Raw genomic sequence first — 72,089 nt, 5'->3', positions numbered from 1 at the left:
AGTAATTCATCAAATACATAACACCTTATTCAAATGGTTTAATTTTATTACAATACTCATTTACACAAGAATTTAAGATTTATTCCAATGAATTTGATTGTTAATTTTCCATAATATACTCTTCAAATTCATGACTTAATTTGTGTCCCCTTTTCACCACGAATGCTATTACACAAAACATTGGCAAACTAACTGAAACCTACAGAAAGAAAATCGTTTCATAGTTTATCTTTGGTTTTGTTACAATAAAATGCCGATATTGTTAATTAGTAAAATGGCAATGGTTATGTTTTAACAGAGTAGGTAATACTATAGTGAAGTTTGTACAATAACATATGGTGAAGTTCTGTTTTAAATATGTATTTTCGTCATGACTTTTCATATTCAAACCATGTAAGGTTATCAAAAATAAGAAACACGTCTACTGCAGTTTCTGGAATGAAGATAAGGAAGGGTTTCAACAGCACAATGATTTTAGAATAAATAAAAGCTAAATGAGGCTCATAGCTTTGACAAATATTTAAAAATCCCTATTTGATTTTCAAATTCGCTGCGTGTTTGTACACAACGTCCGTTGAAGGTATAATGTTTCCAAATATCTGAAGCACTACTTAAATGCTATGCATAGTTTTATTCCTATAAAAGATGTCCAAGTACAGAGCCTCCAAGATGTCTCAAGGTTTCTACAGGGAACAATAGCACCTCAATGACAAGAAAGTGGGGTGGGAGAAATAGAAGGTCTAGAAACATATCCAGTATTTTCCATATCGGGTATCACAGTTATTATGTGTATAGAAAAGGTCCCGATTTAGACAATATGAGTCAGCTAACAGATGGGCAATTGATTTTGGAACCTTCTGAGCAGGGAACAGCTGGCATCACAGTGGAACAGACGAGGCAACTCTTAAGCCTTTGTTGAAGGGTACATACAAATTTGTGAAGAAATCAGACTGACATAATGCCAACTTATGACCAATCTGATGCTGGACATTACGAATGAAAGTATTGATATTTTCCTCTTGTATGCCATTAAAGAACATATATTTTAAATGTAAACCATTTTAAAAATGCTATTGTGTGTCTTGTATAATTTTAGGTGGTGTACCCAGAGTCTACTTGAATAAGGCACAGTGATCTGTTTCCGTGCTGTGCACTATGTGCTTACTGTTACATTGTGTCTGGAAAAAGCAGTCAGCTGACGGCAGCGATGTCTGCACCAAACAGACAGCACGTTTAACTGGTCCAGGCATAATTAGCAGTGCTGAATTAGTTCCCAGATGGAAGATAATGAACAACAACATAAGGTGCAAGTTAGAATCGGGAACACTATGTTATTTTAAGGAATGACTTACTGGATATTTTTATTTATTAATATTTACAGTTCCTTGCTGAATGAAGTTCTTAACTCTATTGTACTTCTATTAGATTAAATTTTCTTTCTTCTTTCTTTGGCCTCCTTGTCTCGAGAGACAATGGGTAAGAGCCTAGAGGTGGTCAGTGGTTTGTGGAGCAGCGCCTGGAGTGGCGATAAAGGCCAATTCTAGAGTGACAGACTCTTCCACAGGTGCTGCAGATAAAATTGGTTGTCGGGGCTGTTACACAGTTGGCTCTCTCCTTGCACTTCTGTCTTTTTCCTGCCAACTGCTAAGTCTCTTCGACTCGCCACTCTTTAGCCCCACCTTTATGGCTGTCCACCAGCTCTGGCGATTGCTGGCAACTGACTCCCACGACTTGTGGTCAATGTCACAGGACATCATGTCATGTTTGCAGACGTCTTTAAAGCGGAGACATGGACGGCCGGTGGGTCTGATACCAGTGACGAGCTCACTGTACAATGTGTCCTTGGGGGTCCTGCCATCTTCCTTGCGGCTCACGTGGCCAAGCCATCTCAAGCGCTGTTGTCTCATTAGGGTGTATATGCTGGGGATGTTGGCCGCCTCGAGGACTTCTGCGTTGGAGATACGGTCCTGCCACAAGATGCCAAGGATTCTCCGAAGGCAGCGAAGATGGAATGAATTGAGACGTCGCTCTTGGCTGACATACATTGTCCAGGCCTCGCTGGCGTAGAGCAAGGTACTGAGGACATAGGCCTGATACACTTGGACTTTTGTGCTCTGTGTCAGTGCGCAATTTCCCCACACATAGAAACATAGAAAATAGGAGCAGGAGTAGGCTATTCAGCCCTTCAAGCCTGCTCCACCATTCATTATGATCATGGCTGATCAGTAGCCTGTTCCCACTTTCGCCCCATACCGTTTGATGCCTTTAGACCCAAGAGCTATATCTAACTCCTTCTTGAAAACATACAATGTTTTGGCCTCAACTGCTTTCTGTGGTAGCGAATTCCATAGGCTCACCACTCTCTGGGTGAAGAAATTTCTCCTCATCTCAGTCCTGAAAGGTTTACCCCGTATCCTTAGACTATGACCCCTGGTTCTGGACACCCCCACCATCGGGAACATCCTTCCTGCATCTACCCTGTCAATTCCTGTTAGAATTTTATAGGTTTCTATGAGATCCCCCCCTCACTCTTCTGAACTCCAGCGAATATAATCCTAACCGACTCAATTTCTCCTCGGATGTCAGTCCCACCATCCCAGGAATCAGTCTGGTAAACCTTTGCTGCACTCCCTCTATAGCAAGAACATCCTTCCTCAGATAAGGAGACCAAAACTGCACACAATATCCAGGTGTGGCCTCACCAAGGCCCTGTATAATTGCAGCAAGACATCCCTGCTCCTGTACTCGTATCCTCTCGCTATGAAGGTCAACATACCATTTGCCTTTTTTACCACCTGTTGCACCTGCATGCTTACCTTCAGCGACTGGCGTACGAGAACATCCAGGTCTTGTTGCATATTCCCCTTTCTCGGTTTATAGCCGTTCAGATAATAATCTGCCTTCCTGTTTTTGCTACCAAAGTGGATAACCTCACATTTATCCACATTATACTGCATTTGCCATGTGTTAGCCCACTCACTCAACCTGTCCAAATCACCTTGAAGCTCTCTGCATCCTCCTCACAACTCACCCTCCCACCCAGTTTTGTGTCATGAGCAAATTTGGAGATATTACATTTAGTTCCCTCATCTAAATCATTATATTGTGAATAGCTGGGGTCGTAGCACCAATCCCTGCAATACCCCACTAGTCACTGCCTGCCATTCGGTAAAAGACCCATTTATCCCTACGCTTTGTTTCCTGTCTGCCAACCAATTTTCTATCCCATGCGCTTTAATTTTACACGCTAATCTCTTATGTGGGACTTTGTCAAAAACCTTCTGAAAGTCCAAATAAACCGCATCCACTGGCTCCCCCTCATCAACTCTACTAGTTACATCCTCGAAGAATTCTAGTAGATTTGCCAAGCATGATTTTCCTTTCGTAAATCCAAGCCGACTCTGCCCGATTCTACCACTGTTCTCTAAGTGCTCTGCTATAAAATCTTTGATAATGGACTCTAGAATTTTCTCCACTACCGACGTCAGGCTGACTGGTCTATAATACCCTGCTTTCTCTCTACCTGCCTTTTTAAATAGTGGGGTTACATTAGCTACCCTCCAATCTATAGGAACTGTTCCAGAGTCTATAGAATCTTGGAAGATGATCACCAATGCACCCACTATTTCTAGGGCCACTTCCTTAAGTACTCTGGGATGCATACCATCGGGCCCTGGGGATTTATTGGCCTTCAATCCCATCAATTTCCCCAACACCATTTCTCTACTAATACTGATTTCTTTCAGTTCCTCCCTCTGACTAAGCCTTGTGTTCCCCAACATTTCTGGTATGATATTTGTGTCCTCCTTTGTGAAGACAGAACCAAAGTATGCATTTAGTTGGTCAGCCATTTCTTTATTCCCCATAATAAATTCCCCTGTTTCTGACTGTAAGGGACCTACATATGTCTTCACCAATCTTTTTCTCTTCACATACCTATAGAAACTTTTACAGTCAGTTTTTATGTTCCCTGCAAGCTTGCTCTCGTACTCTATTTTCCCCTTCTTAATCAGTCCCCTTGGTCCTCCTTTGCTGAATTCTAAACTGCTTCCAATCCTCAGGTCTGTTGTTTTTCCTGGCAAATTTATGTGCTTCTTCCTTGGATCTAATGCTATCTCTAATTTCACTTGCAAGACATGGTTTGGCTACCTTTCCCGTTTTATTTTTGCGCCAGACAGGGATAAACAATTGTTGCAGTTCATCCATGTGCTCTTTAAATGTTTGCCATTGCCTATCCACCGTTATCCCTTTAAGTAATGTTTCCCAATCCATCATGGCCAACTCGCGCCTCATACCTTCATAGTTTCCTTTACTAAGATTCAGGGCCCTTGTCTCAGAATCAACTATGTCACTCTCCATCTTGATGAAGAATTCTATCATATTATGGTTGCTCGTCCCCAAGGGGTCTCACACCACTAGATTGTCAATTATTCCTCTCTCATTACACAATACCCAGTCTAGGATTGCCTGTTCTCTAGTTGGTTCCTCAACGTATTGGTCCAGAAAACCATCCCGTATACACTACAAGAATTCCTCCTCTATGGTATTGTGACTAATTTGATTTGCCCAATCTATATGCAGATTAAAGTCACCCATAATTACAGATGTTCCTTTATCGCATGCATCTCTAATTTCCTGTTTTATGCCATTCCCAACATCACCACTACAGTTTGGGGATCTATATACAACCCCCACTAACGTTTTTTGCCCCTTAGTGTTTCTCAGCTCTACCCATACAGATGCCACATAGTCAAAGCAAATATCTTTCCTCATTATTGCGTTAATTTCCTCTTTAACCAACAATGCAACTCCACCGCCTTTTGCTTTTTGTCTGTCCTTCCTAAATACTGAATATCCCTGGATGTTCATTTCCCATCCCTGGTCACCTTGCAGCCATGTCTTCGTAATCCCGACTATATCATACCCGTTTACATCTATTTGCGCGATTAATTCATCCACTTTATTGTGAATTCTCCGCGCGTTAAGGCACAAAGCCTTAAGGCTTGTCTTTCTAACATTACTTGTCCCCTTCCCACTTTTTTCCACTGTGGCCCTGTTTGATTCTGGCCCCTGATTTCTCTGCCTATCTCTTTTCTTATTCCCCTTACTGTCTTTTGTTCTTGTCTTTGATCCCCCCTCCTCTGACTCCTTCCAAAGGTTCCCATCCCCCTGCCATTTTCGTTTAAACCCTCCCCAACCACTCAAGCAAATACTCCCCCTAGGACATCAGTCCCGGTCCTGCCCAGGTTTAACCCATCCAGTTTGTACTGGTCCCACCTCCCCCAGAACCGATCCCAATACCCCAGGAATCTAAAACCCTCCCCCTCACACCATCTCTTCAGCCACGTAGTCATCCAATATATCCTGATATTTCTACTCTGACTAGCACGTGGCACTGGTAGTAATCCTGAGATCACTATCTTTGAGGTCCTACTTTTCAACTTACTTCCTAACTCCCTATATTCTGCTTTTAGGACCTCATCCTTTTTTTCACCTATGTCGTTTGTACCAATGTGTACCACGACCATGGGCTGTTCACCAGCCCCCTTCAGAAAGAATGTCCTGTAACTGCTCTGAGACATCCTTGACCCTAGCACCAGGGAGGCAACATACCATCCTGGAGTCTCTTTTGCGGCCACAGAAACGCCTATCTATTCCCCTTACAATTGAATCCCCTATAACTATTGCATTCCCACACTTTTTACTCCTCCCCTGTGTTGCAGAGCCAACCATGGTGCAATGAATTGGGCTGTTGCTGCTTTCCCCGAGAGGCCATGCCCCCCAGCAGTATCCAAATCAGTATACCTGTTTTGCAGGGGAATAGCCACAGGAGATTCCTGAACTGCCTGCCTAGTCCTCTTGCTCTGCCTGGTGGTCACCCATTCCCCTCCTGCCTGTGGGGTCTGAGCCTGCAGTGTGACCACCTCTCTATACGTGCTATCCACGATACTCTCCGCCTCGTGGATGCTCCACAGTGTCCTCAGCTGCCGCTCCAGCTCCGAAACCCGGGCTTCCAGGAGCTGCAACTGGATACATTTCCTGCACACATGCTGGTCCCGGGCATTGGAAATGTTCCCGGTTTCTGACACGGAGCACGAGGAGCACGCCATGGCTTTGAGCTCTCCTGCCATGACTTAACCCTTTAAATTAGATTAAACCTTCTGGAAGATCTTAATGTCCAATAATATCAGTTACTCTCGGGCCTTTCTTCCCTGGTCCTCGTTACTACAGAACTCCCTAAAAAAAAACTACTTACTATATTTGAAATAAACTTTAAACTTTTAAACTTTTCTTACCTGAGATTCTTACCCAGCTATTTAGAGCTATTCCCTAACAGCAGTGACTCACCAACCAATCACCTTGCAGCTCTCCTGAGACGTCACTGTTGTTTTTTTATTCAAAACTCCGGCGCACTGCCACTGCCAGTCTCACTCAGTCTCGCTTTTTCCCGCTGTCGCTGCACTTTTAAATTCTGCCGGTCTCGCTCAGTCTCCTCTGCCGGTCTCACTCAGTCTCTTGGCCAGTCTGCACAGAGCAGCAGATGCCTTTCCCATGCACTTGTTGATTTCTGCATCGAGGGACAGGTTACTGGTGATATTTCAGCCTAGGTAGGTGAACTCTTGAACCACTTCCAGAGCGTAGTCACCGATATTGATGGATGGAGCATTTCTGACGCCCTATCCCATGATGTTCATTTTCTTGAGGCTGATGGTTAGGCCAAATTTGTTGCATTTATTAAACTTTACGATTTCATTAATCTACACTTCTGCTTGTTTATTGTTCCAGTCGGTAATTTACTGCTTTTATTATTTCACATTGTGAATTTTATGCATAAACTGACAAAAAAAGGTAGACATACATTTACCAACAGCTCTTTCAAAATTTGAATTTTTCTTCCTCAAATCCAAGAGGCACAGACTTGAATGTATTTTGCACACAATTGATTTAGCCATTCATGGGCAGACCTGCTTGGACCACATCAAACACTATTGGGCCCTGCTCTCCTTTGCCAAAACTGATAATTACTCCAGAATCATCTGCAAAGATAACTCCTGGCTGCTTTTCTCTACAACCAACAGTCTCCTTAAACCCCTCTGCCTCACCCCCTACATCCTCACCTTAAAACAATGTAGGAAGAACTCATAGGGCAGGATTTTATCACAGGCTTCGGTACCCCAATATGAGAACCAAATAGGAGCCCTGCGCCCGCACTTTACAGCAGTGAGACCGGCTCAGCAATGTTCCTGGAGGTGGCCTCCTAATTGGTTGCCTCTGGGTTCGTTATCCAATTCAGGACTGTGGGCGGATTGTAGATGCTGCAGACTCAATCAGAGGGCTGGCAGCTCTATAACCCCGGGAAATGTGGGCGCTGCCGAGGCAGGTCAGGGATCAAGAGGGGGTCTCAACGTAGACGCGTCCTCTGACAGATAAGTGAAAAATTTAAAATCAGAGGCGTAGACAGTCAGGTCCCTCCAGATGGCCCATTGGGGCCATGGGGGTGCCCTCGTTGGGCATGGAGCCTCCAGCTCCAATGACCCTTTGGATGGCTGCAGCGGGGCTGCCTCTATGAAGCTGATGGACTCCCCACTCAACAGGGGTGACACTCCCCCACCGGGAAAATCGCCCTTAACATGGCCTTTGATTACTTAAATTGGCTGCTTGCCACCATTTGGCTTGCAACCGATCTGCATCCGGTCCTGCTGCTGGGAAACTACCGTTGTGGCGGGACTGCACAGGGAGACATCCCAATGGGCATTTCTGCTATCTTCTCGGCCCCCTTCCTCCCAGCCTACCATCCCGCGGCCTGGAAAATCCTATGCATAAAGTTACCTGTTTCTCAGCTCTAAATACATTTTACAGATAAAGGGTAACTCTCCAAGCTTATATTTGTACTCTCATTGCCTTTATTTCACTAGATGGTTTTGGCCCTGTGGGCTCAGTTTCTGCTCCTGTTCTGGGATTGGAATTCACTGCCTGATCGGCTGGTGGATTCAGATTCAATAGTAGTCTTCAATATTCCCTCCACTTCAACTCTGAGTGGTCCCAATCCTTGTAAACCAAGTCCTGCTCACCTATCACACATGCTCACTGGCCTACATTGGCTCCTCATTCCCCAATACCTCAAATTTAAAATTCTTATTCTCATGTTCAAATTTCTTCAATGCCTCGCCCCTCCTCATTTCCTCTAACTCATCCAGCTCTACAATCCTTTGAGATCTCTGCATTCTTCCAACTTTGGCCTCTTGGGAATCTTCCATTGGCCTCACCACACCATTGGCAGCCATGCCTTCAACAATCTGCAGACCCTGGAGCCAAACCTTTTCTCTGCCTTGGAGTGGCAGATGCTCACTTTGAAGAGATTGATGTACCAAATGGATATGGACTTTCAAGGAGTCAGTCTGCTCTCGTGGAGATCAATGCAAGTAATGAGACCCAGCCTCATGGGAGTGGCAGTCGTGTGATGGCAGCAGTACAGGAATAAGAAGAAGGCTTATGTTAGGATGAGACGTGAAGGCTCAGTTAGGGCGCTTGAGAGCTACAAGCTAGCCAGGAAGGATCTAAAGGGAGAGCCAAGAAGAGCAAGGAGAGGACACGAGAAGTCATTGGTGGATCGGATCAGGGAAAACCCTAAGGCTTTCTATAGGTATATCAGGAATAAAAGAATGACTAGAGTTAGATTAGGGCCAATCAAGGATAGTAGTGGGAAGTTGTGTGTGGAATCAGAGGAGATAGGGGAAGTGTTAAATGAATATTTTGCGTCAGTATTTACAGTAGAGAAAGAAAATGTTGTTGAGAATACTGAGATTCAGGCTACGAGGCTAGATGGGATTAAGGTTCACAAGGAGGAGGTGTTAGCAATTTTGGAAAGTGTGAAAATAGATAAGTCCCCTGGGCCAGATGGGATTTATCCTAGGATTCTCTGGGAAGCTAGGGAGGAGATTGCAGAGCCTTTGTCCTTGATCTTTATGTCGGCATTGTCGACAGGAATAGTGCCGGAAGACTGGAGGATAGCAAATGTTGTCCCCTTGTTCAAGAAGGGGAGTAGAGACAGCCCTGGTAATTATAGACCTGTGAGCCTTACTTCGGTTGTGGGTAAAATGTTGGAAAAGGTTATAAGAGATAGGATTTATAATCATCTTGAAAAGAATAAGTTCATTAGAGATAGTCAGCACGGTTTTGTGACGGGTAGGTCGTGCCTCACAAACCTTATTGAGTTTTTCGAGAAGGTGACCAAACAGGTGGATGAGGGTAAAGCAGTGGATGTGGTGTATATGGATTTCAGTAAGGCGTTTGATAAGGTTCCCCACGGTAGGCTATTGCAGAAAATACGGAAGTATGGGGTTGAAGGTGATTTAGAGCTTTGGATCAGAAATTGGCTAGCTGAAAGAAGACAGAGGGTGGTGGTTGATGGCAAATGTTCATCCTGGAGTTTAGTTACTAGTGGTGTACCACAAGGATCTGTTTTGGGGCCACTGCTGTTTGTCATTTTTATAAATGACCTGGAAGAGGGTGTAGAAGGGTGGGTTAGTAAATTTGCAGATGACACTAAGGTCGGTGGAGTTGTGGATAGTGCCGAAGGATGTTTTAGGGTACAGAGGGACATAGATAGGCTGCAGAGCTGGGCTGAGAGATGGCAAATGGAGTTTAATGCGGAAAAGTGTGAGGTGATTCACTTTGGAAGGAGTAACAGGAATGCAGAGTACTGGGCTAATGGGAAGATTCTTGGTAGTGTAGATGAACAGAGAGATCTTGGTGTCCAGGTGCATAAATCCCTGAAGGTTGCTAACCAGGTTAATAGGGCTGTTAAGAAGGCATATGGTGTGTTAGCTTTTATTAGTAGGGAGGTCGAGTTTCGGAGCCACAAGGTCATGCTGCAGCTGTACAAAACTCTGGTGAGACCGCACCTGGAGTATTGCGTGCAGTTCTGGTCACCGCATTATAGGAAGGATGTGGAAGCTATGGAAAGGGTGCAGAGGAGATTTATTAGGATGTTGCCTGGTATGGAGGGAAGGTCTTTCGAGGAAAGGCTGAGGGACTTGAGGTTGTTTTCGTTGGAGAGAAGGAGGAGGAGAGGTGACTTAATAGAGACATATAAGATAATCAGAGGGTTAGATAGGGTGGATAGTGAGCGTCTTTTTCCTCGGATGGTGATGGCAAACACGAGGGGACATAGCTTCAAGTTGAGGGGTGATAGATATAGGACAGATGTGAGAGGTAGTTTCTTTACTCAGAGAGTAGTAAGGGCGTGGAACGCCCTGCCTGCAGCAGTAGTAGATTCGCCAACTTTAAGGGCATTTAAGTGGTCATTGGATAGACATATGGATGAAAATGGAATAGTGTAGGTCAGATGGTTTCACAGGTCGGCGCAACATCGAGGGCCGAAGGGCCTGTACTGCGCTGTAATGTTCTAATTCTAATTCATGACGCTCTCTCTCAGGATGCCAACATGTCTACTCCTGCACCACCATTTCAAACAATATCTGCCATGATGCCAGGAAGGCAGCTACTCCAGATTGCCCTAACATGCAACACTTTACAACCAGCCCCTCACAGGCTCAAGCACCCAGGCATCACTCACCACAAACATCTCAAGTGTCCCCACATAGCAGCAGCATTCTTCCACCAGCTTTGCTGAAACCATTAGGAAGCACCTGATTGGAATAGTATAGTTAGGAAACATTCTAAGAAAGACAGACACTCCAGTTCAGTAGTGAAGGTATGCTGCACTGTCACCACCCATTTTTAAAGACTGAGGAAAAGTACTATTTAAACGCCTCTGCCACTTCTTCACTTTCAAGTACAATATTCCCTCCACTTCATCTCTAAGTGTGTCCCAATCCTTCTTTGACTTCTTATGTGCTTGTAAAAACATTTGCTATTTCCCTTCTTACTGGCGATGCAAACATTATTATTTCTGAACATGTTTGGAGATTATAGGGCCAATTTTGTGAATGCATCTTTCTAGCGTGAAGTTTACCCACCATGTGCACATATCGGAAAATTGCAGGCACATAGCTGTGATTTTCCTTCTCTACATTGTGACGAGTAGAAAACTGTGGGTAGTGCCCCTGCAATTTCTCAATACACAGGCTGATACGCGAGACTCCCTGCCAGTATTGCATTCATTAAATCCGCCCTTACATTATTTAAGAAACTAATAACCCATTGCACCTTCTCCAATGCCTCTAAATCCTTCTTAAAATATGGTGACCAGAACTGTGCACAGTAACCCAAGGGTCTATACAAGATTAACATAACTTCTCTTGGTAACATCATAGGCCAGCTATCTTCAGCTGCTTTATCAACAATCTACCCTCAGTCACCACTGCTTGAGAGAGTGGTGGAAGCAGATTCAATAGTAACTTTTAAAAGGGAATTGGATGAATACTTGCAGGGGAAAAAATTGTAAGGCTATGGGGAAAGAGAAGGTGAGTCAGATTAATTGGCTAGTTCTTTCAAAGAGCTGGCATGGACATGATGGGTTGAATGACCTCCTTCTGCGCTGCAAAATTCTATGATTCTATTCCCTGGGGCATAATTCTGGTTGTTATGCCAGGATGGTATTTACTGGTACCCTCCAGTACTCACCCCATCAGAGTTTACAGCGTTAGTGAGAGGGCATCAAATTTGTACAGGACAGGTGAGTACAGGTCCCTTTTGGGCACATCTCCAGTACCCAATTTAGGGGTGAGTGTTTGCCTCCCTGCACTCAAACCCAGCACTGTTTCCTTCAAACCCCTGTTAAATGGAGGTTGACCAGGAAATACTTTTACAACCTTTTATTAGTTTACAGGCCACTACCCTGGCTTGGACCCACCAGGGAACCCCCTCTTATCCCTCTGGAGGCTGTTATGCTTCAACTCACCCAGCATACCAGCTTCCAGAGATACTCTAGATCCCAATGAGCCAGGCCAGTGGAAAGTCTGGCATAAAGAACCTTTACTTGGTTCCACTCTCCAATGACATTTGTCTTGTAAAAGGCAGGTGGAGGTTCCTCCGCTTGAAATGTGAAAAGTTCTCAGAAACGACAGACACCTGGTGCAACAGCACTTTTTTTGGGGTACTGGGGATCCATCAATCTCCCACAAAGTTACAGCTGGATATCATTAAAAGCCCTTTGAATTTTCGGGTCAATAGTCTCAAACAATTTGACAGGTGTACCTGATATTTCGCCCTCACATATTTTAGATGTTTACGTTCTGCACAATATATTGTGGTGCAAAGCAAAGAGGAGCATTTTTTATTTCAAAGAATGGGAATCCTTTTATCAGATACAGTATTTCCTTATACAGAATAGAGGAAAGGACTTTGTATGCAAAATGATAGCAAACTTCACATTGGATGATCTTGACTTGAACATCAGGATGCATGAATTATAGGCATTAAGCTAAACCTAACATGTCATTTGTAAAATTGTTGGCAGATTTTAGTTGCAAAACAGAATTTCCCTTCAGTTAGCCAACTGTTGAAAAACTGATTTATTTATTACTGTAGTGGATGCACCATTTGTTAGGCAGTTGTTTCATTCCAAATGAAAATCGATCTTCATTGCTTCAATTAATTTTTCGGTAAATGCACTACCTGGTGCAGCATTTAGATGTACAGATTAGAAAAGTCTCAATTTAAATCCTGTACTTTCAAAGGTGAAAGGGCCAATACCCCAATACCACCCTCGGGGAATGGCCCCTTTCCAGCAATAAGATTGGGTCAGTAGGCCATCGCACACTCAGTACTAAACTCCCTACTATACAACAGAATGTTTTATCATTTTTTGAGAAGGTGCTGTATGCATGTGCTGGCCTCATTCAATACAGCAAAAATATTTCATGAATGAAAATTGGTCCCCCATGGTCTTTTGCAATACAGCTTCAGATTCATTGACTACCTGTATAAAATACATACTGGGAGACTGCCAAGCTATTAGATCCATCATTCCAGTGCTTAAAACGAATTTGCCATATTTTTTACATGTATTTTGACGAACAAAACTAAACGTTTTAGATTATAGAGAGTATTTTCTTTCCTGATACTTGCTGCTTTTTTTGTAGTTCAGGGACAGGAAAAAAATAAGGAAAGCGGAAAGAGAAAAGAAAAAGAGATAAAAAAGAGGGAAGACAAAAACATATAGGCAGCAGAGTGGCGCAGTGGTTAGCACTGCAGCCTCACAGCTCCAGGGACCCAGGTTTGATTCTGGGTACTGCCTGTGTGGCGTTTGCAAGTTCTCCCTGTGACTGTGTGGGCTTTTGCCGGGTGCTCCGGTTTCCTCCCACAGCCAAGGACTTGCAGGTTGATAGGTAAATTAGCCATTGTAAATTGCCCCTAGTGTAGGTAGATGATAGGGAATATGGGATTACTGCAGGGTTAGTATAAATGGGTGGTTGGTGGGCCGAAGGGCCTGTTTCAGTGCTGTATCTCTAAAATAAAATATGATTTTCATTTTGTTCTAAAGAATATAGTATGGACTCTATTCATACTGCAAGACAAATGGAGGCAAATTTTCACTTCCTTCTTGTAACGCTATGAACTAGGGGATAGCAGAGAACTGTGCATATTCATATGCACAATACCTGTTCACCAACCTCCCAGTGCCAGCTGTAATCCTTGCCAACTGATCTTCCACTGACCTAATCCGAGTGCAAACTGGAGTCAAGCAAGGCTGTGTCATCGCACCAACGCTGTTTTCCATCTTTCTCACCGCAACACTCCATCCTTATCTTCTTGAAGCTCCCTGCCAGAGTAGATCTACTCTACAGGACAAGCGGCAAACTATATAACCTATGTCATCTCCAGTCCAGAGCCAAGGCCACTCCAACCTCTGTCATCGAGCTGCAGTATGCTGGTGATGCTTGCATATGCGCACACTCAGAGGCCGAACTTCAAACTCTCGTTGATGCATTCACGGAGGCATATGAAAGAATGGGCCTTAAGCTTAACATCCGGAAGACTAAGGTCCTCTACCAGCCTGCTCCCGCAGTGCAACACTGCTCCCCGACTATCAAGATCCACGGCAAACCATTGGACAATGTGGATCACATCCCATACCTTGGGAGCTTCCTCTCAGCAAGGGCAGACATGGATGATGAAAGTCAACATCTCCTCCAGTGTGCCAGCGCAGCCTTGGGTTGTCTGAGGAAAAGAGTGTTTGACGACAAAGACCTCAAACCTGGCACCAAGCTCATGGTCTACAGGACTGCAGTGTTATCTGCCCCCCTGTATGCGTCGGAAACATGGACACTGTACAGCAGACATCTGGCGAGATAGCGCCAGCGGTGGCTCCGCAAGATCCTGAAAATTCAGTGACAAGACAGGCGCTCCAAAATCAGTGTCCTCTCTCAGGCCAAAGTCCCCAGTATCGATGCACTGGTCATGGCTGGTCAGTTACATTGGGTTGGCCACATCGTTCGCATGTCTGACACAGGACTCCTAAAACAAGCTTTCTACTCCGAGCTCTGTCACGGCAAGAGGAAATGCTACAAGGATGTCCTTAAAACTTCCCTGAAAAAATGTGACATCTCCACTGATTCATGGGAATCTCTTGCCCGGGACTGCCCAAAATGGGGAAGAAGCATTCGCAAAGGTGCCAGCCAGTTCAAACAACGTCAACATGCCCAGGCAGCGACCAAGTGCAAACAGCGGAAGGACCGTTCTGAATTTCGAACATCCCATTCACTCACCTCACCAAACACCACCTGCCCCACCTGTTGCAAAGTATGCGGATCCAGAATTGGACTATTCAGTCACCTAAGGACCCACAACCCTGGAGTGGAGGAAAGTTGTCCTCATTCCCGAGGGACTGCCTAAGAGATGAGAGAGTGCGAGCATGACTTTTAATGACTGTCCTGTCAAACCTTGTCAGTCAATTATGTTCAATCATTAAATTAAACTATAAAAACCCCAAAATTTAAGTTCAAACTCTTACTTTTTAGGGCATGGCCTTCTACCAGCTATTTTACACTTGGCCTGTTGACCTCCTTTCTGGTTTGCAGCTGGACAGTACAATTTTGGAATGAACCGCTCAGTCAACAACCCATTTTAAAATCAAATATTAAAAGTCTAATTCTTGAATAACCAGGGAATCAGAAAAGCTGTACAGAAAGAAAATACAAAATAGGAAGAGACATACCTCATACGAGGGGATCTGCATAGGTTGGTAAGTTGATCCGATGAGTAGCAAATGGCATTTAATATAGACAAATGGAAGGTAATAAGCTTAGGATGGGAACATAAAAACAGCAACACAAGAGAGATCTGGGGATACAAAACATACTGAAAGGGCAGAGAGAGGGAAGAGTTTCTAAAGCATGTTCAGGAGAATTTTCTAGATAAGCGTTTTCCAGCCAAATGTGGAAGGAGGCATTGCTGGATCTGGTTCTGAGGAATGAGGTTGGTCAAGTGGATCAAGTGTCAGTAGGGGAACATTTAGGGGCCAGTAATCTTAGTATTATAAGGTTTAGGTTTGCTATGGAAAAGGACAAGGAGCAATCCAGAGAAAAATTGGCATTAAAGATTGGCAGGCAAAAATAACGGATCAATGGCTGCTTTTAAAGAAATGTTTCGGGTACAGTCAAGGTATATTCCCAAGAGGGAGAAAGGTAGGACAAACAAAGCCAGAGCTCCCTGGGCAATGAAAGAGATAGCGAGTAAAATGAATCAGCAAAAGGGGAGGGTATATGACAGATGTCAGGTTGATAATACAAGTGAAAAACAGGTGAATATAGAAGTGAAAAAAGAAACAAGAGAAGGCAGTATGAGAAGAGACTGGCAGCTAACATAAAAGGGAATCAAAATTCTTCTATAGGTATACGAATATTAAAAGGGTTGTAAAAGAGGAAGTGGGGCCGATTAGGGACCAAAAAGGGATTTAAGAGCTTGGCTGGGGGACTAAATGCATATATCTTTACCAAAGAGGAAGATGCTGCCAAAATCATAATAAAGATGAGGTAGTTGAGATACAGGATGGACTAAAAATTGTTAAAGAGGAGGTATTAGAAAGGCTGGCTGTGTTTAAAAGTTGATAAGTCACAAGGACTGAATCAGGTGCATCTGAGGATACTGAGGAAATAAGGGTGGAAACTGTGGAGGCACTGGCCAAAATATTCCAATCCTCGTTAGATACAGGGGTGGTGCCAAAGGACTGGAAAATTGCAAATGTTGCATCCTTGTTCAAAAAAGGATCTAAGGATAAGCCCAGCAACGACAGGCCAGTCAGTTTAACCTCAGTGGTGGGAAAGCTTTTAGAAATGAAAATACGGGACAAAATTAAGTCATTTGGACAAATATGGATTAATTAAGCAAAGCCAACATGGATTTGTTAAAAGAAATTCATGATTAGCTAATTTAATTAAGTTTTTGATGAGCTAACAGAGAGGGTTGATGAAGGTAATGCGGTTGATGTGGTGTACATGGCATTTGATAAAGTGTCACATAACAGGCTTGTCAGCAAAGTTATAGCCCATGGGATAAAAGGGACAATGCCAGCATGGATATGAAGTTGGCTGAGTGACAGGTAACAGAAAGTAGTGGTAAATGGTTGCTTTTTGGACTGAAGAAAGGTTTATGATGGGGTTCTCCACGAGTAGGTATTAGGACCACTGCTTTTCTTGATCTATATTAATGACCAAGAGTTGGGTGTGCAGGGCACAATTTCAAAATTTGAGGATGACACAAAACTGTGTTGTGAACTGTGAGGACGAGATAGTCCTCAAGAGGACATAGACAGGCTGGTGAAATGGGCGGATACATAGCAGATGAAATTTAATGCAGAGAAATATGAAGTGATACATTTTGGTAGGAAGCACGAGGAGAGGCCTTAAAATAAAGGATATAATTCTAAAGAAGGTACAGAAGCAGAGGGACCTGCGGGTCTATGTGCTCAAATCATTGAATGTGGCAGGGCTGGTCAAGAAAGCGGTGATCCTGGGCTTTATAGAAGCATAGCGCACAAAAGTAAGGTCGTTATGGTGATCTTTTATAAAACACTGGTTCTGCTTAAACTGGAGTATTATGTCCAATTCTGGGCACCGCACTTTGGGAAGAATATGAACCTATTTGAGAATGAAGGACTTCAGTTACCTGGATAGACTGGAGAACTGGGGTTGCTCTCCTTACAATAGAGGTGTTCAAAATCTGGAGGGATCGGGAGCAAGTAGATAGTAGAAACGGTTCCCATTGGTGGACAGGTCGAGAATCAGAGGATACCAATTTAAAGTGAATGGCAAAAGAATCAAAGACAACATGAGGAAAAACTTTTTACAGAACCTTCAAAAGAGAATTGGTTAATTCTCTGAAGAGAAAAAAATTGCAGGCTGGGGGATATGGCGGGTGAAAGAGACTAGGCGAGTTGCTCTTGCAGAGAGCTGGCACAGATATGACAGGCTGAATGGCCTCCTTCTGTGCTGTAATCATTCTATGATTCTATGGTTAGGATCTGGAATGCACTGCCGGAGAGTGTAGCTTTCAAAAGGAAATTGGATAATTATCTGAGTAAAAAAAAAATGCAGAGCTATGGAGAAAAGGCAGGGGAGTGGGACTAGCTGAGTTGTTCTTGTAGTGAGCTGGCATTCACACGATGGGCTGAATGGCCGCCTTTTGTTCTGTAACCATTCTATGATTCTCTATTTGCTCCAAGTATGACAGCCACCAGCAAATCTGTAGTTGGAAAGGTATAACTCAATTAAAGAAACTGTTTCTAGTGCTAGAAATTAATGCTGCAAACTCACTTAAACCTTTATCATACCATGTGTGCTCAAATTGCTCTGCATGCTCAGAATTATTAATTTTTCAAATTATGAGCCAACAAATAAGTATCCTATTTATTATGCAATTATAGGGGATATTCTTTAGGAAATAAGATTAATATCAAGGATAGGAAAATAACCAACAAACCAAAAAGAGACAAAATGGTGAGGGCATTAGCGCACGCAATGAACATCTGCTGGAGGTTTGCAGAGCAGGCAGATCAGGACGTCAATCAGCATACAATGCTGATTTCACACCAGCTGTTGCATTTTGGAGAATAACGCTCCAGCTAATGCTCTTTCTTAACCTCGCACTGCTGAACACACTTTTAGCAGCAGGAAAGACCTCCTACCAGGGATTCTCAACCAGTTGTTTGGTTGTACAGAACTAGAGTATAGCTGAAAACAGACATTTTGTCGAAGCTATTCATCTTGCACTCATCAGGACATCTCGTAAGAATACCAATGTAAGGGAAGCAACAAATTTATACAATATGAGAAGAGAGTGCTGATTGGTTGGCAAGTGGACTCTGATTGGTAGCGGCTTTGCCATGCAGCACGCGACATTTTATGGTGACTGATAGTTACCTGCCAAGCTTTGTTTGAAATTTAAACCAGGCAGCTTGACTCTGATTGTTCAAGGCATTGCCCTGAGGAAGGAACCAACGAATGGCTGTCACTTATTTTATTTAGCTGAAACAGGCACAATGTGTGTACACTTGCCAACCAATCAGCACTCTCTTCTCATAGAAATATGTTGTTTCCCTTATATTGGTATTCTTCTGAGTTGCCCTGATGAGTTCAAGATGAAAAGCTTTGACAAAATGTCTCTGTTTTCAGCAATACTCAAGATTCTCAACCATTTACAGGTTAGTTGCTGGTTGATTTTTTTTCTGGCTGCTGCTTCAATTCTACAAGTGTTTGGTGCTATGTATTGTGATTGCAAGTTGAAAACGTTGATGGGGAGTGGCATGGCAGGTGCTGAAGGAGTTTTTGCTGACTTCAAAGCTTCTGCACAAACCAGCTGCTCCCAGGCATTGGTGCACAAATAGTCTTTACCCTTGAAATACAGAATGACTTGAAGAATGAAGAGGGCATGTAGAGCAGGGCCAACGTCTGGAAGAGGGGGAAGAAGGACTTTCAGCAGGATGCCATAGCTGCCAAAGGGTGTTCAGGGAGCAATTCTCTGACCTGAACCTCAGCAGAAAAACAATGTGTACAAAATCTCCATTTCAGTCAGGATGTCCTCACTAAAATCAGCCACCTGTGACAGCCAGGTTCCAATATCAGAGAAGGGCAAGGACCAGAATGCCAGTAGCTATGAGGTGGCCGTGGCAATGACCTTTTACATGTCTGTCTCCTTCCTGGCTGGAGCTGGAGATATTTGCAACAACTCACAAGTTGTGTAAGGGAGGCCACTGAGGCCCTCAACTCAATGGGCACTAACTATATTTAATTCTCTTGCCAGAAACAGGTGGAATGAGCACGTGGCTTTGGTAGGATTGCAGGTTTCCCCATGGTGCAGGGTGCCACTGACTGCATGTACAATGCTTTGCGGGTGCCGCCTGTCAACTCTGCCCTATACCGGAAGGATTCCACTCCCTTAACATCCAGCTGGTATGCGACCATAGGCAGAGAATCATGCAGGTCAGCGCCCGAATGCATCTGGCAACAGTCATGATGCCTTCATCCTGCGGCAGTCCGCTGTGCCAGCTGCATTTGAGCCACCATGGCAAACCAAAGGGAGACTACTGGATGACAAGGTCTATCCACTGACTACATGGCTGACGAATCCAGTGCACATCACACACACACACACACACACACACCATTCTTACAATGAAATCCAAGCTTCACACAAAATGTGACAGAGCAGCCCATTGGTTGTTAAAACAACACTTGCCTGGACTATTCTGGAGGAGCCTTGCAATACTCAACAAAGCAGGTGTCAAGATTCATTGTAGTCTGCTGCATGCTCCATAATGTCGCCATCATGAGAGGACAGCCCTTGCCACCAGCTCTACAGCAAGTAGTTGAGGAGCAACAGCATGAGGAGGAGCAGCAGAAGCATGAAGACGAGGAAGAGGAGGCAATGCAGACAGCCCCTTTCTGGCTGGATTGTCTGTGAACAACTCATCCAAATGAGATACCAGTAACCACAACCTCAATTCCCCAGTCACCAAAGTCCCACACCTTATCTTCCGTCTGTTACTGACCATCAGTGTCCACTGAGCCACAAAGCAAAAGTAAAAGCCTCCATGGTTCCTTGACATTGATTTGGCAGGGTTCCCAAAGCACCAAGCATTTTGTTGTGCATCCCCATCAGTGTTCTTCTGTTGATTTCCCCATCTAAGTGCACAACAAGGTGTTCTGCAGCAAGATTTGTGTGCGAACTTACCCTCCAGAGAGCTAGTACTTGCCCTCTGCCCTGGCTGCAGGCCTAGCTGCCCAGTGTCTCACCACATGCAGATCCCGCCTCTATGCTATTCTCTAAATTTTGCGCAGTGTCAGTATCTGAGCTAGAGGCTGTAAGTGTGAAATTGAGTGCTGGTGCATCATCATCACAGTCTAGCCAGGTTACACATCTTGGGTATCTGAAAGGAGAAAGGCACAAGGGTAAGGTTATGATGCAGGGAGGAGGGGAAAGTAAGAGGTGTATGCTTATACCATCTATAGCTTGTAAATCAGAAATGAGTGTGGGATAAAGGGGAGATGGGATGGGAGAGGGAGGATTTGGTATGAGGATACTGTCACCTTTGATGGTTTCAGCTCCTCTGCTGGCTATGGCCTCAGCTATAGGCATCCCGCTAGTGGCCAGCACTGCCTCCTCCAATAGGAGTTAAGACATGCAGGCATGCCTGTCCCCCTCTGGGTAGCTCCTGCTACCTCTAGTTGCGCATCACCTTGTCCTGCAAGACAAAGGGAAGTGTGTCAGTGAGGTCATGCAGTCTGTTGGGTGACACGGTTATCATGGTTGAATAGTGTGTGCAAGATGTGAAATGTAGGTGTCAGACTTGCAACTGTGCTAAGTGTGTGAGAGTGCAGTGGAGCATAAAGTTGTCAGGTATGAGTCCTGGTTGTTAGAGATTGTTGGTAGATGAGTGATGGAGCTGTAGTGAATTGAAAAGTGTCTGAGATTAGTGGTGCTATTGGTAGGATATGGCATTTGAAGATGCATTTACTGACATCGACCACTCATGCAGACTCATTGAGCTGCTTGTCGCACTGCATTCAGGCCTTTGGCTGTGGGTTAATTGTGATCCCAAAACCTGTTTTCTGGCACAATTGCATTTTGTTCCCTCTGTATTTATATAGTAACTTTTAACATAAATGTGTTGCACAGTGGCATAGAACAAAATGTTGTGAAAGCTGTTACCATAAGTTATAGGTAATTTTCTGTTCATTTAGATTCATTGAGATATTTTATGGGAATCAATGGTCACTGAATCACAGAATTGTTTCAGCGCAGGAGGCCATTTGGCCCATCGTGTCTGCACTGGCTCTCTAAAAGAGCAATTCCCGCAGTCCCATTCCCTTGCCTTCTCCCCATAACTCTGCACATTCTTCCTTTTCATATAACTATCTAATTCCCTTTTGAATGCTTCAATTGAATTTGCCTCCACCACTTTCTCAGGCAGCGCATTCCAGACCTTAACCACTCGCTGTGTGAAAATGTTTTTCTCCATGTCACTTTTGCTTCTCTTATCAAATACTTTAAATCTGTGTCCTCTCGTTCTTGATCCTTTCACAGTTTCTCTCTATCTACTCTGTCCAGACACCTCATGATTTTGAATACTTCTATCAAATCACCTCTCAGCCTTCTCTTCTCCAAGGAAAACAATCCTAACTTCTCCAATCTATCTTCATGACTGAAATTCCTCAACCCTGGATCCATTCTCGTGAATCTTTTCTGTACTCTCTCCAATGCCCTCACTTCTTTCCTCAAGTGCGGCACCCAGAATTGGATGCAATACTCCAGCTGAGGCCAAACCAGTGTCTTATACAAGTTCAACATAACTTCCTTGCTTCTATTAATAAACCCAGGATACTGTGTGCTTTATTAACTGATCTCTCAACCTGTCCTGTCACCTTTAATGACTTATGCACATATACAGCTAGGTCCCCTAATTTTAATCCCTTATTTTTAATCCTCCAGCTCGTCTGCTTGTTCAGTCACCAATTCAAAGTGATTTCTGATGGGTGATTTGTTGAAAATGCTTTTTGTCACTATTAGCGCGATACACCTCAATGGAAGGGTAACTGGAGAGAGTGGTTCATTGGTTCGCCTCCCTTCGGCCAGAAGCGTAAGTGGTAACTGGACTGTAAACTGGGGTTGAGAACGGACAAGTCACCTAGTATGAGAGACCCACTTGACTGCTTTCAAGCAGGTTCATGCTTTGCCATGAACATACAACTGCTATTTAGAGATGATTTGCTGCTCCATCGTACGCTGCACAAGGCAACACGCACAAAAGCAGCAAATGGTCGCCATGGCGACTGGGCCATCTTGGAATATCACCCAGCGTTCGCTGCGCCTTGGACGTCATATCCGGGCCTGGCGGGTAGCGTTTCCTCTTTCTCTGTGGCTTGAGAGAAGCGCGGTGCGCTGAGGCTGCCCTTTCTGCTGCAATCCGCTTCCATCCGGCCTCAGGACGCCCTGTCTTCACTCAAAATGACGGAACAGATGACCCTTCGCGGGACCCTGAAGGGCCACAGTGGCTGGGTGACACAAATCGCTACAACTCCACAGTTTCCCGACATGATTCTGTCCGCCTCCCGAGGTATCGGGGGTGGGGGGAGGGGAGGGATGGAGACCAGACCAGCCCGGCCCGGTCTTGTCCGCGGCCTTGCCATTCTGGTCGGGTAGAGCAGCCTTTTTATTGGCGTTATGCTTTACTTTTGTTGGCGTCTGTCTCGCTCTCTGTCACTTTTTGTTTAACTATCTAGTTGCTGGCAGCTCCAGGCGGTAATTGCGGGTTACATATACACAGTTGTACTGCCATCCGCCGGTACAACTTGTCTCCCTAAGGGCAAATAACAGCTTTGAAATGTTGCAGAACACAGGACGGAAAACTGCAGAGCTGTGTTTAAATCAGGGCAGATAAAACTCAAAATGCTAACCTATGCATTGGTTTTTTTTTTAGAGTTAAGGAACTTGCAATCGCTAATTTACTGCAAGACCTCACGATGTCCCGAAGTGCTTTGTAGCCGATTAATTTTTCTTTGCAAGTGTAATCACTGTTATAATGCAGGAAACGCGGCAGCTAATTTAAAGCGTGCCGTTATTTTTGAGCTAAAAGGCGACTGTTTTACATGATGCCGGAAATCTGAAACAAAAGCTGAGAATACTGGATACGAGTAGGATCTGGTCGGAACAGACCAGTTAACGTTTTGTTTTCAGATCTTTCCAAAGAGATCATTTATGTCAATTCCACTCGTTGAATAGACCAACAACAAATTGCATTTATAGAGAATCAGGGTTAATGTTTTAGCTCGATTACCTTTCGTCAGAAAGTTCTGATGAAAAGTCATTGATCTGGAACTTTAACTCTTGTTTCTCTCTCCGCAGATGCTGCCAGACCTCGAGCGTTTCTAGCATTTTCTGTTCGATTTCCAGCATCCACAGTATTTTACTTTTGGAACTTACATTTATATACTACTTTTAATGTACTAAAATGTCCCATAACACTTTACAGGAATGAGTATTGACTGCTACAATATTTGCTAGCTTTTAGACACGTGCCATTCTTAATTAAAATAAAGTTTAACACTTTACAATAGTTGATGCCGTAACTAGAAAATAACCAAACTCTGGTGGCCAACTATTATTGCATTGTGGGTGTACCTACACCAGATGGACTGCAGTGGTTCAAGATGGCAGATCACCATCCCCTTTTAAAGGGCCATTAGGGATGAGCACCAAATACTGGCCTTGCTAATGATGCTCACATCCCAAAAATGCTTTTATGTTACTACTTTAATATCCAAAATATTGCAGATGCTGGAAAACTGAAATAAAAACGTTTGTCAGTTCTGATAAAAGGTCACAGATCTGAAATGTTAACTCTGCTTCTCACTCCACAGATGTTGCCTGCCTGCTGAGTATTTCCAGTACTTAATTTTTTTATATAAAAGTAAAAACAAACTGTCGCTTCAATCGTTCTAGATTCATTGAGTTCTGAAGACTTTATTTCTGTTTTCAGATAAAACAATCATCATGTGGAAGTTAACTAGGGATGAGACAAGCTATGGTGTTCCTCAGCGTTCCCTCTCTGGCCACTCTCACTTTATTAGTGATGTTGTCATTTCTTCTGATGGTCAGTTTGCCCTTTCCGGCTCCTGGGATGGAACCCTACGACTTTGGGATTTGACAACGTAAGAATGCAGATAATTCACTATTTTAAGATAATCAGATTTGTAAGTAATGACTGCTTTATCTGTTTGGTTTAAATGCTATTGATATTAATTGTACGATCTTTAAAAATATTGGTCCACAAACATTAGAGGAAATATTTTTATTCCATGCAATAAATTAGTATATGTTTTTCATAACTTGCTGGAATGATTAACGTAAGGTTAACTTTATTACTCTTCCAGTGGTTCAACTACCCGCCGCTTTGTGGGTCACACCAAGGATGTACTGAGTGTTGCCTTTTCAGCAGATAATCGCCAAATTGTGTCTGGTTCCCGTGACAGGACTGTAAAATTGTGGAACACCCTGGGAGTTTGCAAATACACAATCCAGGTAACTTTCCTGCGACTGCATTTTATGATTCCTAGCATAACTACTGCACTATGTAGGAAAAATGATTAACTCACTTTATCTCACAGAATTTGCTATTTTAGCTGCAAAATCCCCTAGCAGTAGAAATTGACAAAGCTGATAATGCTGACAAAAATGAAGCCTATTTAAAATGCATCTTAAATGTAAATTTAAAGAATCTGCAATTGATCTTCTGCATTGGAGTTGTCATGTATTTAAATGCATTTCTAGTCTTGTTCTGGGAAGTGAGTGAATAATCTAGGAATTGATAAAACCTAATAGTAGATGTGAACTTTTCATATATATGTCCACCTGAATTGAAAACGTGCATCAGTACAATTACCTCTTCCTTGGGTCGTATCTAGAGAGAATGTTCTATGAGGTGCAGCAAATTGGATTCTCAATGTATTGGCACAATGTCAAAGCATATGTGGCACACAAATGGATAGAAGTATACTTGCAAATAATATGGGTGTCTGCCATGTTGCAATTCATGTCAAAATTAACGTTGTCCAGTCTATTATTGTTGTAAATGCAGTGTTTAATTTGGTTATATAAGTTATTCAGTCTCTGTTTTTAGCCTGATATTTCAATGAGACAAAACAAGTATGGTTACTGTGGTTTGAGGGTGGGGAATATGGAAGTGAACATAATAGTAGTTGATTTTTCTCAAACTCGGCAGAGTAGTTGGTATCTGTTGGGTTGCCCAATTGTTCATTTTAAGACAGCAAGAAACTGAGACATAGTAAGGTCTCGGATGTGACTCCAGTAACTCTAACAAGTGGAGCTTTATCCTGCTAATGAGGCTCTGCTTTTGAGATTAACAAACGAGAATGTGGTAAGAGAGGCAGTGCCTGCTACTCAGTTAGGCAGTGGGATGTAGTTGCTATTTGAAACTATGTAGACATCTGAATTATTGACCTTCGTTCCTAGCGGGGTGAAATGCAGGAAGTGAGAAAATGGTGAATCTAAGCTGTTGTATTAACATGCCTTTGTTAAATTTTTCTCAACTTTACCAAGTCTCTTTTTGTAGGATGAATGTCACTCTGAGTGGGTTTCTTGTGTTCGCTTCTCACCAAATAGTAGCAACCCCATCATCGTCTCCTGTGGCTGGGATAAACTAGTTAAGGTAAGAATGTGGCAGGTGTAGATTGGAATTGGTGGGTGGGCTTCTGGGAGCAGAATATGCTGACAATATCTTTTCAGCTTTTGAAAAGATATGTTAATGGTTGGGTGTAGACTCTTGTCAAAACTTGGAGGAGTTATAGGACTGAAAACAAAGGGGACAGAAACAAATCACATGTCATTTGGTAGTACAGAACTTGAGATTTGCTGAAAATAGAGACAGGTTGCCGAAGCTTTTTGTCTTGCACTCATCAGGACAACACGCAAGAATAACCAATTTAAGGGAAAGCAACTTGTATTGCATAAGAAGAAAGTGCTGATTGGTTGGCAAGTGAACTCTGGTAGATGTGTTGCCATGGCGAATGCACCAGTTTACGGTGACTGACAGTTAACTGCCAAGCTTTGTTTGAAATTTAAACCGGGCAGCTTGACCCTGGTCAAGGCATTGCCCTGAGGAATGAATTCTCGATTGGCTGTCACTTATTTTGTTCAGCCGAAACAGGTGCAATGCTTTTAGTTTAGTTTAGAGATACAGCACTGAAACAGGCCCTTCGGCCCACCGAGTCCGTGCTGACCATCAACCACCCATTTATACTAATGCTACACTAATCCCATACTGCTACCACATCCCCACCTGTCCCTACATTTCCCTACCACTTAACTACACTAGGGGCAATTGCTAATGGCCAATTTACCTATCAACCTGCAAGTCTTTGGTATGTGGGAGGAAACCGGAGCACCCGGAGGAAACCCACGCAAACACAGGGAGAACTTGCAAACTCCACACAGGCAGTACCCAGAATTTAACCCGGGTCACTGGAGCTGTGAGGCTGTGGTGCTAACCATTGTGCCGCCCATACAATATGTGTACATGTTCTTTCTGTCTGCAAAGAACAAGGCTCTGTTAATATATGTAGCTTCCAGTACACGCAAATGCCTATACACAAATGAATAATGTGATGTATGAATTTCAATGCTAGTGTGATGCTAGGTATATAGGCTGTACGTCCCAAAGACTGGCGGATCGTATCAAGCAACATGTCCCTTCTGTTCGCAACGGGCAAGGTACAGGCTGTACCCAACCAGCACGTGCTTGCAAAACTCAAAAAAACACATTGTCCAACATTAGGTATGATTCTGCGATTAGACAACATTTGCTAAATAATCCGCAGTGTGCTAAGAATTATGCTGACAACCAATTTAAGATTGTCAGTAGGGCTCACAGTGGCGCATTTGCGTGTACTGGAAGCTACATATGTTAATACACAGGGCCCTGTTTGCAGACAGAAAGAACATGTACACACATTGTGTCTGTTTCAGCTGAACAAAGTAAGTGACAGCCATTCGCTAGTTCATTCCTCAGGGCAAAGCCTTGACCAATCTTGCTTGGTTTAAATTTCAAGCAAAGCTTGGCAGTTAAGTCAGTCTCCGTAAACTGGTGCATTCCCCATGGCAAAGCCTCTACCAATCTGCACTCCTCGTACAGTACAAGTTGTTTTCCCTTACATTGGTTTTTCTTGCGTCTTGTCCTGTGAGTGCAAGATGAAAAGCTTCGACAACATGTCTGTATTTTCAGCAATTCTCAAATCAGATCTGTTGATTTGTTGGCAGTGGTTTTTCCTAATTTGTGATCAACAAGGCTGTTCAATGTACCTACTCCATTTCTGTATCTTCGTTCACTTGAGACAACTCGGTTCTCCTGTCCATACCGCTCGTTTCTGCTGGTTCATATTTCATATTTTCTGCCATTTGATAAAAGTGCCACATAACAGACTTGTCAGCAAAGTTAGAGCTCATGGACTAAAAGGGACAGTAGCAGCATGGATATGAAATTGGCTGAGTGACAGGATAAGACAGTGGTTGTGACTGGTTGTTTTTCAGACAGGTGAAAGGTATATAGTGGGGTTCCCCAGGGGTTCGTGTTAGGATCTCTGCTTTTTTTGATTATGTATGAATGACCTTGAATGTACCTTGAATGATTTCAAAATTCGTCGATGACACAAAATTCAAATGTTGTGTACTGTGAGGAGGATGGTGATAGACTTCAAGAGGGCATAGACGGATACATTGTGGATGAAGTTTAATGCAGAGAAGTGGGAGGTGATTCATTTTGGTTGGAAGAACAAGGGGAGGCAATATAAATTAAAGGGTACAATTCTAAAGGGCATGCAGGTGCAGAGGGACCTGTGAAATGTGCACAAATCATTGAAGGTTGCACGCAGGTTGAGAAAGCAGTTAATAAAGCATATGGGATCCTGGGCTTTGTAAATCAAGGCACAGGTTACAAGAACAAGGAAGTTATGATGAATGTGTACAAAACACTGGTTTGGCCTCAATTGGAGCATTGTGTCCAATTCTAGGCACCACACTTTAGGAAGGATGTTAAGGCATTAGAGAGGATGCAGAAAAGATTTACAAGAATTGTTCCTGGGATGAGGGATTTCAGTTGTGTGGATGGACAGGGAAGCTGGGGTGGCTCTCCTTTGAGAAGAGAGGGGATGAGGTGCTCAAAATGATGAGGGGTCTGGACAGTAGATAGAGAAAAACTGTTCCCATAGGTGGTGGAAGGATCTAGAATCAGGACACCGATTTAAGGTGAATGGCCAAAGAACCAAAGGCGACATGAAGCAAATGGTTATCATCTGGAATGTACTTCCTGAAAGGGTGGCGGAAGCAGTTTCAATCGTGCCTTTCAGAAGGGAATTGGATAAGCACCTGTAGGACTACAGGGAAAGGACATGGTTGTGGGACTAGCTGAGTTGCTCTTGCAGGGAGCTTGCATGGACACATTGGGTTGAATGGGCTGTAACCATTCTATGATTTGAATGGTTGCTTAACAAAAGATTTCGATATGACGAGGTGGCTCATTGCTTCAGTATGCATTCTTTTCGAATCTCGCTCTCTCGCGCATGCTCTCGCTCTAGGTAGACTCAATGGTGTCTCTGCTCTGTAATTTATAGTTGTTTGGCCTGGGCATTGACTTAAACTAATTTCACACCAAAGCTATCTTCTTCATCAGTTCTCATGCCCTTTTTCTCTGATTTTTGTTTTACATCTCCCGTGCTATTTTTACATCTTTTAAATACTCTCACTGTGTTAGCTGCTGATTTTTTGAAAAACTTGTTGCAGAAAGAAGTTAACTATCACTTGCTGCTGTGGTCAATAGACATGATCTTTATCTGTTAAATTTTCAGACTGCACCCACCCCCCACCCTTTGTTTTATTCAATCCTAACAAGGCACTTGATCAATCCTAACAAGGCACTAGTTTGCCATTGTGATGAAGAGCCTGCACCTGAAAGATTGACAATCTTTTCTCTTCCCAGATACTGAGTATTTTCAGCTTTAATTTTATTTTTATCCAGACTGTAACTTGGATCTTGTTGAAAGTATATGCTTTGCTTTCTCACTTTAAAATGGCACTTAATGGTTGATATTCAAAATGTAGAATTTTGAAAGCAAGTGTGTTGAATGTTTAAATATGTTTTCATAACTTCCAGGTTTGGAACCTAGCCAACTGCAAACTGAAAACAAATCACATTGGACACCCGGGCTATCTGAACACTGTTACTGTTTCCCCTGATGGATCCCTGTGTGCTTCTGGAGGCAAAGTAGATCATATGGCTTTACATAATTACTATTAACAGGAAAAGTAGATGTTTCTCATTTGCTGGATTAGATGGCTAATAGCCCTTAAGAAAAGAACATTGTCAATGGTTTTTTAATTGAAGTCTAATTTCTGTCAATATGCTACTGTTGCCACAATATTTTCAAACTGCACTTGTGGTTTTTGGTTTCAAGGTTGAGGTATTTTAAAACCAAAGCCAGTAAAAGTTCTTGCGTGCAATGGTTTTCTAGGATTAAGGATGCAAGTTGAATTGTCTATCAAACTTTGCCCAATATATGGTAACTGTATTTGGTTGTTTTCTGTTGCGTAGGATGGTCAGGCCATGTTGTGGGACCTCAATGAAGGCAAACATTTGTACACCTTGGATGGCGGTGACATCATCAATGCCTTGTGCTTCAGCCCCAATAGGTATTGGCTCTGTGCTGCCACTGGTCCAAGCATTAAGATCTGGGTAAGTACACTTGTGTTTTTGGGTTGAGTTGGAGTTTTCTTCCAAATACTGGAAGTTGAAGCAATTTTTATTGGAGTGATTTTTATGCTTCACTGATTTTAGAACAAGCCCTTGAAGTGTATGGTGTTTGTAAAAGTACAGAATAAAATTTCAGATTAAATCCTTTTTCTGTTTCCTCTATTCTCATTTCTATATCTATCTCTGGTTGTCCATCTAGTGGACCATGCGGTATGTGTGGCCCAGTTCTGTTTTACTGGCTGGTTTCTCATGTTTATGGTCTGGAGATTTGAAAAAGACTATAGTTGATGCTGTTGTCTCATTTGTGGATACAGTCATTGTCATTAATTTGTACTTGGTGGGGGGGGGGGGGGTGGAGAAACAAATTGAAGTGCTCATTGAGATTGGGTGCTAGCCAGAAGCAAGGGTAGTATGGCACTGTTCTTTTTTTCTTCTCCAAAGGGCCATTTGCCTGAAAGAACAGGGTGAAGAAATGCTTCCTTGTTTTTGTTGCAACTCCTCACTGGTTGGTCAACATTGCTTTTGCACACCTGGGTAGGTTGGATGTCAATTAGGTTTTTTTTTTGAAGAATACTAATACATTAAATACATGTATTTGCTTAAAAACCTCATTCCCCTTTTAGATGGAAGCCTATCCCAATATATGCATATTTTCTTGACTGATATGTCTTCTTGTAGGTACTAGGTAGTGATGAAAGATATAGAGGGATGTTGGGGATAGTGTGGGAAATGGTGTTGAGATAGATGATCAGCCATGATCGGCAGAGCTCTCAAGGGACTGAATGACTGCCTCCTGTTCCTATGAATTTAAAATTTGTGTATCTATGAATTGTTTACAGGACCTGGAAGGAAAAATCATCGTTGATGAACTGCGCCAGGAAGTGATTAGTACCAGCAGTAAAGCAGAACCTCCACAGTGTACATGTCTGGCTTGGTCTGCAGATGGACAGGTATCTTTTTGTTTGAAGTGTTACTTCAAATATGGCCATTATCCCGATGATTATATTCATTCACACAAATATCTGACCCTTATGGGGGTGATTACAAGTCCTGCAAATATGAGGGATAATTGACTATAATTTTCTGTAATGGTAATTGTGAAATGTATGTGGCTGCTGTATGTTAGTGCTGTGCATCCAAGAGTTACACAGGTCATACAAATTAATGGATCTCGTGCAGTAACAAGTCATTTTGGTAGATGTGGCTTGTTTTAGCTACCAGTTTGCAAATCTGGAATCCTGGTGGTGGCTAGATTGAAAGCTGCTTAAATTAGTTTACTATTTGAAATATAAACAACGATATTAGTGCAATTAAATGCTGACTTTTTTTTGTTTTCCTCCCAGACATTGTTTGCTGGCTACACTGATAACCTCATCAGAGTCTGGCAGGTCACCATTGGAACAAGATGAAGTGTTTCTTGAAGATGCAGAGAATCTTTACTTGTTCGGACTGATCTGAAATAAAATATTGTTGTTTTCAACTTAATCTGTGTAGCAATCCCTTTTGGATTTTTGATTTTCAAAGTAAATAACTACTCTAACCACACCCTTCTATATAATTTGACTTTACGAATCGGATGCCACAAAGTTGTGTATACATGAATCCTGAGTGATAGCATTATTTAATTGTGCAATGGTGAAAACGATTGCTAAATGGTATTTCTGATTTTCATTAAAACTGGACTGGATGGATTAGGGCACTGTTCGTTCATGTTGGTTATGACTGGGCAGGTTGGATGGTCATGTCCTGATTCTGAACAGCTATAGTTTAGCTGAATAGCAGTCCCATGTATGCCTAAGCCCCATTTCTGAGCACCTAATCCATGTTGACCCATTTGGATGAGGTATGAATCCAAGGATCTGTCTGCCCTCTTGTTAGATGTAAAGATCCCATGGCACTATTTAATGGAGAGCAGTAGCGTTCTCCTAGTGTTCTGGCCATTATTTATCCTTCAACCAACATTGCGATACCCGGTCATATTTCTCATTGCTCTTTGTGGGATCTTGCTGTTTGCAAATTGCTGCATTCACTACATTACAACAGTGATTATACCCTGTTTATAATTGCATGTATTTTCTTTTATGACTCTTGACATGAATTTGTTGCTAATTTAACATGTGCCTTGTGGGGTTGGCTGAATTTGGGTCTTGTAGGTCATTGGAGGAGAACAGTAAACACTTCTGTAGCTGATGGTGTCCTAAATAGTTTGTTGTGAGTAAATTTCCATATGAAACACAAAATATTGTGCTAGTTGGAAATCTTGGCAGAAAATGCTAAAAATACACAGCTGGTCAGTTATCAGCCGAACAGAGGAGTGGTCTGTGTTTGATGCAGTTTTTCTTTTTGTAATCAGTTGGTATGTTAGCAGGGATAGGTACTGACATGTTGTACCACTGACATTTGACACAATTAGTGACTCAGCCATGGACATGAGGGCAATTAATCTGAATATAAAGTATATAGTCAATCTAATGCTATCAAAACACAGTCCAATTTAAAACATTTCTCCCTATAAATAAAGTAGCTAAGCAAACAAACATCAATGGAGAGCAGCACGACAATTAGTTAACTAGCAAGCTGTTACACCAATGTGTTTTGTTGAAAATTTTCTTTAATCCATTGACTGAAGTATTTGTACTATTTTTAAAAGACGAAGTGCCAGCAAAGTCATCGTTTAAGCTTAAGATGATCACCTAGTTTGCTACATTGTGAGGGGAAAGACAAAATGTCTGCTCAGTTCCCAGCAAGAACCAAGACCCAGGAAATTTACTGTCAGCAAGCAGAAAAATACTGCTAGCTGGTAGGTTTGAAAGACTGAGTGACTGTCATGTGACAAGCCCTTCCCCATCTGGATTTTAAGCTGGTGCTTTTCTCTGCAGCAAAAGATGCAACAGGACTCTAACAGGAGCAGACTCTAAGTGGGGATCCCTCTATCTGTCTCCATTCCAGCTTGAAAGCTTTCAAATCCTGCTTGTTGACTGACCACCTTTGCATACTCCAGCTTCTATTAGAAACCCTGTTGGAGGAAATCCGGATTGCTATTTCCAAGAGATTCACCAAATAGGTCATTACCTCTTCAAGCTAAAAGCCTCAGACCACTGAATTTAGCTAGAAGCCAGCTGAATCACCAATCTCCATACACTATATCTTTTATTTATGGAATCTAACTCAAACCAATCTACCTTTCCCCAGTCTGTAACTTATTTGTGTGTGTGTACATCCGGTGTGAGTGAAAGTTGGTGTAGTATTTAGATGAGTTTAGGTACAATAAAATTAACCTGTTTCTTTGTTAACTCAAAACTGTGCAATTTGGTTTTTGTTATGATCATAGCAAGTAAGTAGTCAAACGAGGAGAGGGAAGCTCTTCGACCCCCTCCTCACTCGATTGTAACACAAGCAAAATAGTATGCAATGCAAATTACATTTGTTAACAGAATAGAGCTAGATTTACCATTTCATCGAGTGGTAGAGGGATCTTATAGGATGACCTATGTGGATTCACACTGTCAGGAGTGCATATTCATCCAATATACCATGAAACTAAAGCATTGTTACCATGGTTACTGAGGTGAGGCAGAAGAAAAATCAGCAATACAATTTTCACAAGACCATTTAACCTGTGATAGTCAATGTTTGTCCAACTTCTCCACCTACTTGTAATAGGTGTCTGAAGACAGGACAGTGATCTCCAAATCAGGAGAATTTTATAGGATGAAGCAGAGAGTACTTCAGAAGAGTGGGACAGGAAGGGACAGAGATTATAGTTCATTCAACTTGACAGGCTGTTAAATCAGTCCCGGATTCGAAAATATTCTCTGTCTCTTCTCTTTGGCCTCCTTGTCTCAAGAGACAATGGGTAAGCGCCTGAAGGTGGTCAGTGGTTTGTGAAGCAGTGGCTATAAAGGCCAATTCTAGAGTGACAGACTCTTCCACAGGCGCTGCAGATTAAATTGGTTGTTGGGGCTGTTATACAGTTGGCTCTCTCCTTGCGCTTCTGTCTTTTTTTCCTGCCAACAGCTAAGTCTCTTCGATTCGCCACTCTTTAGCCCCGCCTTTATGGCTGTCTGCCAGCTCTGGCGATCACTGGTAACTGACTCCCACGACTTGTGATCAATGTCACAGGACTTCATGTCACGTTTGCAGACATCTTTAAAGTGGAGACATGGACGGCCGGTGGGTCTGATACCAGTGACAAGCTCGCTGTACAATGTGTCCTTGGGGATCCTGCCATCTTCCATAGAGCTCACATGGCCAAGCCATCTCAAACGCCGCTGGCTCAGTAGGGTGTATATGCTGGGGATGTTGGCTGCCTCGAAGCCAACTGAAGAGACCAAGGCTGCTGACAAGGTCAAAGGCTTTGGTGAGGTCAATAAAAGCAATGTAGAGGGGCATCTGTTGTTCGCAGCATTTTCCCTGTAGCTGGTGAAGGGAGAACATGTCAATGGTGGATCTCTCTGCTCGAAAGCCACACTGCCTCAGGGTAGACATGCTCAGCCAGCTACTGGAGCCTGTTTAAAACGACTCGAGTGAAGACCTTCCCCACTATGCTGAGCAGGGAGATTCCATGGTAGTTGTTGCAGTCACCGTGGTCATCCTTGTTCTTATAGAGGGTGATGATATTGGCAACGCGCATGTCCTATGGTACTGTTCCCTCATCCCAGCACAGGCAAAGCAGTTCATGGAGTGTTGAGGATATAGCAGGCTTGGCACTCTTGATTATTTCAGGGGTAATGCCGTCCTTCCCAGGGGCTTTTCCACTGGCTAGAGAATCAGTGGCATCACTGAGTTCTGATTTTGTTGGCTGTTCGTCCAGCTCATCCATGACTGGCAGAGATTGGGCTGCATTGAGGGTGGTCTCGGTGACAACATTTTACCTGGAGTACAGTTCTAGGTAGTGCTCCACCCAGCGGTCCATTTGCTTGCGTTGGCTAGTGATCGTGTCCCCTGATTTAGACTTGGGGGGCGATCTTCTTGATGATTGGCCGAAAAGCTCTCAATGCCATCATACATTCCTTTGATGTTTCCAGTGTCGGAGGCAAGCTGAATACAACTGCATAGGTGTTGCCAGTAGTCATTGGCACAACGCCTGGCTGTTCTTTGTGCAGTGCTTCTGGCTACTTTGAGTTGCTACGGATGTTAACTCGCTGGAGGCTTTCTTGTAGTTCAACAGTGCAATGCGCTTAGCAGCTATGACATGTTCCAGCTCTTTAAAGTGAAAGGTGGCCCGAGTGCCCATGAGGCGGTCATCGAGGCTCAGGGCCTCAATCCAGCTTCGATCGCCCTTCCACCATCACAGCTGGGAGCTGGGAAAGAAGCTCCATCGTGAGCTGGATGGCGACCACGAGCGCAGCGTCCGCCTGGAAGACGCTGATATCAAGGAGGCCGTGCAGCCTGTGGGCTGGCCCGCACCCCAAACGGACGCCTCCCGTCTTCCAACCCCCTCACTCGCACCCCCATTCCAGCTCACCCCCCCCCCCACCTACTCACACCCACTTCCCAGCTCTCCCCACGCACCCTCTTCCCAGCTCACCCCCTTCCCCTGCTCCCTCTCGCACCCCCTTCCCCCCACCCCTCACACTCCGTTTCCCCGCACCCCCTTCCACCTGCACCCTGTCCCCCCTTCCCTCTGCATCCTGTCCCCCCTTCCCTCTCCCTCCATGAAATCACACAGCTTACTTGTTATGGCCCCTGCTCAGGGATAGGAGCTAACAACCCCACTGCTTTGTGGGCATCTCAGGAGAGACCAAGGCTAAGGGAGTAAACCCTAACAGAAAATCCGGAGCAGAACCCCGTAGGCGGTCATGTGTCACCTTTGGCATGTTTCCGGCAGTTCCTGCAGCCATACTGGTGCCAAACGTCATGCTCTGCACTCCTTTGGACCCCACTAGGAAGGCCGAGAGGGGGGTTTTGACGCTTGGGCAACTCACAACCTCCATACATCTGCCCAGGCATGCGTCATGGAGTGGTCACTCCATAGTCGCCTCACAGCGATCAAAACAACATGGAAGACAGCAGTTATGGGTTATAAGTCCAGCTCAATTGTCGTAGAGATTGGGCACCATGGGTTGCCTTTGTCAGTGGGAGAGGTCATCGCATCTCACTGGATAGATACCACCCACCTCAAACCGGGCAGCCCCTGGTCAGAAAGGTTCTGTGCTGCCACAGTCCACCTGCTTCAATGGGTGCTTGAAGTTCAGGGTCATTGCCTGACAAGTGGACTATAACACCGCACCAAACAGCATGACAAAAAAAGGAAAGAAGGTACCAGCCCTTCATCTTGCAAGCTGGAATGTCAGAACTATGTGTCCTGGCCTGTCGGAAGACCTTGCATAAATCAACGATTCTCGGAAGATCGCCATCATTAACAACGAGCTCAGTGGACTCAATGTGGACATTGCAGCACTTCAGGAGGTACGCCTCCCTGCGAGCAGATCTCTAAGAGGTGTTGTCAGTCCAGGAGAAAAGAGCTTTCTGAGTTTCAAAACTGTGGCAAGTTCATATTCAAAAAACTCCAACATTCAGTTAGTCATATGACTAAACTGATCTCACCATGTCTGTTTGTGTATTTGGCCATCATGGCAGTTAACCTGGAATGCTAGCCTCTCTACCTTCAATGTCTGATAATCAAAAGTACATTGTGGATTAAATTGGAGCAGGGAGTGGCCCCTTTGTCCATTCCAAGTACTGTCTGTTACTATGCCTTTCCAGTCAGGGGCCTCATTCTTGGCAGGTGGGGGCCTGCATGACACAAGCCTTTAAACAAGATAAGGCTTGAAGCAGGGGTGTCCAAAATATTTGCATGGTGGGAGGGGGGACACATTAAAATGTTTGTCGTAACATAGGAGGCTGGTGAGACAATTTCAGAAAGATAAAGGATTTAAAAATGTATCTTACTATTAATCAAAACAACGGCAAAGGTACATTTTTGAGAAGAAACTTTAAATGAGAAGACTAATCTATTGACTTACTTTCTGGTCACTATGTTGGACACTGATTTAGTAAGATACCTGGCATTTTTTGCTTGCACAAGTAGTCAATGTTTGCCTGCACACTCGTTGTAGCAAAGAGATGTATGGACGTTGTTACCACCAAGGTGGGAGTAATGCACTGTCAATTCAATCCCAATACTCCACAGGTCACAGCATATTATTAAAGTTTTCCCACCTACCGGAAATTAACCAAATTAAAACACTTTAATAACCTGCAGAATAAAACAGACCAAACCAGGTATCTTTAAACAACAACAAATTAACTATTTATTAATAAACTAAATCTTAACACTATTAAGATAAATTTATGTCTAAAGACCTTATAACTTATTTAATCTAACCCTCATGCTCACACACACAAATTCAAAAATCAATGGTTAACCAGTTTTAAAAATAGTATTTCTTAGGAATAAATTAAGTACCTGGGTTGTAAGTCCTGGTAAGTTTCGTTCCAGGTTCATGAGGTTACCCAGATTAGAACAATCAGATGCCATGCAAAGTCTCCAGGCAAATTCGACAAAACAGTCTTTTAATAGACAGGCATTCAAAGCACTTTGGTTGCAGCAGGTGTCACACAGTTCTTCTAATAAGGAGTATAGCCTCAGGTTTATTTGGATTCCAAAACTGGTAGTTTTTCAGTAGACTTTTTACTGAGAATTCCAGCAAACACAGACAAATGATACAGAGTCCTTCTTGAAGACAAATGTTCTTTTTTTCCAGGGTCTTTTTTTCTCTCCTTAGGCAATACAGAGCCTGAAGATAAATGTAGATTTTCCTGCTTGGAGTGAAGGATCCTTCCTTGCAGTAAAGCATGCTTCGCCGGTCTCTAGTTCAAACCGGTTGAAGCCAGTCTTTATCCACAGTTAAAAGTTACAGTACACTATGTGACCTCTCTCTCCTGCTGTGGCCTCAAACAGGTGCAGCTGCTAGCACACTGTGCTCAGTCTTAAAGGCACACTGTTTCTAAACAGAGTCTTAAAGGCACACTGCTTTAAAAAAAGGAGAAAAACAGTTCCGTGACAATGTCAATCTGTCAGGAGTGATCTTGATTGCTCTCTCTCCCACCTCTCTTTTTCAGTCTGTCCATTTGTCTATCAGTCTCTCTGTGTCCCTTTCCCCCACCCATGTCCCCCTCCCTGAATTGTCCCCCCTCTCTGCATCGCCCCCCCGTGCCACCCTCTTCCCCCTTGCTCTCTGCCCCTCTTTTTCTCTCTCTCTGACCCCCATCCCTTTGCCGCCTCTCTCTCTACCCCCTTTCTCTGTTACCCTCTCTCTCTCTCTGTTTCCCCTGCTCTCTCTCTGTTCCCACACTCGCTGTCACTCCCTCTCTCTCTCTGTCTGTCCCTTCTCTCTCTCTGTCCGCCCCCTTCTCTCTGTCCGCCCCCTTCTCTCTGCCCGCCCCCTTCTCTTTGACAGTTGCAGAGAACAGGAACTCTCCGCTGAGCTGCTTTGTGGTTAGTCAGTTTTCCAAAAAAAAATTGCAGCCGTCAGTTTCATAGTTGACAGGTGCTTAGAGCAGAGATAGAGCTTCCAAACCTCGTAATTTCAGTTTACAGCGAACAAAATCTGAACCCACTGGAAAACCACGAACTTGTCCAAAGTTCGGAAGAGCTGTCTCTGCTTTGAACACCTGTCAACTGTGAAACTGACAGCTGCGATTTTTTTTAAAAGTCAGACTGGTCGGAAAGAAGAAGCCATTGGGAAATTTCTCATCCCTGAAATTACCAGTCACAGACCTCAAAATGTTTTACCACGGACAACCAACCTCTACACGTTAGTTTTTTTAAAACTGTTCAGGAAATTATCCCTTTTACTCTTCAGGACAGAGCTTGTATTTGAAGTTGATTGTTTATGATAAAAGCCTTTTATTGCATATAAGGAAAGGTTGAACAGTAATACCTGTATAGTTTTTTGGCTTGTGGGTGCTACATTGTCTAACCTACTTTATAGTAATGGTAATACATGGTGTTAAGAATTGGGATATGTTGTGTATAGAATCAGAATGGTCCCCCTCTCCCATCCTTTCCCCATAGCCCTCTACTTTTTTTCTCTTCAGATAATTATCCAATTCCCTTTTGGAAGCCATCTGCCTCCACCACACTCTCAGGCAGTACATGCTGGATCCTAACCATTCACTGTGTAAAACATTTTTTCCTCATGTTGCCTCTGGTTCTTTTGCCACTCATCTTAAATTTGTGCCCTCTGGTTCTTGACCCTTGTGCCAATGCGAACAGTTTCTTCAAAGAACAAAGAACAGTACAGCACAGGAACAGGCCATTCGGCCCTCCAAGCCTGCGCTGATCTTGATGCCTGCCTAAACTAACACCTTCTGCACTTCCGGGGCCCATATCCCTCTATTCCCTTCCTATTCATATATTTGTCAAGATGTCTCTTAAATGTCGCTATCGTATCTGCTTCCACCACCTCCCCTGGCAGCAAGTCCCAGGCACTCACCACCCTCTGTGTAAAAGACTTGCCTCGCACATCCCCTCTAAACTTTGCCCCTCGCACCTTAAACCTATGTCCCCGATAACTGACTCTTCCACCCTGGGAAAAAGCTTCTGACTATCCACTCTGTCCATGCTGCTCATAACTTTGTAAACCTCTATCATGTCGCCCCTCCACCTCCGTCGTTCCAGTGAAAACAATCCGAGTTTTTCCAACCTCTCCTCATAGCTAATGCCCTCCAGACCAGGCAACATCCTGGTAAACCTCTTCTGTACCCTCTCCAAAGCCTCCACGTCCTTCTGGTAGTGTGGCGACCAGAATTGCACGCAATATTCTAAGTGTGGTCTAACTAAGGTTCTGTACAGCTGCAACATGACTTGCCAATTTTTATACTCTATGCCCCGACCGATGAAGGCAAGCATGCCATATGCCTTCTTGACTACCTTATCCACCTGCGTTGCCACTTTCAGTGACCTGTGGACCTGCACGCCCAGATCTCTCTGCCTGTCAATACTCCTAAGGGTTCTGCCATTTACTGTATACCTCCCACCTGCATTAGACCTTCCAAAATACATTACCTCACATTTGTCCGGATTAAACTCCATCTGCCATTTCTCCGCCCAAGTCTCCAACCGATCTATATCCTGCTGTATCCTCTGACAATCCTCATCACTATCTGCAACTCCACCAACCTTTGCGTCGTCCACAAACTTACTAATCACACCAGCTACATTTTCCTCCAAATCATTTATATATACTACAAAGAGCAAAGGTCCCAGCACAGATCTCTGCGGAACACCACTAGTCACATCCCTCCATTCAGAAAAACACCCATCCACTGTTACCCTCTGTCTTCTGTGACTGAGCCAGTTCTGTATCCATCTTGCCAGCTCACCTCTGATCCCGTGTGACTTCACCTTTTGCACCAGTCTGCCATGTGGGACCTTGTCAAAGGCTTTACTAAAGTCCATATAGACAACATCCACCACCCTTCCCTCATCAATCATCTTCGTCACTTCCTCAAAAAACTCAATCAAATTAGTAAGACACGACCTCCCCTTCACAAAACCATGCTGTCTCTCGCTAATAAGTTTGTTTGTTTCCAAATGGGAGTAAATCCTGTCCCGAAGAATCCTCTCTAATAGTTTCCCTACCACTGACATAAGGCTCACCGGCCTATAATTTCCTGGATTTTCTTCCCACCCTTCTTAAACAAAGGAACAACATTGGCTATTCTCCAGTCCTCTGGGACCTCACCTGTAGCCAATGAGGATGCAAAGATTTCTGTCAAGGCCCCAGCAATTTCTTCCCTTGCCTCCCTCAGTATTCTAGGGTAGATCCCATCAGGCCCTGGGGACTTATCTACCTTAATGCTTTGCAAGACACCCAACACCTCCTCCTTTTTGATAATGAGATGACTGAGACTATCTGCACTCCCTTCCCTAGGCTCATCATCCACCAAATCCTTCTCCTTGGTGAATACTGATGCAAAGTACTCATTTAGTACCTCGCCCATTTCCTCTGGCTCCATACATAGATTCCCATCTCTGTCCTTGAGTGGGCCAACCCTTTCCCTGGTTACCCTCTTGCTCTTTATATATGTATAAAAAGCCTTGGGATTTCCTTAATCCTGTTTGCCAATGACTTTTCATGACCCCTTTTAGCCCTCCTAACTCCTTGCTTAAGTTCCTTCCTACTATCTTTATATTCCTCAAGTGCTTCATCTGTTCCTAGCCTCCCAGCCGTTACAAATGCTTCCTTTTTCTTTTTGACTAGGCTCACAATATCCCGTGTTATCCAAGCTTCCCGAAACTTGCCAAACTTGTCTTTCTTCCTCACAACAACATGCTGGTCCTGGATTCTAATCAGCTGACGTTTGAAAGACTCCCACATGTCAGATGTTGATTTACCCTCAAACAGCCACCCCCAATCTAAATTCTTCAGTTCCTGCCTAATATTGTTATAATTAGTCTTCCCCCAATTTAGCACCTTCACCCGAGGACTACTCTTATCCTTATCCACAAGTACCTTAAAGCTTATGGAATTATGGTTACTGCTCCCGAAATGCTCCCCCACTGAAACTTCGACCACCTGGCCGGGCTCATTCCCCAATACCAGGTCCAGAATGGCCCCATCCCTAGGTGGACTATCTACATACTGTTTCAAGAAGCCCTCCTGGATGCTCCTCACAAATTCTGCCCCATCCAAGCCCCTAGCACTAAGTGAGTCCCAGTCAATATTGGGGAAGTTAAAATCACCCACCACTACAACCTTGTTACCTTTACATCTTTCCAAAATCTGTCTACATATCTGCTCCTCTACCTTCCGCTGGCTGTTGGGAGGCCTGTAGTAAACCCCCAACATCGTGACTGCACCCTTCCTATTCCTGAGCTCCACCCATATTGCCTCGCTGCATGACCTCTCGGAGGTGTCCTCCCGCAATACAGCTGTGATATTCTCCTTAACCAGTAATGCAACTCCCCCACCCCTTTTACATCCCCCTCTATCCCGCCTGAAGCTTCTCAAGCCTGGAACATTTAGCTGCCAATCCTGCCCTTCCCTCAACTAAGTCTCTGTAATAGCAACAACATCATATTTCCAAGTACTAATCCAAGTGCTAAGTTCGTTTCCACTCTGTCCAGATCCCTCATGATTTTGAACACCTCAATCAAACCTCAACTTTCTCTAAAAACAACAACCTCAGCTTCTCCGATCTATTCATGTAACTGACCTCTCTCATCCCTGGAACCATTCTCAAGTCTTTTCTGCACTCTAATGCCTTCACATCCTTCCTAAAGTGTGACCAGAATTGGACAGTGCTCCAGCTGAGTTCAGTATATCTTTTGGACTGAATTTGACACTTACATATTATTGGTTCACTGTTGATACTGCCTTACAAGAGCACCGTGTAACCTAAGGGCTGAATATAACTCGCTTGGGCACTTCAACAGCCCTTGCAACATGTGGTCTAAGAGTACAATGCAGTTCACTATACTCTGCCCCTTTCCCTGTGCGACAATTTTTGGTTTAGCGCGTGCCGATGAGTAACTCCCCAGTTTCTGCATGGAGACAGCAGACTGATGCAGTAAACAACCCAGCCACGCTACCGCATTTGTGAAGATGCGGATAAATTGAGGTCTGTCAAATTTTCTACTTAACATCTCTGCTCTGAGTCAAGAATTTGTGAGCATTACCTTAAAATTTACTGAGCAGCTGTTGACATATCTTGACATTTTCCACAGCTACTCGCTCCATGGAAAACCTAATATTGGTCAAAGTAATGAAAAACAACACCTGGTATTATGCCAACATTTGTAATTAACTTGCGATTGGAATGGTTTAATTTAAATGCTTGCAATTCGATTGGTCTGAATGTCCTGTAGGTGAAAGAAATAAAATTAATCAACATCCCCCACCCCATGCTTCACCAGAAAGTGTCAAATCATAATAGAATATAATTGGGGAAAATTTCCCAAGTCGATGGGAAGTGTTGTTGAGTTTATTTTGCCATTAATATACTTGGTTGTAAAGACCCTGATGTTCACATATGCACAATTTCTAGTAGTAGCAGTAAATTTGATTCCCCCCGCTAGTCTGAGGACGCTGCTGAGGCCACTGAGATTAGGCTAATTGGGATAGAGCAGGGGTTGGCAACCTTAATACCAAGCGCCATTTTTAAAATCTAGCCAAAAAGGCAATATTTTAAGAGCTGCAGTGCTGTTACTCATTTGTCAATAATAATTAAAAACAAAACACACATTTATAGATTTCTATGCAATGCCTTTTTACTGAATGCCTTGTTCTTCAGCTGTTCCACAGCTTTCTTTTTGGCAAAGGTAGTGTGCTTTTTAGATTTGATTTTTTTTCGTTGGCGAATTTCTCATTGCAAATGATACACAAAGGAAGGCCAACCAAATTCGGGATGAATATGAATGAATCAGTCCATTCTTCTTGAAATGTTCAATTTTCATCTTTTTTTTTCTTTGTAGACATTTAACCCCTCTAATTATGCCATTTTTTTCCAAATTAAGTTAAAATTGTATTTTTAAAAAGTCTGTCGACCTTAATATTCTGCACAGCACTACTGCTGAATGCTGCAAGCTTTTATTTCCTGTAATAAATTTTAATTTTTTTTTGCAGTAAAACAGCCTCAAAACTAGGGTAACAGTTCCTTTATTGATGTATAGGTTAATGTCTGCGAGTGATCGACTCGCGGGATACCGTAAGCCAGTAACGCACGAACATTTTGCTTGTCAAAACAGTGCAACTGTAATTCATGACTTGATCCAAGTAAGTTTTTGATAGAATTTCAGATTTTGATTAGACATTTCACAAGTTCTAGCTGTTATCTGTTAAAATATCCATTGTCAAGGAGTCTTTAGATATTTGATATTAAATTAGAAGCATATTTAGATAACTATTTTCTAAAAATTGAAAGAGAAAAATGGGTTCGATGGATCAATGTGGAGAGCCCCACATGAGTCCTTAATGAGCCGCATATGGCTCCAGAGCTGCAGGTTGCCAACCCCTGGGATACACCATAAATGTAACCTTTGTTGTTTCCGATCTATAGGACCCAACCTTAAATCTTGTTCCATATACCATGCGAAGCCAAGTTTTTGGTTTGGGCTTTTTCCCTATCAGCTGCTTTTTTGCGGTTTTCTGCCTGCTCCCCACCTATCTAAATATTTCTGGATTGGTGCCTTACTATGCTTGCAACCAGACGTTTCATGCCTCTCAGATAATTCTGAGAGATAATTCAGATAACTCTCAGATAACCTGCATACTAAATATAAATTGGTACCAGACATAGGTTGCTGCTGCAAAGTCTACTGGGAGCAGCACGTAAACACGAAGTGTTCCTTAGCAACAGTTGTAGAGCAGTTGATACAACAGCAGAAGGAAAATAGGAAAGATTTGTGCCTTGCGATAAAAAGCTATTATACGCGCGAACACAAATAACAAGTGTAAAAATCATTTTAGCATAGCATTTTCAACTTCTTGTTAACGCTGCAATGCTCCATTTGCAGTATTTTTAGGGGTTTTCGCCCAGAAGTGAGTGGGTTATGGAGGAAGCGCAGTCTGCAGCACAGGTGTATGTGGAAAGGACACTGGCTCTGATTAAACCCGACGCCATCGACAACGCGGTCGAGATCGAAGAGATCATTCTCCGATCCGGGTTCAGCATTCTTCAAGTAAGTTGTGTGGCGATATTCATTCATTGTTTCTCCTGCCAGTCAATGCGATTTTACAGTTCTACACAAAACACTGTCAATTAGAATTCGAGTTTTAAAGTTTTACAATGTTATTAGTTTTATTTATGGGATGGTTGATTTTCTTGTCTTTCGTCATTTAAAAAAAAAGCAAAGTTGCATACAGTTTAACATTTGCAATTTTGCTTCACTAGTTTGCAAGTAGATGCTGTTAAATGCAAAAAATATAGGAGAAAGTACTTCCATAGGACAAGACATTTAACAGTTTTGCTGGAGTTGAGACAGTGTCTGTTTTCTTTCCTGAAACTTTTGGATAACAGACAGGAGCAGAAGTAGTGGTTTACGGTTGTTTTTCAGCCTGGAGGGAAGTATAAAGTGATATCCCTGATCCTCCCTATTAGGACCATTGCTGTTTTTGGTGTACAAGTACCTGGACTTGGATATAGGGTGCAAATTTTTAAAGTTTGCGTCTGACACAAAACTGAGAAATGTAGTAAACAGTGAGGGAGATGGACAAACGGGAGAAATTGGTACATGCATAGCTGATGAAATTTAATTCATAAAGGACTCCATGGGGTGGGGGACAGGGACACACTGAAGTGCAGAAATTCAGTAGTTAGGAGGGTAGTCAAGCATTTCTGGAACCGTCAATGTGAGTCCCACATGGTGTGTTGCTTCCTTGGTGTCAGGGTAAAGGGCATCACTGGGTCCAGAACTCTTTGAGGGAGGAAGTGGAACAGGCAGAAAGTTATGATCCATGTGGGAACCAATGACACAGGAAGGAAAAGGATTGAGGTCCTCCAGTCAGAGTTTAAGGGATTAGGGAATAAGTTAAAATGCAGGATCTGAAAGTGAGTACAGAAGTAATAGGTAAAACAGGGTAATATGTGGCTGGAACAATGGTGCTGGAGAGAAATTCCTGGGGCACTGGGGCCAGTTCTTGGGCAGGAAGGGCCTGTTCAAGATGGGCAGGTGGCATCTCAAAAGAGCTAGAATCAATGCAAAAACAAGAAATGCTGGATTCACTCAGCAGGTCTGGCAGCATCTGTGGAAAGAGAAGCAGAGTTAACGTTTCGGGTCAGTGACCCTTCTTCGGAACTGACAAATATTAGAAAAGTCACAGATTATAAACAAGTGAGGTGGGGGTTGGGCAAGAGATAACAAAGGAGAAGGTGCAGATTGGACCAGGCCACATAGCTGACCAAAAGGTCACAGAGCAAAGGCAAACAATATGTTAATGGTGTTTTGAAAGACAAAGCATTAGTACAGATTAGGTGTGAATATACTGAATATAGAACATCAGCAAGTGCAAACCTGAAGAAAAACAACCTGAAAAAAACAGTGGGTAAGCAAACTGAACAAACTAAGATGAAATGAAATAAATGCAAAAAATGTAAAAAGGAATGCAAAAAAAAGGAAGAAAAAATAACTAAAAATGACTAAAAATGAAAGTAAAGTGGGGGGCTGTCATGCTCTGAAATTATTGAACTCAATGTTCAGTCCGGCAGGCTGTAGTGTGCCTAATCGGTAGATGAGATGCTGTTCCTCGAGCTTGCGTTGATGTTCACTGGAACACTGCAGCAATCCCAGGACAGAGATGTGAGCATGAGAGCAGGGGGGAGTGTTGAAATGGCAAGCAACCGGAAGCTCAGGATCCTGCTTGCGGACTGAGCGGAGATGTTCCGCAAAGCGGTCACCCAGTCTGCGCTTGGTCTCCCCAATGTAGAGGAGACCACACTGTGAGCAGCGAATACAGTATACTACATTGAAAGAAGTACAAGTAAATCGCTGCTTCACCTGAAAGGAGTGTTTGGGGCCTGGGATAGTGAGGAGAGAGGAGGTAAATGGGCAGGTATTACACCTCCTGCGATTGCAAGGGAAGGTGCCCTGGGACGGGGACGAGGTGGTGGGGGTAATGGAGGAGTGGACCAGGGTGTCGCGGAGGGAACGATCCCTTCGGAATGCTGACAGGGGAAGGGAGGGGAAGATGCGACTGGTAGTGGCATCACGCTGGAGGTGGCGAAAATGGCGGAGGATGATCCTTTGGATATGGAGGCTGGTGGGATGAAAAGTGAGGACAAGGGGAACCCTGTCACGGTTCTGGGAGGGAGGGGAAGGGGTGAGGGTAGAGGTGCGGGGAATGGGTCGGACACGGTTGAGGGCCCTGTCAACCACAGTGGGGGGAAATCCTCGGTTGAGGAAAAAGGAGGTCATATCAGAAGCACCGTCATGGAAGGTAGCATCATCAGAGCAGATGCGTCGGAGACGGAGAAACTGGGAGAATGGAATGGAGTCCTTACAGGAGGTAGGGTGTGAAGAAGTGTAGTCGAGGTAGCTGTGGGAGTCAGTGGGCTTATAATGGATATTGGTAGACAACCTATCCTCAGAGATGGAGACAGAGAAGTTGAGGAAAGGAAGGGAAGTGTCACAGATGGACCATGTAAAGGTGAGAGAAGGGTGGAAATTGGAAGCAAAGTTGATAAAGTTTTCGAGTTCGGGGCGGGAGCAGGAAACGGCACCGATACAGTCATCAATGTACCGGAAAAAGAGTTGGGGGAGGGGGCCTGAGTAGGACTGGAACAAAGAATGCTCGACATATCCCACAAAAAGACAGGCATAACTAGGACCCATGCGGGTCCCCAAGGTGAAGCAGCGATTTACTTGTACTTCTTTCAATGTAGTATACTGTATTCGCTGCTCACAGTGTGGTCTCCTCTACATTGGGGAGACCAAGCGCAGACTGGGTGACCGCTTTGCGGAACATCTCCGCTCAGTCCGCAAGCAGGACCCTGAGCTTCCGGTTGCTTGCCATTTCAACACTCCCCCCTGCTCTCATGCTCACATCTCTGTCCTGGGATTGCTGCAGTGTTCCAGTGAACATCAACGCAAGCTCGAGGAACAGCATCTCATCTACCGATTAGGCACACTACAGCCTGCCGGACTGAACATTGAGTTCAATAATTTCAGAGCATGACAGCCCCCCACTTTACTTTCATTTTTAGTCATTTTTAGTTATTTTTTCTTCCTTTTTTTTGCATTCCTTTTTACATTTTTTGCATTTATTTCATTTCATCTTAGTTTGTTCAGTTTGCTTACCCACTGTTTTTTTCAGGTTGTTTTTCTTCAGGTTTGCACTTGCTGATGTTCTATATTCAGTATATTCACACCTAATCTGTACTAATGCTTTGTCTTTCAAAACACCATTAACATATTGTTTGCCTTTGCTCTGTGACCTTTTGGTCAGCTATGTGGCCTGGTCCAATCTGCACCTTCTCCTTTGTTATCTCTTGCCCAACCCCCACCTCACTTGTTTATAATCTGTGACTTTTCTAATATTTGTCAGTTCCGAAGAAGGGTCACTGACCCGAAACGTTAACTCTGCTTCTCTTTCCACAGATGCTGCCAGACCTGCTGAGTGAATCCAGCATTTCTTGTTTTTGTTTCAGATTTCCAGCATCCGCAGTATTTTGCTTTTATATTAGCTAGAATCAATGTCCTGGCAGGGAGGAGTGTATAAACTAACTTGACGGGGATAGGTACCTGGATGAAATGTTTGAGAGGAATGGGAGAGACAAATAGCATTTGAGTGAAAGATAGTTCAGAGCTAGGAGTGATCAGAGAGTGGGAAAATGTAAGGCAGTCTAAGATGGGTTTGGGGTGCATGTGCTTAAATGCATGTAGCCTAGCCATGAGGGGGAAAGATTAACATGAAAGAGAGAAAGGAGGTTTATGACAAATGCAAGGCTCATAATACGTTAGAGAACCAAGCTGAATACAGAAAGTACAGAGAAGATCTAATAAGGAAACAAGGGGCAAGAGAGCATGAGCGTAGATTAGCAGCATACTTAAAAGGGAACCCAAAAACCTTTTGCAAACATATAAATGGTAAAAGACTAATTAAAGGAAGAGTAGGGCTGACTAGGGACCAAAAAGGTGATGGTCGCCTTTTTGGGTGTAGCTAAGAAACAAGGGGGAAAAAACACTGGTAGGAGTGGTTAATAAGCCTTGAAACACTACTTATAGTGTTGGGCAGATTATAAATCAGGAAATTAGAGGTACATGAGGGACTTTAGTCTTCTTAGAGAAGAGACTAGCCAAATTTACAGCAATAGTATGGGGGACAGGTTTGTGGAATGCATTCAAGATAGTTTTTTAGATCAGTGTGTCAAGGAAGCATGTAGGGAACTGGTTCCTTTAGATCTAGTGTTATGCAATGAAAAAGGGTTAATTATAATCTTTTAGTGAAGGAGCATCTGGGAAGAGTGATCATAACATAATATTTTATATTTTGTTTGAGAGTGATTTAGTCAAGTCTTGTTTCTCCTCCCAGTTAGTGCAATTTTTTTTTATATGTGAACAAAATCATGAGGGGTCTGGACAGAGTAGATAGAGAGAAGGAAACATGTGCAAGGTTATATGGAGAAGGCAGGAGAATGGAAATGAGGGAATTGCTCTTTTGGAGATCGAGTGCGGACATGATGGGCCGAATGGCCTCCTTCTGCACTGTAATGATGCTTTGATTCTGTGAACAAAGCAAACTATGTTGGTATGAGGGGCGAATTGGCTAAAGTAGATTGGGAAACTAGATTAAAAGATATGATGGTAGATAAGCTAAGTGTTATAAATGCTGGACTTTGTAACATGGTTATGCTTTAGAAACTGTGATTTTTAAAAGTTTAAGATGGAGTCCGAGAAGTCAGGTGACCTCACATCTACTCTGCTTAAGAACAAGACAGAAATCTTGGTTATCAGAATATCAGAGAACACAGATCAAATATCTTAATTGAAAAACAGAGACTGCAGGGGTATAACCCCTGAAGAACAATGGGTTTCACCCTCCCAGACTTACGGTCATAGAGTTATACAGCACAGAAACAGGCCCTTCTGCCCATCGTCTTCGTGCTGACCATCAAGCACCTATCTTTTCTAATCCCATTTTCCAGCACTTCGCCCTTAGCCTTGTATGCTATGGCATTTCAAGTGCTCATCTTAATACTTCTTAAAAGTTGTGAGGGTTCCTGCCTCTACCACCCCTTCAGGCAGTGCGTTCCAGATTCCAACCACCCTCTGGGTGAAAACTCTTTTCCTCAAATCCCCTCTAAACCGTCTGCTCCTTACCTTAAATCTATGCCCTCTCATTATTGACCCCTCCACTAAGGGAAAAAGTTTCTTCCTATCTACCCTATCTGTGCCCCTCATAATTTTGTATACCTCAATCGGGTCCCCCCTCAGCCTTCTCTGCTCTAAGGAAAACAACCCTAACCTTTTCAGTCTTGCTTCATAGCTGAAATGCTCCAGCCCAGGCAAAATCCGGGTGAATCTCCTCTGCACCCTCTCCAGTGCAATCACAGCCTTCCTACAGTGTGGTGCCCAGAACTGTACACAGTACTCCAGCTGCGGCCTAACTAGTGTTTTATATAGCTTCATCATAACCTCCCTGCTCTTATATTCTATGCCTTGACTAATAAAAGTAAGTATCCCATATGCCTTCCTAATCACCTTATCTACCTGTGCTGCTGCCTTCAGTGATCTATGGACGAATACACCAAGATCCCTCTGACCCTTTGTACTTCCTAGGGTCCCACCATCCATTGTATATTCCCTTGCCTTGTTAGTCCTCCCAAAATGCATCACCTCACACTTCTAAGGATTAAATTCCATTTACCACTGCTCTGCCCATCTTACCAGCCCATCTATATCGTACTGTACTTTAAGGCTATCCTCCTCACTATTTACGATACCACCAATTTTTGTGTCATCTGCAAACTTACTGATCATACCTCCTATATTCATATCTAAATCTTTAATGTACACTACAAACAGCAAGGGTCCCAGCACCGATTCCTGTGCTATGCCACTGGTCACAGGCTTCCAATCGCAAAAACAACCCTTGATTTTTGGATCATAAACAAGGAGTCAGTGATTCTGAGGATGTAAATGTACCAGGCAACTGTTAACACATGGGAACAATGGAAGGTCCAGGTGGCTCTGCAGAAACCAGACTTCTGGACTTTACATATTGGAAAATGACAATGAGCTATTGACTTTTGAGTCTAGATAAATTGAACAGATTTTCTGAAGGCACAGGCTGCAAGAAAGGAAACTCATGGTGGCAGTCTCAAGGGAGAGAAAGGGATTGCCTGCTGTCAGAATACTGATACAGCACAAGGCTGCCAAGACTTGAACCAGTTTTGAAAGTTGAGGTTTGCGGAGAAGTAAAAGCCCAACAGGATCACCAGGAATCACCGTATTCATGGACATCCTGGTTGGAAGTGCTCTGAGAAGTGAGCGAAGAGGACATTGATTTGGAAACGGTCTGGGAGATCTAACTGGGAGGAATTTGGGACTTTTAACCACAAAGATTTCACCATCAAAGAGGACTGTGTAACATATAAGTGTGGTGTGAAGTTTTCAAGTATTTTAATAAGTAACGAAAATACCTTTCTTTGTAATTTAGGGTATCAGCTACTTACGAAGTACTATTTAGTTAATGGGGATTTCTTTTAGTTCGTTGTTATAATACAAGTCTTAGAATGTGAAATCTTGTGTAATTCTTTAAATTGGTCTGGGGCTTCATATCTTGTATTTTTAACGTTAATGGTCTAACTGAGGTCTTAACAGTATGGCAAAAAAATTAAAGAATGAATTCAAAATTTGAAATGAATGTACATACCTATTGGATGGCTCTTTCAGAGAGTCAGCATAAACACAATGGCCAAATATTCTCCTTCTGTCAGCTATCATTCTATGATTCTAAGTGTGAAGTGATGCAGTTTGGATAGAAAAATTAGGAGAGGCAAATATAAATTATATGGAACAATTTTAAAGAGGGTGCAGGAACAGAGACACCTGGGGGTTCACATACACAAATCTTTGAAGGTGGCAGGACAAGTTGAAAAGACTGTTTAAAAAAGCATACCAAATCTGTGGTTTTATAAATAGAGACAGAGGGTACAAAAGCAAGAAATTTCTGGCCAACCTTTACAAATCACTTGTTACGTCTCAGTTGGAGTATTGTGTTCAATTCTGTGTATCAAACTTTAGGAAGGATATCAAGGCCTTGGAGAGGGTACAGAGGACATTTATCAGAATGGTGACAGGGATGAGGAACTTCAGTTATGTGGGCACATGGGAGAAGTTTGGATTGTTCTCCTTTTGAGCAGAGAAGGTTAAGAGAAGATTTAATAGAGATACTCAAAATTGAGGAGTTTTTATGGGGAATGTTTATAACCAGAGGTTACAAATATAATGTTATGGCAGAAAATCCAGGGGGAATGCAGAATAATTTTCTTTATGCAGAAAATTGTTACAATTTGGAATACACTACCTAAAAGGGTGTTGCAAGCAAGATCAATAAGCCCCATCACCTTTTAAAAGGGAATTCGATAAATATTTGAAAAGGAGACATTTGCAGGGCTAGAGGAAAAGAGCAGGGGAGTGGGACTAATTGGATGACTCTTTTAAAGAGCTGGCACAGACATGACAAGCCAAACGGCCACCTCCTGTGCTCTTATTAATCTTTTCCTTCTGATTTCCCCCTCTCCCATGCCCAGGGTGGTGTTTGCCTTGTAGGTGCCACATACAATGTTTCCATTTGGGGCCTCTACATTTTACTGGACAAGTATAATAAATGCTATGTATTTCAGCTGGTGTCAAATCAGTTGTCAGAGTTTTCTTTCCGGTACCTCTGTGGCACCACTAACTGGTGAACCACTGTCCACTCTTTGTCCTCAGGTCTGTGCGGAGAACTCCACTTCCTCGTCAATACCTCCAGTTCTCACTCTTGCTCACAGCACCTTTCTTTTTTGACTGGAGGAGGGTCCCCTGTGTCTCCTGCTTTTCTTTTCCTCCCAGGACTGCTTGGGCTTCTATCACCTTCCCACCCTTTGTCCTTTTTGGATTTGTGGGGGTGACTAGGAAAAGTTTTCCCCTGGGAAACCGACTTATAAATGAGAGCAAACTCATCAGCCAGAACTGCAGCTTGCCGGTCTCTATGAACCTTTTGTTCCTCCACATGTGTCTTTATGGAGAATAGGAGAGAGTTTTTAAATTCCTCGAGCAAAATTACCTCTGAGATTTTCATAGCTGAGCTGCACTTTAAGAGCCCTCAGCCACTGGTCAAAAGCCAGCTGCTTGCTTCTCTCAAACTCCAAGTAAGTTTAATTAGCTTGCTTCTTGAGGGTTCTAAACCTTTGGCGATAGGCTTCTGGTCTAACTCATATGCCCTGAGAATAGCATTTTTTGTCAGTTCATAATTTGATGAACTCTCATCTGGCAACAAGGAATAAACCTCATGGGCTTTTCCAGTTAGCTTGCTATGGAGCAGCAGATTCCAAGTCTCAGCTGGCCACTTTAACTGCCTTGCCAGTTTTTCCAAAGATACAAAAAAATGCTTCCACGTCTCCCTCATTGAATTTTGGAATCAATTGGGAACGTTTTAACAATTCTGTACCCAGCCCTGAATTACGATCTTCCATATTGGCCATGCTTTCACTGGGGTTACTCTGTCACCCCCTAGTTAACTGAAGTCACCTCAGCTCTCTCTCTTCACATTCCTTCTGAAAGGTTCTTTCTCTCTCTCCTCTCTTTTTCTTTCTCCTGTCTCACCTTTTCTTTCTCTTGTCTCTCTCTCTCTCTATTTCTCTGTCTTCAAATTCAAGTTTCCTCTGTTCCAATTGTATCTTTTCTAGCAATACCCTGTCGGAGTCTATTTCTAACCCTGTTTCTGCTTCTTCAGATTCAAGGGAAAAATGTTTGGCCACTAGTCTTAGGAGTTCAGACTTTCTAGCCTTGGCATGGACAAAGATCCCACATTGCTCAGTCATTTTTCTCAACTCCTCCATAGACAGTGCTTTTAACATATCCCAAGTGACTTCACCCTGGCTTCAGGAGCTACTGGCTTCAGTCGCAGACATGTTACATTGAAACATAGAAAATAGGAGCAGAAGTAGGCCATTCGGCCCTGCGGGCCTGCTCCACCATTCAAAAAGGATTATGGCTGATTATCTGATTCAGTACCCTGTTCCCGCTTTCTCCCCATATCCCTTGATCCCTTTGGCATTAAGAAATATATCTATCTCCTTCTTGAATATATTTAATGATTTGGCCTCCACTGCCTTCTGCGGTAGAGAATTCCACAGGTTCACTACCCTCTGAGTGAAGAAACTTCTCCTAATCTCGGTTCTAAATAGCACACCCTGTATCCTGGTTCTGGACTCCCCAGCCATCGGGAACATCCTCCCTCCACCTAGTGTGTCTAGTCCTGCTAGAATTTTATAGGTTTCTAGTATAGATAGGAATATGGGATTAGTGTAGGATTAGTATAAATGGGTGGTTAATGGTCGGCACAGACTCGGTGGGCCGAAGGGCCTGTTTCAGTGCTGTATCTCTAAACTAAACTAAAAAAAAATGAAATCCCCTCTCCTAAACTCCAGTGAATATAGGCCTAGTCGACCCAATCTCTCATACATCAATCCTGTCATCCTAGGCATCAGCCTAGCAAATCTTCTTTGCACTCCCTCCATGGCAAGAACATCCTTCCTCAGATAAGGAGAACAAAACTGCACACAATACTCCAGATGTGGTCTCACCAAGGCCCTGTATAACTGCAGTAAGACATCCTTGCTCCTGTACTCAAATCCTCTTGCAATGAAGGCCAACATACCATTCCCCTTCCTAACTGCTTGCTGCACCTGAATACTTGCCTTCAGCGACTGGTGTACAAGGACACCCAGGTCTCATTGCACCTCCCCCTTTCCCAATCTATCATCATTCAGATAATCTGCCTCTTTGTTTTTACAACCAAAGTGGATAACCTCACATTTATCCATATTATACTGCATCTGCCATGCTTTTGCCCACTCACCCAACTTGTCCAAATTACATTGGAACCTCTTTGCATCCTCCTCACAGCTCACATTCCCACCCCACCCCCCCCAGCTTTGTGTCGTCTGCAAACTTGGAAGTGTTACATTTAGTTCCCTCATCCAAGTCATTAATATATATTGTGAATAGCTGGGGCCCAAGCACTGATCCTTGCAGAACGCCACTAGTCACTGCCTGCCACCTGGAAAAAGACCCATTTATTCCTACTCTCTGTTTCCTGTCTGTCAACCAATTCTCCATCCATGCCAGTATATTGCCCCCAATCCCATGTGTTTTAATTTTGCACACTAACCTCTTATGTGGGACCTTTCAAAAGCCTTATGAAAATCCAAATACACCACATCCACTGGTTCTCCCTTATCTATTCTACTAGTTACATCCTCAAAAAACTCCAGTAGATTTGGTAAGCATGATTTTCCTTTCGTAAACCCATGCTGATTTTGTCCAATCCCATTTATGCTTTCCAGGTGTTCTGCTATCACATCCTTTATAATAGACTCTAGCATTTTCCCCACTACTGATGTAAGGCTAACTGGTCTGTAATTCCCTGTTTTTTTCTCTCCCTCCTTTTTTAAATTATGGGGTTACATTTTCCACCCTCCAATCTGTAGGAACTGCTCCAGAGTCTATAGAATTTTGGAAGATTACCACCAATGCATCCACTATTTCCAGGGCCACTTCCTTTAGTACTCTGGGATGTAGATTATCAGGCCCTGGGGATTTGTCAGCCTTTAACCCCATTAATTTCCCTAGCACTGTTTTTTTTACTAATACTGATTTCCTTCAGTTCCTCCCTCTCAGTAGACCCTTGGTTCCCTAACATCTCTGGAAGGTTATTTGCGTCCTCCTTTGTGAAGACAGGACCAAAGTATGTGTTCAATTGTTCTACCATTTCTTTGTTCCCCATTACAATTTACCCCCTTTCTGACTGTAAGGGACCTACATTTGTCTTCACTAATCTTTTTCTCTTCACATATTTATAGAAGCTTTTGCAGTCAGTTTTTATGTTCCCCGCAAGTTTACTCTTGTACTCTATTTTCCCCCGCTTAATCAACCTCTTTATCCTCCTTTACTGAATTCTAAACTGCTCCCAATCCTCAGATTTGCTGCTTTTTCTGGCAATTTTATGTGCCTCCTCTTTGGATCTAATACTATCCCTAATTTCTTTTGTAAGCCATGGTTGAGCCACCTTTCCGGTTTTATTTTTGTGCCAGACAACCACAAGAAAACCTGTATTGAATTTGTTTCTCCTTTTGATTGAGATCAATTTGGCTTCCCACTTCCAATTTTCTTGTTTGTCTGTGGGTCGAATCTGGGATGCTAGCCCCCAAATTTCTGTTACGACCAGGTGAGAAAGGAGTCTAGGCGTTCCCTCTCAGCCTTTGCCTGGTTTGACCGTAACATGGTTTAATTTTTAAAACACCATATTTTTAGCACCCTCTCAGTGAATCCTTGTTCACTGCTGTCTAATTGTAAGGCAAAGAAATCAACCAGACAGGTTTTCTTAGATTTTAAACAAGAAAGGTGGAAGTTTATTAACCTTAACCTCTAATTCGGTTAATGACTATGAATACGCGACACGACCATGTTAGCGTGCACATGCGATAAGCACACATGCAGATAGAGACAGAAAAGTAGAAAGAATAAAAGGGAAAAGTTTGAGGTAATAGTTGGGATTTATTTATGGTCCTTTGAGTTTGATGTAGAGTCTTTGATTGCTGGTAAGTCTTGCCATTTCGTTGGGACCCAGTGCATACTTTAAAACTTGTTTTGATGTAGGAGTCTTTTCTCTCTTGAGCTTTAAGTGACTTCAGTGGATCTGGAGATTCGCGAGAGAGGGAGAGAGCTAGCCAGGAGAGAGGCTCTCTTCTTCCAAGTTCAGTTGCAAACTGACACAAACTATGCTGTGAGTAGTTCAAATAAAACCTGGGCCAGCCGGTTAATCATGTGATTAGCTGTTTTAACAAACTCCTGCATTTGTGAATACCCCATCTTAGCAGACACCCTGGAATGCTGGCTTTCTTACACATTTAATGTCTGGTGATCAAAATCCATTTGGGTTAATTGGATCAGGGAGCTATTCTATTGTTTCCAGGCACTGTCTCTTAGTATGCAAATATTTTCCAGCCACTGCTGATCTCTTTAAACAAGTCATTTCTTCATTCCAGCAACAGTTTAAAATTAATGTTCATATGACAAAATTAATATGCCTCATTCTTGGCAGGTGGGGTCTTCATGACAATATGTATTTTAAAAATGTGAAGTATGATATTGAACTGAACTTTTTTCCCCATTGCAGAAACGGAAGGTGTATTTAAGTCCAGAGCTCTGCAGTGATATTTATGCTGCCCATTATGGAAAAATGTTCTTCCCCAGTTTAACAGCATTCATGAGTTCTGGACCAACTATTGCCATGGTTATTGCCAGAGATAAAGCTGTAGCATACTGGAGGGAGTTGATTGGACCTGCCAATAGTGTAAAAGCAAAGGAAACTCATCCAGGCAGGTGAGTGACCTTCGAAATTAGAGTGTGTGGGGCAAAACTGTGACCCACTATGGTGGCAGCATCCTATCAGGAAACTGTTTTATCTTGCACTATGGTGGAACACCTTGGGGAGTGATTTTTATCTAACCTGACAGTCAGAGGGAAAAAAAATGGGTGGCTGATGTGATCTTGTCATTTTCCCATGGATGAGGGATAGGTTAAAATTATTCCTCCGCCGTTTCTGAAAGAAAAGCACCAAGTGAACTAAATGCAGACATCATTTTCTTAATTGTGGCAAACTAGGTATGGGTGTCCCAAATGACTAATACTGTGAATTTTAAATCCAAAGATTTTGTTATTAGGAGGTGAAAGCTTTACCATAACAATTGAGTAGCTTCAATGTATTTATCAATTAATTTGCTTCTTAAATATAAAATATATTAAGCAATGTAAAAAGTTCTGCAGTTTTACATATAAAAATGCCAGTAAAACTTTATGATCCTTTTGAACTGTCTGCTGTTTCAGTTTAAGGGCGCTATATGGGATGGATGAGCTTAGGAATGCTGTACATGGTAGTGAGACCTCTTCTGCAGCAGAGAGGGAAATTCGGTTAATTTTTCCAGGTGGTAAGTCTTTAATCTGAAAAGCTATTTCCAATTTCCAATCCCAATTTTCTTTGATATATGTAATGGGAGAGGTAATCCCATTTGATCTGTCCCGTTATCTGTTGGTGTCAAAACGACAAGCAAAACAACTGAAATGGCTTTTATTTGAGTAAAATGTTATGAGAAAGCTGCAAAGATTAACCTCTGATTAAAAGCCGTACAAAAACTGGTAAAGGTTTCATAGAAACATGTTTAGAGCTTCCCTGAGTTAAGTTACACTGCTGTTGTCCTTTCAAAAAAAGCTGCATACTCAGGTTTCACATTGGGATTGGTATAAAATCTGTGTAAGTGACTGGACTATCTGTAAACTTTGTGCAGCCTTTAAAAAGACCGTTCAGCCTACAAACATTAGCAATAGACTGGGGGACAAACAGATAAGAGAATGATGGTGCTTTGGTCTTTCAATTCACTATCAAATAACAACACTATCAACTTGTATTTATATAGCGCCCTTAACATAATAAAATGTCCCAAGGTCAGTAAATTAGTGAGAGAGGGTCCTAGATCAAAAGTTCAAGATGTAGAATCAGTTTGGGTGGAGCTAAGAAACAGCAAGGGACAGCAAACATTGGTGGGAGTTGCTTATAGGGCACCAAACACTAGTGGTAATGTAGGACATGGTATAAATCAGGAAATTAGAGGTGCATCTAACAAGGGTAATACAGTAATCATGGGGGACTTAAATTTACATATAGACTGGGTAAACCTAATTAACCAGCACTAATGCTGTGGAGGACAAATTCCTGGAATGTATAGAAGTTGATTTTCTAGAACAGTATGTTAAGGCACCAACTAGAGAACGGATTCCTAGCCTCTGACCTGCTCTTGTAGCCAAGGTATTTATACTCCTGTTCAGTTTCTGGTCAATGGTAACCCCAGGATGTTGATAGTGGGGGATTCAGTGATCGTAATGTCATTGACTGTCAAGGGGAGATGGTTAGATTCTGTCATGTTTGAGATAGTCACTGCCTGGCACTTGTGTGGCGCGAATGTCACTTGCCACTTATCAGCCCAAGCCTGGATATTGTCCAGGTTTTGCTGCATTGTTACACGGACTGCTTCAGAATCTGAGGAGTCGCCAATAGTGTTGAACATTGTGCAATCATCAGCAGACATCCCCACTTCTGACCTAATGATTGAAGGAAGGTCATTGATGAAGCAGTTGAAGATGTTTGGGGCTGGTACACTACCCTGAGGAGCTCCTGCAGTGATGTCCTGGAGCTGAGATGATTGACCTCCAACAACCACAACCGTCTTGCTTTGCACTGGGTTTGACTCCAACCAGCAGAGGGTTTTCCCCCTGATTCCCTTTGACTTCAGTTTTGCTAGGGCTCCTTGATGCCATACTTGGTCAAATGCTGCCTTGATGTCAAGGGAAATCACTCTCATCTCACCTTTTGAGTTCAGCTCTTTTGTTCATGTTTGAACCAAGGCTGTAATGAGGTCTGGAGCTGAGTGGCCCTGGCGGAACCCAAACTGACCATCAGTGAGCAGGTTATTGCTAAGCAAGTGCCGCTTGATGGCACTGTCGGCAACACCTTCCATCACTTTACTGTCACCTCAACCTGATTATCTCCATCTCAGAGTGTTGGAAGAGGTGGCTGTAGAGATGGTGGATGCGTTGGTGGACATCTTCCAAAATTCTATAGATTCTAAAACAAGTCCTGCAGATTGGAAGGTAGCAAATGTATCCCCACTATTTAAGAAAGGAGGGGGAGAGAAAACAGGAACTAGAAACCTGTTAGCCTGACATCAATAGTAGTGAAAATTCTAGAATCTATTATAAAGTATGTGATAACTGGACACTAGAAAATAATGGTAGGATTGGGTGAAGTCAACATGGATTTATGAAAGGCAAATCATGTTTGACAAACCTGTTGGATTTTTTTGAGGATATAACTAGCAGAATAGATAAGGGGGAACCAGTGGATGTGGTGTATTTGGATTTTCAGAAGGCTTTCAATAAGGTACCACACAAGAGATTAATAAATTAAATTAGAGCACATGGGTTTGGGGATAATATATTGACATGGATTGAGAATTGGTTAATGGACAGAAAACAGAGAGTAGGAATAAACAGGTCATTTTCATGTTGGCATTCTGTGACCAGTGGGGTATCGCAAGGCTCAGTGCTTGGGCCCCAACTATTCACAATCTATATCAATGATTTAGATGTGGGGACCAAATGTACTATTTCCAAGTTTGCTGATGACACAAAACTAGGTGGGAATGTGAGTTATGAGGAGGATGCAAAGAGGCTTCAGTAGGATTTAGACAGGTTAAGTGAGTGGGCAAGAACATGGCAGATGGAATATAATGTGAAAAAATGTGAAGTTATCCACTTTGGTAGGAAAAACAGAAATGCAGAGTATTCTTTGAATGGTGAGAAATTGGGAACTGTTGATGTCCAAAGGGACCTTGGTGGCCTTGTTCATGAGTCACTAAAAGTGAACATGCAGATGCAGCAAGCAATTGGGAAGGCAAGTGGTATGTTGGCCTTTATTGCAAGAAGATTTGAGTACAGGAATAAAGATGTCTTGCTGCAATTGTATAGAGCTTTGGTGAGACCTCACCAGGAGTATTGTGTACAGTTTTGGTCTCCTTACATAAGGAAGGATATACTTGCCATAGAGGGAGTGCAACGAAGGTTCACCAGACTAATTCCTGGGATCGCAGAATTGTCCTATGAGGAGAGATTGAGGTAGGCTGGGCCTGTATTCTCTAGACTTTAGAAGAATGAGAGGTGATCTCATTGAAACATACAAAATTCTTACAGGGCTCGACAAGGTTAATGCAGGAAGGATGTTTCTCCTGGCTGAGCGCGTCTAGAACCAGGGCACGCAGTCTCAGAATAAGGGGGAGGCCATTTAGGACTGAGGTGAGGGGCAATTCCTTCACTCAGAGGGATGTGAATCTATGGAATTCTCTGCCCCAGAGGGCAGTGGAGGCTCAGTCATTGAGTATGTTCAAGACTGAGATCAATAGAGTTCTAGATATTAAAGATATCAGGTGATATGGGGATAGTGCAGGAAAATAGCATTGAGGTAGAAGATCAGCCATGATCTAGTTGAATAGTGGCATAAGCTTGAAGGGCTGAATGGCCTACTCGTGCTCCTATTTCCTATGTCCCAATGTTCCTAAGGTGCTTCACGGGAGCATTATCAAACAAAGTATGACACCGAGCCACAAAAGGAATTAGGTTAGAATGCAAAAGCTTGGTCAAAGAGGTAGGTTTTAAGTAGTGTCTTAAAGGAGGAAAGCAAGGTGGAGAGGTGCAGGGAGGGCATTCCAGAGCTTGGGGCCAAGGCCACGGAAGGCGCAGCCACCAATGGTAGAGTGATTAAAATCAGGGATTTTTTGTGCTAAACCCATTTTCAGCTGTATTAATCAAATTTAACTAAATTTCCAGTCTTAAATATAGTAATGAATATCTTTAAAGTAATTGTATTTAAAAAAAATTATGTTTTAAAATGCTACCAGATTGTGCAGGTTCATGGCACATTTTGCATTCACTGATACACAAATGAGTTTGAGCGGAAACTCACGGGTGGCCGAGAAACACATTTTAAAATGGGCACAATCTGTATTGGAATCAAAAACTCCATACCGATCTGCTTGTACATTTCACAGTCGTGGAAATCTGGAACTCTCCTGCCCCTCCCCACACCAAAAAAGATAAAAATTGCTGTTCAGGCCAAGTCAATTGAAAATTTCCAAACTGATATGGATAGATTTTTGTTTGACATGGGCATAATGGTTAGAGAACCAAGGTGGTAGATGGACTTAAGATACAGATTAGCCATAATCTAATTGAATGGCTTAACAGGCTTGAGGGGCTGAATGGCTTACTCCTGTTCCTAGGTTCCTAATTCCCCTCTCTGATATTTTAACAGTTGTTAACATGTTTATTTTAAGTGGATTTATGCTTACATTAAAATAACAGAAGAATTTGATACAAATGCCCTAAATGTTCAAATGATAACAATTGAGTCATTTCCAGTCTATATAAATATGATAATGTAAGGTATTGATTTGGAATAATTAGAATGATTATTGAGGACTTCACGTAGATATCAACAAATTCACACACAATCCCAAAGTTACATCTGTATCAAACTATTACTGGAACAAAAACAAAAGCAGAAAATTAATAAATTAAAATCTGACATAATTACATTAAAGAATGCTTCCTTTAAAAAAAAATTGATCCTGCACATAATTGCATTGCAGTACGGATATTAAATTACATAATTACATTGCAGTAGGGATCTTCAGTGGGCTGTACTATAATTTAATGAAGCCAATTGACACTCTGAATAAAAAACTAAATTCTCAATTGCCTGTTTTCTTCTGAGTGTTAGCTGACTTCAGTGACTTACAATACAGCCTATTAATTACATTAATAGACTATTAATGGCACTACCTAGTGGACTCTCCATTATCATGGTGACTGCCCTGCAACTTCAGCTAATGATTACATGCTCACACACCAGTTCCAGGTTAAACCCTGATCTGAGTAGAGCTAGTTGGCGGAAGGTGCTTTGATTAGGATTGGTATTAGTAGGCTAAAACCACACTCATCAGCAGCCAATAACTCCTGCTAGGAATGTGTGTGCAACTTTGACAAGTGAAAACAGGTTCTAGCCCTAGTTGTGATGGCCTCAACAGCTGAACAGCCTGCTGATCAAGCCTACATTTAATTGTTACTTGGATGAGATACTGAACGGAATGTCTGTGGAGCTTTATGATTTTATGAGAGGTTAAGGAAAAGAAACTCCAAGAAAATCATTTTTTAAATATTCACACTGTTAGCAGAATGAAAAATCTGAAGTACCATATATTAGCTACAGATTATCTTATTAACAAGCATCTTGTCTGTAAAAACAATAACCTAAGGAAATTCTGTGGAGTTTCTTAGTAGCTTCACTTGGAGGAGCAGGAAAATGGAAAACATTCTAATTTTTTTTTTTAGAAAACCTTGCTCTACGTTTAAAAGAATATTGAGGTAAAATGCTGCTTATTCAATATTTACAGCTACTGTTGATCCAATTCCAACTGGGCAGGTTGCAGTAACGTACCTGAACAGATTTGTAAATCCTACATTATTGTCTGGACTGACCGAACTCTGCAAGCAAAAACCCACAGACCCTATTGTAAGTACTCTTCACTCAGTGAATCTTTTACATTAATGTGTGTATTAAGGAGGTAAGAACATAAATAGGAGCAGGAGTCGACCATATGGCCCCTCGAGCATTCTCCGCCATTCAATATCATCATGGCTGATCTGCCTCAACTCCACCTTCCCACCTGCTCCCCATATCCCTGATTCCCTGAGAGACCAAACATCTATCTATCCCAGCCTCAAATATAATCATACATACATACATACATACATATGTTCATATATACCCTCTGAGGTAGAGAATTTCAAAGATTCATAACCCTTTGAGTGAAGAAATTTCTCCTCATCTTAGTCCTAAATGATCAACCCCTTATCGTGAGACTCTGCCCCTGTGTTCTAAATTCTCCAGCCAGGGGAAACAACCTTTCAGGCTCTATCCTGTCCAGCCCCTTCAGAATCTTGTATGTTTCAATGAGATAACCTCTCGTTCTTCTAAACTCCAGAGAGTATAGGCCCAATTTACTCAGCCTCTTATCATAGGTCAATCCTCTCATCCCAGGAACCAATCTAGTGAACCTTCACTGTACCACTTCCAATGCAAGTATATCCCTCCTAAATACGGAGACGAAAACTACATACAGTACTCCAGGTGTGGTCTCACCAAAGCCCTGTACAATTGTAGTAATACTTTCTTTTTCTTGTACTCCAATCCCCTAGCAATAAAGACCAAAATGCCATTTGCCTTGCTAAATGGTTGCTGCACCTGCAAGCTAAATTTCTGTGTTCCTTGAATGAGTAAATTCTTATTAACTATTGCTTATTAACTCATTCCTGTTTATCTAGGGCATTATTTTTCTTTACTCCTAAAGTGGACATAAAGAATAAATTTCAGTAATTTGTGCTCTGTTGAAGACAGGCTCATAACACTGGATTTTTTTCACTGTTATATATACATTATTTATTTCTGTTTGGAATTGTTGTAAGTATGCTTCGTGGCTTTGCTATACATTAAGTTCCAGGATGGTGCTTCAACCTGCTATGTGATGCACAGGCTGTGACTCCACACAATGCATTCCTGTTAGCTATACAAACAGTTTAGTACCAAGTCACTTTGCACGTTTGACAATAAAGTGCTCTATATAAAAAGATTGCATAAGTTTTATGTTGTAATTGATGTTTCTCTCGTTGGCTTATCATTTACAATCACTATTTTATATATAGCTTGCCAGTCACTCTATGCTTCTGTGGGCATTCTTTTTTAAAACAAATTGACACCTGACAACGCAGCACAGCACCGATGTGATCAGAGTGCTCCCAGCTTCACACATGCGCAGAATGGACTCTTGCTGTCAGTATGGTGCCGAGCATGCACAGCCTACATCAGCTCCCGGCTTGCCAGGACTAATACATGCATGCATGCGAAAACATCATTCGCGTATTGCAACGTCTGCTTGCCACTTGCTCCCCGTCTCAACACTTCTCCCCCCTTGGCCACTTGCTCTCCGCTTCACCTCTCCCACTCCCACCTGTCGGGACTCACACCCGGCCACGCCACTTCTGCCCCTTCGGCTGCTCACTCTCCGCTTCACCACCACCCCCCCCCCCCCCCACCCCACCCCCAACCTGTCGGCACTCACACCTGGCCACACCACTTCTGCCCCCTTGACCGCTCACTCCCTGCTTCACCCCCACCCCCCCCCCCCCCCCCCACCCCCCAACCTGTCGGCCACCCGCTCCGACCTCGCCACTTCTCCCCCCCTTGGCCACTTGCTCCCCGCTTCACCCCGCCCACCCCACCTGTTGGCCACTCACTCCAGCCTCGCCACTTCCTCCCCTATGCTCTGCCTCTGCTCCCTGCTCCCTCCCACTTCTGGTCCCTGCTCCCTCCCACGATCGCCGCCTTTCTTTCCCACAGAGGGGCAGTGGGGAGAGGGAGAGTGACAAGATAGGCAGGGGAGGGGAGGAAGACTGCGAGCGGAAGGGAGCAGGGAGCAGAGGCAGAGCAGAGTGGAGGAAGCAGCGACGCTGGGAGCGAGGGCCCAAAGGTGGGAGGCAGGGGTAAAGCGAGAGCAAGTGGCTGAGGGGGGAGAACTGGCGAGGTGAGGAGCAAGCAGCAAGCAGACAAGTATGGGAGGCAGCGGCGAAGAGAAGCGCAATGACAGGAGGGAGTGGCGTACTGTTGGGGGTGGGATGGAGACAGCGATCGCAGCCACTGTGGGCATTCGGGTTTCATTTGTTTTTGTTTTTGTCATAAATTGAGCAGCGCCATCTTTACTACTGGCAGCTGCCAAAAATGTCGCAGACACTGATGTTTCAGTGCATGAGGCTGCATTTGTGTGTATGCAAGTACTGCGCCACCTAGTGGTTGCATTGTCAGCAAACGCAGCCTTTTTAAAATCATTGCTGTAGTGTCATAAATTTCTTGCAATTCAGTGTCAGCATATGTAGTGACCCCATCATTTGAAAGATTAAGATATGTAGGAAATCCCTGTAAATATGATGAGTGTTAGGGATTTGTTTCATGTCTTTGTGGTACATATCCTGTTTTATACTGTAGGTAGTATTTGCATAAACAGAAGTACTGTTGTCCGTCATTGGGGTAGATTTATTCTTTTGAGGCAAGGGGCAGTGAGAGATTGTTTGTTTCTTTATTTCCTTTATCCCTGATGGAATAAAAGCCAGCTCGCTAAACTGACTACAAGGGCTTATGTGAAATGTGTTTTGGACACTTCATCTAATTACTGGTGCCTAAAGCACTGAATTGATCATAATTTTCCAATAAATAGGAAATCATTTGCAGAGAGGCTCTTAGGATAGTGAGTACTCAAAGTGCAATAGAAGATGCTGTTCTAAGAATAGATTAAGTTAAGTTGTTGGGGAATAGTAGAGGGAGATGTAATCTGATCTAACCAGAAATGGGAATATGCGAATATACGAATTAGGAGCAGGAGTAGGCCACTTGGCCCCTCGAGCCTGCTCCGCCATTCAATAAGATCATGGCTGATCTGTTTGTAACCTTGACTCCACATTCCTGCCTACCTCGATAACCTTTCACCTCTTTGCTTATCAAGAATCTATCTACCTCTGCCTTAAAAATATTCAAAGTCTCTGCTTCCACTGCCTTTTGAGGAAGAGAGTTTCAAAGACTCCCGGCCCTCTGAGAGAAGAAATTCTCTTCATCTCTGTCTTAAATGGGCGACCCCTTATTTTTAAATAGTGACCCCTAGTTCTAGATTCTCCCACAAGGGAAAAGGCTCTTTCCACACCCACCCTGTCAAGATCCCTCAGGATCTTAGATACTTCAATCAAATCACTTCTTACTCTTCTAAACTCCAGTGGATACAAGCCTAGCCTGTCCTACCTTTCCTCATAAGACAACCCGCCCATTCCAGGTATTTTATTAGTCTAGTAAACCTTCTCTGAACTGCTTCCAATGCATTTACATCCTTCCTTAAATAAGGAGACCAATAGTGTACACAGTACTCCAGATGTGGTCTCACCAATGCCCTGTGTAACTGAAGCATAACTTTTTGTATTCCATTCCCCTCACAATAACCGATAACATTCTATTAGCTTTCCTAATTACTTTCTGAACCTGCATACTAACCTTTTGTGATTCATGCACTAGGACACCCAGATCCCTCTGCATCTCAGAACTTTGCAATCTCTCACCATTTAGATAATATGCTTCTTTGTTATTCTTCCTGCCAAAATGGACAAATTCACATTTTCCCACATTATACTGCATTTGCCAGATCTTTGCCCACTCACTTAACCTATCTATATCCTTTTGTAACCTCCTTATTTTCTCTTCACAACTTACTTTTCTACCTATCTTTGTGTCCTCAGCAAATTTAGCAACCATACCTCAGTCCCTTCATCCAAGTCATTTATATAAATTGTAAAAAGTTGAGGCCCCTGCACTGATCCCTGCGGAACACCACTTGTTACATCTTGCCAACCAGAAAATGACCCATTTATGCCTACTCTCTGTTTCCTGTTAGCTAGCCAATCTTCTATCCATGCCAATATGTTACCCCCTACACCTTGAGCTTTTATTTTCCACAATAACCTTTGATATGATACCTTATCAATTGCCTTCTGGAAATTTAAGTACAGTATATCCAGCGGTTCCCCTTTATCCACAGCACATGTCACTTCTTTAAAAGAACTCCAATAGATTGGTTAAACAAAATTAGATGTTAAAACTAGGTGGCAAGAGTGGAAGTGGCTCCACTTCCTAGTACTGATGTGTATCATGTTAATGTATAGTTACTATTCATGTGCATCAATAAGATTTTTTAATTCAATCATTTTAATGCAGATTTATATATTTGTTCTCTTTCAGACCTGGCTTGCAGATTGGTTGATTGCGAACAATCCCAAGAAACCAAACATTCATGAAGTTCTGTCAGAAGAGCCATAAAAAATGGCTACTCTGACAGCCAGTAGGACTCTGACTTGTTAGAAAGGTGAAAAGCAGCAACATATTTCAGGAGATATGCATTACAGCTGTAATTTAATAAATGCAAACAACTGATGACTTTGAATTTGAAAACATTCAACATACTTGAGGTTGTTATTGTTTTGATATGAAATTGGAAATAAGATTATGGGCAATTTTTGTTGTCAAAGGATGGCAACAGCAGAAAATACTGCACTGTATCATCAAGCATTAATATCCATCACCTTGATGATCAAAGTAAAGGTGTGAAAGTACTAGATTATAATTTCTGTGATAAATGTTGATGCCACCAATACCCCTTCTTCAAGGTTCAGTGGTTGGCAAGCTGGTAACAATTAGGATTTTATATGCTGGTTAACTCAATGGTCTTATGATGCTGTACAAGCATCAACAGCTCTTGAAGGAGATGGTTGCAGTACCTTCACTTCCTATCAAATGTATCTTATCTGACAATGTAGAATCATGGAATAGAATCATAGGAACTTGTAGCACAGAAGGTGGCCATTTGGCCCATTGTGCCTGTGCTGGCTCTTTGAAAGATCAGTTCTGCTTAGTCCACATCCCTGCTTTTTGTTTATAATCCTGTAAGTTCCTCATCACCCCCATTATATGTCCAACTCTCTTTTAAAATTATTTATCACATCAGCTTCCACCACCTTTCAGGCAGGGCATTCCAGATCCCAACAACTGAGTGAAGACATTTTTCCTCCTCTCCTCTCTAGATCTTTTCCCAATGATTTGAATCTGTGACCTTCAATACTTAAGACCTGAAGATTACCTCAGTGTTCAGAGTAAACATTTCCAGCTTCAGTAGCTTCTTCAGGAAACTCATGTGTTTAATCACAGCTATTAATTAGGTTGCCCTTCTCTGCGCCCTTTCCAACACATACATTTCTCTTTCTCATAAGTGACCAGAACTGTACACAATATCCTAAATGGGACAGGACTAACAGTTTCTTAAAAAGTGAATGCAGAAAGTATGAACTTCTAAATTAGTTTGCAGAAACAGAAGATAAGGTAATTCAATATTGCACTTATGATCTCAATAAATAACGGGAACAGCCACTACAAAATTGTTAAACTTCATTAATGGTCACCAAAGCTGACAGTTCTGAAAGCATCAGATTGATGGAGGAGTCTTCTCTCTTGCGGTTTAAGTGACTTCAGTGGATCTGGAAATTCATGAGAGAGAGAGAGAGGCAGGGAGAGAGACATTCCTTGTCTGTTGTCTTCAAAGCAGTCTCTGTCCCCAACCTGTCCTGTTATCACAATTCAAAAACCCTGCGCATGACACATTTTAGTCATGTGACTAGTTTTTTTTAAAACAAACTCTCCTGTATTTTTGTGGATTCTTTTCATCTTAGCAGACACCTGCAGTGAGGGGCCGGGGGGAGGGGGTGGAAAATGGAATGCTCCACCTTCAATGGCTGGTGATCAAAATCCATTTGGGTTAATTGGATCAGGGAGCAGTTCCATTGACTTTTCCAAGACAACTGTCTCTTACAATGCAAATTTTTCCAGCCACTGCTAATCTCTTTAAATAATTCATCTCTTCAGTCCGTCAACAGTTGAAAATTAATGTTTCATATGATAAAATGAATATGCCTCATTCGTGGCAGGTGGGGCCAGCATGACACCTCCACATCCAGTGGAATGAAATGCGATTTTTAGAACAGCATTTCATTAAAAGGGACTAGAGAGAAGAGTAGGTACAGGAAAACACACATGCATCTCTCTCATTCATTCTCATTCATTCAGAAATCCTAGAAATTGTTACAGCCTGTCTTTTCGTGGTAGCATTTTTGCTTTAAACTGCCCTTTTTGGCAATAAACATGTGATTTTTGGGGAAGTTTTTCAGTTTGCATATTTCCATATCTTTGTTCCTGTTGAGGTCTGCAGAGGGAGGGTTAGACTTAATTAGCCTTGAGTTGGAATTCTGCTCAGGAGGGTCAGTAGTAGGTGGATCCATTCTGAGCTGTCTTTCAGTGCTTTGTTGGATCATGCAAGGGCTTTTCACCTGAGGGGATGGTTGGTTCCCTTTTTCCTGACTGTGGGGGTGGATTCTCTGCTGATCTTCCCATCGTCTTCTGGGATACCCTTGCTTCCAGGTATTTGTCCAAATTCTACTGCACATGCCTGTGACACTTCTCTGCCCTCTTATTTGTCTTTCTTTGTCTCTGCAGGTTCCTATAAATGCTGTTAGCAACTCTGGTGGGGTGCTTCTGGTGTCTGCATTTAATTAGGAGGATGTGGGGTCTAATGTTGCAAACATTTCGGGGTTGGCTAACCAGACAGTAGGGGTTTCCATTTGGGATTCCTCCCGGATTTCCTTTAACCTGCCCTCTTTGTCCCCTTTTCCCCTTTCCTCTCTAACCTTTTACCAGCCTTGCGCCTGCCTGTCCCCTTTTGTTCTTGGCGGGGGTCCCTTACTGTTCACCAGCCCTCTGCTTGAGGGTTCTCCTAACACTGACACAGGACTTAGGGGTGCAGGTTTCACTGTAGGTTGAGGTTTCCCCTCAACCTGGCACATGTGGCAACTCCTACAGTACTCCACCACATCTTTGTGGAGTTTTGGCCAGTCAAACAGCTGTCTTATGCGGGCTTTGGTTCTTGGTTTACCGACGTGTACAGCCACTGGAATCTCATGGGCCATTCTTAATATTTCTCTCCGGTACCTCTGTGGCACCACTAACTGGTGAACCACTGTCCACTCCTTGCTCTCAGGACTGCGAAGAGAACTCTCATTCTTCAACCGTACCTCGTTCTTTAAATAATAGCAATTAGGGACTCCCTCTGCTTTAATTTCAGACCAGGCAGCCTGTGCTAGCTCCCTCAGTACTGGGTTGACTCTCTGACCCTCAGCTAGGGAAGATTCATTTAATTCATTCCCTGGGTCCTCTAACTTTCCAAAGAAAATCTCAGACAGACAGACCGACCTGGTCATCTGCCTGTAATGCTAATTCCATCTCTTCTGGGGGAGCTGGTTTGATCATGGCCCCATTCACTACACATTCATGGAAACTGCAGGGGACCGTCTCCTGCAACTGCCCTGTATCTCTGACGTCCTGCTGTCTCTCTTTCGCTACTGAGGAAGCTACCAGCTTCGCCCCTGCCAACCATTACCTAGGAGTAGGTCAACCCCATCCTCAGTCAAACTACGGGCAATCCCTACAGTCACCAGTCCCGAAAATAGGTTGCACTCCAGGTGCACCCGGTATACAGATACAGGCATACCCCGCCCTCTAAAATCAGTCACCACCATTCTGGTGTTTACTGCACACTCTGGGGGAAAGGTCAGGCCTTTTCCCAGTAAAAGAGATCTATTGGACCCTGTGTCCCTGAGGATTACTATGGGCTTTCTTGCCCCACTCGAGGGGTATGGGGTTACTCTCCCTTCGGACACAAAATCCTGACAGCCTTCAGGAACCCCATTAAATTTTCCTGCACTTACAGCAGTATGTTTCCTGGGCCTTACATCGGCTGCAGTTAAAGCCACAGCTTATTCTGCTGTACTTTCCATCAGGGCCCCTTCTCCTTCACTGAGTGAATGTGCACTGATTAATCCTACAGGCTTTCCCTGTAGTATCCAACAGTCAGCTCTTAGATAACCTGCTTTATTACAATGGAAGCACACAGGTCTGCGGGTCTCACTCCTACTTACAGCACCTTCCATTTTGGCTGGAGGAGGGTCCCTGTGTCTCCTGCTTTTCCTTCTCTCCAAGGACTGCTTGGATTTCTATCACCTTCCCACCCTTTGTCCTTTTCAGATTTGTGAGGGTGATTAGGAAAGGTTTCCCCTGGGGAAGCGACTTATCTAGTTATTGACTCATTCTCACCTAGAAGGAATATTTTTTTCTCTATTGTCTCTATGAAAACAGCTAATAGGTCACCTCTTACCCTTTTCTGTACCAAGGAGAATAGTCCTAATTTTTCCAACCTCTCCTCATAACTGAAATCTCTCCGGTAATGTCCTGGTAAACCTGCTTTATACCCTTTCCTGAAATGTGATGCCCAGAATTGTCCACTATTTCTTATTAATACTTATTTTTTATTAATTATCCCCTACCTCCCCCTACAATGTTCTCCTCTGGTACTCCACCAGGACTTCCATCACTCTCCTCTTAGTGTATTCAGGATTGTATGTTGGACAAGCAGTCTAATAACACAGAGGCAGTGGAGATGTTGAAACACTGGGAACACTGAAGCCATCATCTTCCTCGCCCCACCCCACAACAAATTTTGTACCTGTGCTACCGATTCATGAATGGTGGTGTGTAATTAAACAGCTAATGGGAGGAGGTGGCTCCATGAACATCCTGATCTCCAGTGATGGAGGAGCCCAACATGTGAGTGCAAAAGTCAAGGCCGAAGCATTTTCAAGCCAGAAGTGCCAAGTGGATGATGAATCTCAGTCTCTTCCTGAGTTCCCCACCATTACAGAAGCCAGTATTCAGCCAATTCAATTCCCTCCAGGTGATATCAAGAAACACCAGAGTGTACTGAATAGAGCGAAGCTATGGGCCTGACAACATCCCGGTTGCAGTGCTTAAGACCTGTCCTCCAAAACCAGACACGCCTCTAGCCAAGATGTTCCAGCATAGCTACAATCATACCTACCTGACAAAGTGGAAATTTACCCAGGTATATTCTGTCCACAAAATGCATAACAAATCCACTCCAGTCAATTACCGCCCCATCAGTCTATTCTCAATCATCAGCAAAGTGATGGAAGGTGTCGTCGACTGTGTTATCAAGTGGTACTTGCTCACTGACGCTCAGTTTGTGCTCTGCCAGGGTCACTCAGTTCCAGTTCTCATTTCAGCCTTAGTTCAAACATGGACAAAAGAGCTGAACTCCAGAGGTGAGGTGAGAATGACTGCGCTTGACAGCAAGACAGTATTTGATCATGCATGACATCAAGGAGCCCTAGTAAAATTGAAGTCAGTGGGAGTCAGGGAAAACTCTCCACTGGTGGGAATCATACCTAGCACAAAGGAAGATGGTTGTGGTTGTTGGAGGCCAATCATCTCAATCACAGGACATCGCTGCAGGAGTTCCTCAGAGTAGTGTCCAAGGCCCTCCAAATTTCTTCAGC

The 72,089-nt window shown here is 43.1% G+C and overlaps 2 protein-coding genes across 2 annotated transcripts; both read left to right on the top strand.

Annotated features, from left to right (window-relative positions):
- Positions 1–22,303: 22,303 nt before the first annotated feature.
- On the top strand, positions 22,304–31,207 carry rack1 (receptor for activated C kinase 1). The gene is made up of 8 exons (XM_068043596.1): positions 22,304–22,519; positions 23,942–24,113; positions 24,336–24,483; positions 25,535–25,630; positions 29,126–29,236; positions 29,564–29,704; positions 30,562–30,672; positions 31,066–31,207. Exons 1-8 carry the CDS (start codon positions 22,411–22,413, stop codon positions 31,129–31,131), a joined length of 954 nt encoding a protein of 317 aa, XP_067899697.1. The 5' UTR covers positions 22,304–22,410; the 3' UTR covers positions 31,132–31,207.
- A 12,827-nt stretch (positions 31,208–44,034) lies between these two features.
- Positions 44,035–68,193, top strand: nme5 (NME/NM23 family member 5). Its single transcript, XM_068042996.1, has 5 exons — positions 44,035–44,354; positions 56,557–56,762; positions 57,267–57,367; positions 62,441–62,559; positions 66,877–68,193. Exons 1-5 carry the CDS (start codon positions 44,226–44,228, stop codon positions 66,952–66,954), a joined length of 633 nt encoding a protein of 210 aa, XP_067899097.1. The 5' UTR covers positions 44,035–44,225; the 3' UTR covers positions 66,955–68,193.
- The last annotated feature ends 3,896 nt before the right edge of the window (positions 68,194–72,089 follow it).

Source organism: Heterodontus francisci, chromosome 12, assembly GCF_036365525.1.
Source record: "Heterodontus francisci isolate sHetFra1 chromosome 12, sHetFra1.hap1, whole genome shotgun sequence".
NCBI classification, from domain to species: domain Eukaryota; kingdom Metazoa; phylum Chordata; class Chondrichthyes; order Heterodontiformes; family Heterodontidae; genus Heterodontus; species Heterodontus francisci.
This window is presented reverse-complemented; position numbering and strand designations above follow the sequence as displayed.

Coding starts and splice junctions, on each gene's coding strand:
- nme5 (XM_068042996.1), top strand. CDS start 44,226: ATGGAGGAAGCGCAGTCTGCAGCACAGGTGTATGTGGAAAGGACACTG. Junction 57,368..62,440: donor TCGGTTAATTTTTCCAGGTG/GTAAGTCTTTAA, acceptor CAATATTTACAG/CTACTGTTGATCCAATTCCA. Junction 62,560..66,876: donor AAAAACCCACAGACCCTATT/GTAAGTACTCTT, acceptor GTTCTCTTTCAG/ACCTGGCTTGCAGATTGGTT.
- rack1 (XM_068043596.1), top strand. CDS start 22,411: ATGACGGAACAGATGACCCTTCGCGGGACCCTGAAGGGCCACAGTGGC. Junction 25,631..29,125: donor GCTGGGATAAACTAGTTAAG/GTAAGAATGTGG, acceptor CATAACTTCCAG/GTTTGGAACCTAGCCAACTG. Junction 29,237..29,563: donor TGTGTGCTTCTGGAGGCAAA/GTAGATCATATG, acceptor TCTGTTGCGTAG/GATGGTCAGGCCATGTTGTG.